The sequence below is a fragment of the Mesoplodon mirus genome (assembly GCF_964341445.2).
Source record: "Mesoplodon mirus genome assembly, chromosome: 6".
Taxonomy (NCBI): Eukaryota; Metazoa; Chordata; class Mammalia; order Artiodactyla; family Ziphiidae; genus Mesoplodon; species Mesoplodon mirus.
Genome location: NC_138982.1, coordinates 40,177,404 through 40,241,970, shown reverse-complemented (window position 1 = coordinate 40,241,970; position 64,567 = coordinate 40,177,404). Strand labels below are relative to the sequence as shown.

Below are 64,567 nucleotides of genomic sequence, written 5' to 3'. Positions count from 1 at the left end.
GGAAGGGAGGGAGGGAGGAAGGAAGGAAGAAAAAAATATAATTTATAGCATTTAATTTTTTTCACAGATATACCAGAGACATGCATTTGTTGTGAACAGTTGATAAACGGCATGTAGTTAAGTATTATTGTAGGGTTAGGGTAAAGAAGGAAGAATAAAATAGTAATATAGTTGGGGAGCAAGTTATGGAAGGTCTTGTGTGATCAGGCAAATAAGATGGAATTTTCACCAAGAGTCAATAGACTGCCACACCAATGTGGGAACTAATTTTAACAGACTCCTAATTTAGAAAAGATAAGTCTGGTGGCAAAATGGGTGATAGATTGGAGATATGTTGAAGTTCAAGAGAGGAAGACAAATTGAAAGGCTATTATAAAAGTCCAGGTAAGATATGATATAGGCCTACATTAAAATATGAAAAATGTGCCAAAGAAAAAAGACAAATGTCAGAGGTTACTTTTGAGGCCTCCTTGCTTTTATTTCTTTCTCACATGATAGCATTTCCAGAGTGCTTAATAGCACAGTGGTCATCTTCTATGCATTTGCTGGTTTGTAGTCTAGAGTATCTAGATATATTAACCTTCCAACTGCCTTTCTGGAAAGCTGTCTTCTCATTGGCGAAAGGAAAGACTTAGGGCTACAAGCTTTTCTAGCATTAGTTCTGATCTTTTAGAGATATGTAGGGTTTGTTTTTTTTGTTTTTTTTCTCAAGAGCCTGATACAATTTCTCTACCAAATGGACTATCAGTCACTGTAAAGCTTCCCATTTATAAACTATGCTTCATCCAGTACCAATAGAACTTAACTTTATACCTCTGTTATGAAGGCACTGGCTTGGCTGAAATCCTTCTAATTTTATTTTTCATCCAAATGTGTGTTGTAATCAACACCTGAAGATGTAATACAGAGAGGTAAATTTCAAATCTGGTTAAAGCAAATTCATGTCAGAACCACTGAATGAAAGCACAGGCTACCTAGATTGATCTTCTTATCTAAATTTATTTCATTAAACAAAAGGAGTATAAATGTCTCTTTTTCCTCTTTAGCAGGAAGTCAGGGCAGTTGGGAATTATTCTGAGTTATGATTCTTTTCTATATAAATTTACAGTGGTATGTATTGGGGGAAATAAAACACCTGTTAAAGGAAAAAAGAATGCTCATTTAATTAGAATTAAAAATGGGGAAGATTCACCAGACCATCTGGTTCTTTATTCCCACAACGAATTCAGGGTGATTTCAGCCCCCACTTATTTGCACAGCAATCATAAATTCTACACAATATTTTATAAACATTGTCTTCAAACTCACTGAAAAAGTATGTAATATCTATTTTTTTTTTTACTTTTAAAAATTTATATTGCTCTTAGAGTTTGTCTTCTAGAAGCTGCAAGAGTCGAAACATTGGCCAAGAATTTGGGTATACATATTCACATATTTAAAAGGCATCTTCTGAAAGGATTAAAAATGCATTTTTTTATCACTTTGGATTTTATAATAAATAGATCATCAAACTCTTGGTGACAGATTCTTTTTTCTTAACATCTTTATTGGAGTATAATTGCTTTACAATGGTGTGTTAGTTTCTGCTTTATAACAAAGTGAATCAGCTATACATATACATATATCCCCATATCTCCTTCCTCTTGCATCTCCCTCCCACTGTCCCTATCCCACCCCTCTAGGTGGTCACAAAGCACTGAGCTGATCTCCCTGTGCCATGCGGCTGCTTCCCACTAGCTATCTATTTTACATCTGGTAGTATTTATATGTCCATGACACTCTCTCACTTCATCCCAGCTTACCCTTCCCCATCCCAGTGACAGACTCTTGTTAACTAAATTCACAAGGTTGGCCAATAGAATAATTTGTTAAATTATATAATTTGTGGTAGAGCATTTTAAGTGCCTAGCTTCTGTTTAAACTCAGGACTAGCTTATAGATCATGCTGAATTAATTTTAACATTTTTAAAAATTATTTATTTATTTATTTATTTATTTATTTATTTTTGGCTGTGTCGGGTCTTCATTTCTGTACGAGGGCTTTCTCTAGTTGCAGCAAGCGGGGACCACTCTCCATCGCGGTGCATGGACCTCTCACAATCGTGGCCTCTCTTGTTGCGGAACACAGGCTCCACACATACAGGCTCACTAGTTGTGGCTCACGGGCCTAGTTGCTCCGCGGCATGTGGGATCCTCCCAGACCAGGGCTCGAACCCGTGTCCCCTGCATTGGCAGGCATATTCTCAAACACTGCGCCACCAGGGAAGCTCCAAGTTTTACATATTGAGGGAATCTGCTTTCCCTGTAGAAAGTGGGATGGATACCTGTGCCTAAACTCTGCACCTCCTCTCAGTTGGTGTGTGGTATGAGCTCACACACACAGACACACACACACACACGCACACCCCAGCCAGGCTTGATTTAATCTCTCTTTTGCTCTCTCTTTCTCTTTCCAGAATGATGGTGCTTTCACAACCACATAAAATCTCTTTTCTAAATACTACTTTGTTGTGTTATCCCTGGGTCTTAGGTTACTGTAGTACTTCTACAGAGTTTTTAATAACACTGATTAAGACTAGGAGACATTCTGCCCTCATCCAATAAATGATGAACTAGTTTAAGCTAGAGAACTACTTTATTTTTCTTATCTCCAATTCTTGGTAGGAGGGGCATCTAACATAGCAGAAGTCTATGTTCCATGATAATTAGAAAAAAGAGGAACCAAAGTAAGAATGGACCAGAACCACAGGAAATTAATCCATGAAAGAACTTTCTCCATTAGATGTCTGTCTTATTGATAGCTTCCTTTAATATTGCATACTCTGTGCTGGCTTTGTAATCAAACAAAATTCTGACATCAAGTCAATTTCCCAAACACACATCCCTACTTAAAAGAGAATGAACTCACTGGTTAATCCAGATATATACACAAATTTTCTGACTCTAAGTCTTGGATTCTTTCTACTGTACCAATGATTCCAAACTTACCAGTGCAAAAAGTTCAAAGTGCTTGCCAAGAATTTTCTGTAGACAAAAAAAAAAAAAAACATTAATATGTTTCATACTTTTGGGTATTACTTTTCAAATGTATTTGGATACTACTGTAATTAATAACAACAATTACTTAAAGCTTTGCTGAGAGCATAATTGCCAGAACTTAGAGGCAATCATGATGTCCTTCAGTAGGTAAATGGATAAATAAACTGTGATACCTCCAAACACTGAAATGTTATTCAGTGCTAAAAAATATGAGCTATCAAACCATAAAAAGACATGGAGGAAACTTAAATACATACTACTAAGTGAAAGAAGCCCATCTTTTTTTTTTTCATTTTGTAAAAGCTGATATATTTGCCTTTGCTTTTGTGTAATCAAAGCTGCCTTATTCTATGAGCCTAAAGTTTGCATTTGAAATTGACATTAGTTTTGGTTTTCTCAGGCTCAGCTTTTTGTCCTGAGGCTCTTAACAGATTCTCATTGGCTTTGGTCTCCACTGGCACGTCCCATGTGTATCATGTGGAATGCTGTCTATAAAATTTTGGAGAAGTCTGTTGCTTTGCAAATACTATGCACCCTTTATACCTTAGGTAAGCTTACCAGTTCCCAGCCCCTTTAGGAGGAAGTTCATCATGTCCACGGTGGCAGAGATAAATCATAAAGAGAAGCAGACTTGGATGGAGACAGCACGGAGGCTAATCACTCTTCAGAGGCTATACTCATTTCATTTTTTTTTTTTTTTGTGGTATGCGGGCCTCTCACTGTTGTGGCCTCTCCCGTTGCAGAGCACAGGCTCCAGACATGCAGGCTCAGCGGCCATGGCTCACGGGCCCAGCCACTCTGCGGCATGTGGGATCTTCCCAGACTGGGGCACGAGCCCGTGTCCCCTACATCATCAGGCTGACTCTCAACAACTGCACCACCAGGGAAGCCCACTCATTTCATCTTTGAGGGAAGTCATACCTTCACAGAACAGAATCTCTCATTGCTGATATCTACGGGAGGCTAGGCAGAATTTCTTCTAGGATCTCAAGAGTATCATACACACAACCTCTCTAACACTGAATGTTACCATTTTGTAAAGATCTGTGTCCATTAAGTGGCAGTTGTCCTGATAGTACTCAATCAGAATGATCTCCAAGGCCCGTATGCCACATAATTTGCCAAACGACTAGAGAGAATAGTCCCATGCTAGTCCTGGAGCTGTCAAAGTGGGATGTTACAGAAAATAAGGAAGTCTAGGTTAAATTCTGTGGTCTTGATGCAAGAGTCAGTGGGCTTCAGCAACATCTGTATAATCGCAGAGTTGAGTTGGCTGTGTGGGTGTCATCTTCCTTCTTTGGGGCTCCTTGTTCGTCGTCCAAATGCTTAGGGTGGTCAGCTGAAGAATCTATAAACAGGTTCTAGTTGGTGATCTTCCTTGTGAATATCTGTTTCATGGAGGCAATCTGAACAAGAATCACAGAAATCCAAAGACATTTCTGTAGGACAACCCTGGCAGTGCCACCGAACACCCTGGATAGGTTCTATGTCATAGTTATCACACTTGAAGCCCACATGTTGCACAAATCCACTTTCAGTTTGCATTTGCTGAAGTTTCTGTTTTTTAACTTTTTAAACTGTTCCTTATATTCAGGTAAATTCTTATGCATAATAGGAATATTTTCTTCATCTGATGCCCCCTCCATAGCAGCGTTCATGTGGTTACAAAAATAGGATCAGTCATCATTTTCATCCATATACACTGGTGGTTCATGGGAAGTCATGAAAGTGGAAGGTTTAAAGAGATGCTTATTAAGGGGGCACTACTTGTTGAAGACTTTTTGGGGTATATATATAAGTTTGGTGTTCTGCCTGGGACTGGAATGCCAGCTTTAGTTAGTTTTATGAAATAATTCTGCACTCAGCTGGCAACCTGTTTTGCTGTCCTATTGCCCAGTTCATCTGCTATCTTCTTCCAGTGTCGAGATTCTACTTCTTCAGGAGGGTATTTCAAGAGTAGTTGTTCAAGATTTTTCTGTTCTTCAACAGTCCACAATTGGTTAAATGTTTCAGGTTTGGTATCATCACACAGGCGTCCTCTTATCATCTGAGGACGACTGTTTGAGCCTTCTGGACCATCACTCAAAGGCAACATAGAGTATGAAAGGGACTCTCTATCCTTCCTAGGACCTAAAGGACTTTTTGGCCTAGCAGGTAAACCTACTTTATCAAAAACTAGCTTAACCCTCCTAGTATGTCTTTTGTGATTTTTAAATTCTCTTTCAAAGTTCCCAAGGCTATTGGTATATTGGTCCCATACAATCTCGGGCAATTGAACAACTCTCTGTGGATATGGAAGCCCTATATCAGCCTTCTTCTGGAGTTTTTCCACAAATCCAATGGGAGTTTTTAGCGCTTCTCTCTGACGTCTGCCTGAACTTTCAAGGTCCTGGACTGCTTGAGAACGTTGAGCCTCGAGTATAGCAATCGTCTGTAACAGTCTCTGATAACCATGACTCTCGAGTACTTTGCTGTTTTATATCAGTAGTTCTTCCATTATTATTTCCTTTCTGAATTTGAACAGGCTCTGGTCTCTTCTTTGGTGATCTTGATCGTACTTGAGAATGAGAAGAGATTTCTTCAGGATGAGCAATGCTACAATTCCTTAAATTTCTACCACCAAAAGATTCATCCAAGCCGTTTAACCCCACTGTTGATCTTGTAACACGAGTAGATCGGGAAGAAGCCATACTATGGCAAGTCCCTACAATACGGTCATCATGATCCACTCACTGGGAAACCTGTACAACCAAAGATCTATCATTGTGGAAATATCTCTTTTCCTTATATCCTGAAGGAGTTGGAGCTATGATCTAGAATAGAGCTTAAGCATCATGGTTTCAGACTCTCAGCTTCAGCCATGGAGAATACTAGGACTTCCTAAATTCCTTTCTTTTTTAAAAGTGTTTCGTTTAGTATTTGATTCCCAAGCGTCTGCATTTATCTGTCATCACTGTTAATGTCCATGTTACACTGAGACTTCAGGTATTAATTATTTATATGGTTGTACTAGTACAACTCGATATCTTCCAGACGGGGCCGAGCACCGCAGGCCACTCCGGGATTCGCCGCCGCCGTGGCCGCTCTCCACCCTGCCACAGCACTGGCTCGGCTGGCCGCCGCCGCAGGAAGCTGAACAGCGGCTTTGGGGCGCTTCCAGGTGGGTCCCCGCCTCCCATTCCTGCCAGAAGTCAATCTTAAATAATAACATAATGTTTGATTCCAATTATATGACATTCTAGAAAAGGCATAACTATGGAGACAGTAAAAAGATCAGTGGTTTCCAGGGCCTGGGGCATGGTTTGAGGGAGTGGATAAATAGGTAGAGCACAGAGAATTTTTTAGGGAAGTGAAAATGTGATGCACATAGTTATTTCACATTGTGTGCTGTCAAAGACATAGGTAGGACCTACCTATTCAAAACACAGCACATTATAGCTTTAAAGACTAATAACCTTGGATATGATTCTGAGTTTTCTTTAACTTTTTTCCTTTTCAGATGCTTGAGATCCCAATGTTAAAACATATTGAGCCATTATTAATGATCATCATTCTATTATTATTCATATTATTTCTCAAGGTCACAGCTACCTGTGAGAGAAGAGGACTCAGGATTAATTCTGATGGGAAGAAAGGAAAAGTTTCAATCTGTATCACTGGTTACAGAGAATTGTCAAACAATAGCTAGATAAGTGGATTGATGGATTTCCTTTTCAACAAAAGGAAAGCAGAAGAGTTTTGTTTTATGTTAACTAATAAAGGAGATTCTATTATTCTGGGGGCAACATTTTAGTGGTTTTAGTATCTAATACTGAAACATTAATAGCATTAACATGTAAGTAGAAGTTACTATTTGTCTGCTTTATAAATTCTGAAGAAGACTTTAAAGAGTATAATAAATGATCATAATGTTGAATGTAAATTTAACGCATATACCAACTGCTTTTCAGAATGGTCATAAACTGTAAATTATTAAGGCTATACTCAATTTTCTTTGGATCTCTAAGTATCGCTTATGTTTAAATATCCTGCCTACTACAGTATGCCATTTTGCAAGCTCCTCTTTAGCTCCCATTGCTATGTCAGGCACTGGGAATTCAAAAAGTAAGTCACAGTTCTGACAGCAAGGAGTTCTAGACTTTGTGGCTAGGATGAAAGGGGGATAACCAACATAGCCTGATTTGGTCCAAGGAGGACATCTTCAAGAAAGGGGAGACCTCAGCTCATACTCAAAGCATAAATAGAAGCTGGTCTTCAGCATAGGCTAATAAGTTGAAAGCTCCTTCAAGCAAATATTCATTAAATATCTGACAACATTAACAGTCAACATGTTGAGTGGCTAAGAGCATAGACTGGACTCAGGTTGCCCAAGTTCAAATTCTGACTCAATATCTGTGTGACTTTGGGTAAGTTACTTAAACTCTATGGACTTCAGTTTCCTCATCTGTAAAATGGAGATCATAATACTAGTCCCTACCTTATAGATATTTTTGTGAGGATTACAAGAGTTAATACATGTAAAAACTTAGAAGAGTTCCTGCCACGTAGTAGGTGCTAGTCAAGGATGACTATTACTATTTATTTTCAGAAGCTGGCTAAGGACTCTCTGTGAGATGCTCACAGAAGTATCCAGCCACTTCTCTGTTGCCCTAAACAATCCAGCTCTGTCCCCAACTTTTTATATTCCACACAGAAGATTATATTCCTTGCATTTGTCTGGACTCACTGTCCTTAGAAAGTAATTTAGAACTCTATTGCTTTGGGTCTTTGGCCTTTGGGAACCTCATCCTTAGGGTGTCCTTGTGAAAAATATAATAAATTCAGTTTGGCCAACTTGGGTGTGAGTTGCTGAGAGACATCTGGTTAAAGAGGAAGTGCCTTGAATGTGTAGCACAAGCTACCCCTGGAGACATGAATTAGCAGGACAAGTGTGTTAGTGGAAGCAGTGAGGGTGAATTATAAATTAGATCAACCAGAGATGGTGTATGGACTTCTTAGAAGAGAAGCACTCTGTTTAAATTGCTGGTATTGATATGAAAATGATAATGATAATACTTTTATTCAACATTGTATTGGAAGGCTTAGCCAGAGCAATCAGAGAAGAAAAAGAAATAAAAAGAATACAAATTGGAAAAGAAGAAGTAAAACTGTCACTGTTTGCAGATGACATGATATTATACATAGAAAATCCTAAAGATGCTGCCAGAAAACTACTAGAGCTAATCAATGAATTCGGTAAGGTTGCAGAATACAAAACTAATGCACAGAAATCCCTTGCATATCTATAAACTAACAATGAAAGATCAGAAAGAGAAATTAAGGAAACAATCCCATTTACCATAGCAACAAAAAGAATAAAATACCTAGGAATAAACCTACCTAAGGAGGCAAAAGACCTGTATTCAGAAAACTATGAAACACTGATGAAAGAGATCAAAGATAACATAAACAGATGGAGAGATATACCATGTTCTTGGACTGGAAGAATCAATATTGTGAAAATGACTATACTACCCAAAGTAATCTACAGGTTCAAAATGCAATCCCTAACAAATTACCAATGGCATTTTTCACAGAACTAGAACAAGAAATTTTACAATTTGTATGGAAACATAAAAGACCCCAAATAGCCAAAGGAATCTTAAGAAAGAAAAATGGAGCTGGAAGAATCAGACTCCCTAACTTCAGACTATACTACAAAGGTACAGTAATCAAGACAATATGGTACTGGCACAAAAAAAAAAAAAAAAAAAAAAGAAAAACAGAAACATAGATCAGTGGAATAGGATAGAAAGCCCAGAGATAAACCTGCATGTGATCACCTTATCTTTGACAAAGGAGGCAAGAATATACAATGGAGAAAAGACAGCTTCTTCAATAAGTGGTTCTGGGAAAACTGGACAGCTGCATGTAAAAGAATGAAATTAGAACACTTCCTAACACCATACACAGAAATAAACTCAAAATGGATTAAAGACCTAAATGTAAGGCTAGACACTATAAAACTCTTAGAGGAAAACATAGGCAGAAATCTCTATGACATAAATCACAGCAAGATCCTTTTTGACCCTATCCTAGAGAAATGGAAATAAAAACAAAAATAAACACATGGGACCTAATGAAACTTCAAAGCTTTTGCACAGCAAAGGAAGCCATAAACAAGACAAAAAGACAACCCTCAGAATGGGAGAAAATATGTACAAATGAAGCAACTGACAAAGGATTAATCTCCAAAATATACAAGCAGCTCATGCAGCTCAATATCACAAAAAGAAGCAACCCAATCCAAAAATGGGCAGAAGACCTAAATAGACATTTCTCCAAAGAAGACATACAGATGGCCAACAAATATATGAAAAGATGCTCAACATCACTAATCATTAGAGAATGCAAATCAAAACCACAATAAGGTATCACCTCACACCGGTCAGAATGGCCATCATCAAATTATCTACAAACAATAAATGCTGGAGTGGGTGTGGAGAAAAGGGAACCCTCTTGCACTGTTGGTGGGATGTAAATTGACACAGCCACTATGAAGAACAGTATGGAGGTTCCTTAAAAAATTAACTTAGAACTATCATATGAACCAGCAATCCCACTACTGGGCATATACCCTGAGAAAACCATAATTCAAAAAGATACACATACCTCAATATTCATTGCCACACTATTTACAATAGCCAGGACATGGAAACAACCTAAACGTCCATCAACAGATGAATGGATGAAGAAGATGTGGCACATATATACAATGGAATATTACTCAGCCATAAGAAGGAATGAAACTGAGTTATTGTAGTGAGATGGATGGACCTAGAATCTCTCATACAGAATGAAGTAAGGCAGAAAGAGAAAAACAAATACCGTACGTTAACGCATATATATGGAATTTAAAAAAGCGGTACTGATGAACCTAGTGGCATGGCAAGAATAAAGACACAGACGTAGAGAATGGACTGGAGGGCACGGGGGTGAAGGGGGACCTGGGATGAAGTGAGAGAGTGGTATTGACATATATAGGTTATCAAATGTAAAATAGATGGCTATTGGGTAGCTGCTGCATAGCACAGGGAGATCAGCTCTGTGTTTTGTGACGACTTAGAAGGATGGGATAGGGAGGGTGGGAGGGAGACACAAGAGGGAGGAGATATAGAGGTATATATATATATACATATAGCTGATTCACTTTGTTGTACAGTAGAAACTAACACAACATTGTAAAGCATTTATACTCCAATAAAGATGTGAAAAAAAAAAAGAAACTTACCATAAACTCCTTGATAAGCAGCAAAACTTCCTTGGCAGAAATATATTTTACTAGGTCTCGACTGCCTATTAGAATTCAATAAATTCCACTTTCTTTTGCATTAATTCCACTTCTGATTTCCACAAGTTATACAATATCATATCTACCAAACAAAGCGTGACATTTTAAGTCTATGCAACACTCAGAACACATAACCTTTTCAGAGTTTCCTTTTCCCTTAGACAAGATTATCTCCTCCCATTAATTAGAAGCTGTTATTTGGATTAAAACAAACAAAAAGTGCATCTTCTTTACTTAAGAATCACGTATATATACCATAATATAATATTTTGCTTTTCTGGAGGGCTGACATTTTAAGAACTTACCCAGCACCAACTTATCATTGTCATTTTAAAATCAATTTAATAATGTTGAAAACTCACAAATTGTCATAATAAATAGAGCATTAGAAATGAAGGGTATCTCACCAGAAAATGCTCCTCTCCTCAATAAGCAAGTTAATACTTTTTTCAACCAAGAAAAAACAATAATGATAATAATCATATTTTATTTTGAGATAAAAAGTATCATCTAGAAAACACTTACATTTGCCTTATTTAATATTTTTAGTAAATTAGGTGTGGTAAGTATTATTACTCTAATTTTAGCAAAAAAGATACAGCTGCTGAAAGAGTTAAGTGCCTAATGTTGCACAAAGAATAAGAGATACTGAGTGAGGACCTGAATGAACATCTGACACCTAGTCTTGTTTTCTTTCCACTATCCCATAAAGGCTCTAAAAAACTGAAAACGAGAGCAGCAAGCCTTTGAGATCACTTTGCCTGTCCCCTAGCAATCTGGTGAGGAGCCATACCTTAAATCCACCCTTGCTGTATTTACCATTTTGCTCAAATGATTTGTGGCAGGAACGTAAAGAAGTGTTCTGTGTAAATAACTAATCAATAAAGCACTATGAATAATAAGCAAGAGACCTGGCAGTTTGTCACAAGTGCCACTGCAGTGAGTGGAAGATTGGAACAAACACACAAACACACACCCTGTGCCCAGTAATGTAGGTGAAGTCCTGTGATAGCAAACTGTAATATAAGTTTTCTGAGAATCATGATATGCCCAGTGGCTTCCTATTAGAAGCCTATTGAAGGCATGCCCTGGGATATGAATGAAGAAAAGTGTCAAAGACAGGATACAGTACCAGGAGCTGAAGGCTAACAGCCTCAGCTTCTTTCCATTTGAAGAACATCCTAATAGGAATGTCTTTGTTAACTATGTAAATCTGATCTTATGTCTGCAACCATTGTTACCACTGCCACAAAAGATCCTTCCATGCCCTTCAAAGTCTCTAAAAATCATGAGAAATCTATTATTCAGCTGTCACAGAGGAGTATATGTGATTTGTACTAGAAAACCACATTTTTCATTTCTAAATTTAGGGAGCATGAGAAAAACTAGAGGTAGTAGTATAGGCCTGATTATGTTGGTTTTTGAAATTCATAGTTTATTAAAATAAGTAAACAGATCAGATTTCATATTTCAGTTTTAAGTCTAGTCCATAGGAATAAGTATTCAGAGACAGGTAGCTTGGAAATGAAGCTACCGGTTAATTTTTATAAAAACCATAGGTTCATGACCATGAATTCCCTTATTTTTTTTTTATTGAAGTATAGTTGATTTACAATGCTGTGCTAGTTTCAGGTGTAGAGCAAAATGATTCAGTTATATATATATACATATACATGTATATATATATTATTTTTCAGCTTCTTTTCCCTAATAGGTTATTAAAAAATGTTGAGTATATTTCCCTGTACTATACAGTAGGTCCTTGTCATTTATTTTCTATATAGTAGTGTGTATCTGTTAATCCCATACTCGTAATTTATCCTTCCTCCCCTTTCCCCTTTGGTAACCATAAGTTTGTTCTCTATGTCTGTTAGTCTATTTTTGTTTTGTAAATAATTTCATTTGTATCATCTTTTTTGATTCTATATATAAACAATATCATATGGTATTTGTCTTTCTCTGTCTGACTTACCTCACTTAGTATGATAATCTCTAGGTCCACCCGTGTTGCTGCAAATGGCATTATTTCATTCTTTTTTATGGATGAGTAATATTCTACTGTATATATCTACCACATCTTCTTCATCCATTCCTCTGTTGATGGACATTTAGGTTGCTTCCATGTCTTGCCTATTGTAAATAGTGCTGCAGTTTCTAGGAATTCTAGCTGAACACAAGACTCAAGAGGTTAATATTAAAATAGCCATGCAATTATACTCTTAGATCCAGTAGATATTTGCCCTCACAAAATTCACTGGCTTCAAAATGGCCTTATATGAGGTTGATTTTGTTTCATAATAATCCTGTGATGCAGAATTAATTGGCTTAATTAAATATATGGAGAAACAATGGTCTGTGACTTACCTAAAATTTGTGAAACCAAGAAGTGACAGAGACAGAATATGAACCAGCTCCCCCAAACCCAGGTCCAGTGGTTTATGTGATATAAAGAAGAAAAAAATTGCAAAAATTCAATTATTAGCAACATGACCTTAAGAAAGTCACTGAATAATCTAGACTTGTTCCCTCAGAAAGAAAATGATACATTGGAAATGGTGCATCCTAAATTCTCTGCAGCAGCTTGAAAGGTATTGTGACAAAGCTATATGGGAATGTGCTCTTTAGAGCACAACTTGCTAGAATTCACACATCAAATAGCACACATTTGGGCAATTCATTTCATCTCCCTGTGCATCAGTTTTATACATGAAAATGGAGATAATAATAGTACTTACTTCATAGAGTTGTATGAAGGTTAAATGAGTTTGTTACACAAAACAAATAGAAGAGGACCTGGCATGTAGTAAGTACTCTACACATATTAGTCATGGTAATTATTAAACTGATAATTTTATAAAATAAAAATACATAAAAATAATGTCATTTACTTTATTTACTTATTTATGTGTACAGTAGAAATAATAGCCTACAAAAACATGATACTGAACTTCCTTCAGATTAGAGCATAGCTTATAAAATGTACCACACGTGGTACATATGCAATATTCTCATTTGAAAGAATGATCTGAGTGAGAACAAGCCAAACTATTTGTAAAATGTCTATCATAGGATAAGGGTAATTCACCAAGTTTCTCCATAGTCTAAGTGAAATAGCCTATGAACATGTGCAGTTCTCTGTGGTCTGATTTTGTGCTCACAAAGCAAAATTCTGGTTATTGATTCTATTCCACATGTTCACTGGAACTTAGAAGATCACTTCTTGAACAATAGATGAACGTGTTTCCAGGCACTGGACTAGTTTTCTCCTCATCGTTCAAATAACTTGGCATCTAGTTTATCAGTCATTCTTCTAGAAGTCGGTTCAGTCTGATTCAGTCTTCCAGATTCTGGTTCCTTGTGTGTGAATTTTGGAACAGTAGAGCAGAAGACCACATTTGGGCTCTGGTCACCTCATTAAATGCCCTCATTCTGTCTCGCCCATTCTGCAGGACACTGTCACTTAAAAGCCCAGGCCCACCCTAACATCCTTTAGATAAAATGCCATAGTTCATTTAGAGTAACCATTTTCCATTTACATTATCTAACAGTTTACACGCTTGTCATCATATTACTTGGTTGAAGCATTTATGAAGAAATGTCATTTAAAAAGGAAGAATAAAAGCCAGGATCACATAAGCAGCAAAAGAAAAAAATAGATATATTCAGGTGCATCAATATAAAAACCTTTAGTTTATCAAAGGGCACTAACAACAGAGTGAAAATGCAACCCAAGAAATGGAAGAAAATATTTACAAATCATATATCTGATAAGAGTCCAATATCCAGAATATATTTTTTTAAAACTCCTACAACTTAACAACAACAAGAAAAATAAAACATCTAGTTTTTAAAAATGAGCAAAGAACTTGAAGAGACATTTTTCCATAGAAGATTACAAATGGCCAACAAGCACATGAAAAAATGCTCAACATCACTAATCATTAGGGAATTATGAACCAAAACTACAGTGAAACACAACTTAACAGCCAATAAACAAGCAAAAACAGAAAATAAAAACTGTTGACCAAGATGTGGAGAAATTGGAATCCTCATACTTTACTGATGAGAATGTAAATATATACAACTACTGTGGAAAATGGTATGACAGTTTCTCAAAAAATTAAACATTGGATTTCTACATCATCCAGAGAGTCTACTTCTGGGTATACACTCCAAAGAATTGAAAACAAGGATTCCACAGATATTTGTGCACTCATTCATAGTAACATTATTCACAATAGCTAAAACATGGAAGCAACACAATGGATAAATAAAATGTGGTATATACATACAAAGGAATATTATTCTGCCTTAAAAAAAGGAAATTCTGACACATGCTATAACATAGATAAACCTTAAAGACATTATGCTTATCAAAATAACCAGTCACAAAAATGACAAATACTATATGATTACACTTATATGAGGTACCTAGAATAGTCAGCTTCCTAAAAACAATGTAGAATGGTGCTTGTCAAGGGCTGGGGGAGGAGGGAATATGGAGTTAGCATTTAATGGATATGGAGTTTCAGTTGGGGAAGATGACACAGTCCTGGAGATGAATGGTAGTGATGGTTGCATAACAATGTGAATATATTTAATGCCACAGAACTGTATACCTAAAATGGTTAATTTCATATTATATCTATTATAGCACAATTAAAAATATTTTAAAAATTTAAAAAGTCAGGATCAAAGAACTAAGGACAATTTACATGGCATACCACACCCCCGGCTAAAAATAAATAAATAAAAAGCAAAGAGATAAGCTAATAATGGTTGATGCATGCATTGATGAGGCAATAAATAAATAAATAAATAAGCTACTAACCCTAACTGGAAACATATGACTTCTCCTCTAGTCTCTAAAGTATTTCTCTTGGCAATAGTTCTATTGCACTTTATATTCAACAAGGGGTCAGAATGTACTAGTGATTCAACAAGAATTTAATAAGAAAGACTTTTGCATGTACCTGGGTCTGAGTTTTGAGCTGTAAAATCACTAAAATCAACTCTCTTAATACGTTCATCCTTCCAGAAAATATCTAGATATTATTATCCTGTATACGGTAGAGTTAACACGAATTGTTAATTAAATCTTCTTGCCTGCTGCCTGTTTTCTTTTGACAGTAGGTTCTCCAAAAAGTATGTGAAAATCCTTTATTCTGAGGGTGGACACCACATCTGACATAGTCACAGAATGCTAAGTTAAGAATTATTCTAGATCAATTTCCATTAGCACCTTTATAATGAAAGTTCCTAAAACAAAATCAGATGAAATTTAAAATTCATTTTGTGACCAGGGCTCTGAGTCATGGAATCTAATAAAACAAAAACATTCTGATATTTAGACCTAGGATCTAAATCTTACACTCCGTCAAATGCTTTAGTCTATAAATCTAAGTGGTCAGCAATATTTCTAACAAAAAATAAATATATATATGCATGAATACACAGAAAGAAAAAAATACATGTGTATGATCCATTCATTTCTGTTCCTTTTCCCTTTAGGTTGCTTCAAGAAGCAACACAATTTTAGTTTATATTCTTTCCCATAGGAAAAAAATTACCTAGAATATCGCAAAAAGCCTATAAAAAGGTTTTCCCTCAGTTGTCTCTAGCTGACTTATCAAGCATATACTTCCCGATTATTTTCCTAAAGCACATCTTTGGTCATGTCACTTCCCCATCCAGAAACCGGCAAGAGTTCTTCACTGTTTGCCAAGTGAAGCCCAAAACCTCACTCAAACAGTCCATGCCTGTAGCAGTCTGCAACTTCCTTCTCCAAGTGCCCTGCACTATTTTTCTTTATTCATCCTCCTCTCTAAATAAAACAGGCAACCTGCCATTCCTGAACAAACTTAAAATTTCCAATCCCTAGACCTTTTCATTCTGCCTGATTGCAATGCAATTCTATGTATCTAAATTCCACTCTTCCAAATCTAAATGTGTAAAGTAATCTTCTCTTTTTAGTTTTTAAGAACTACAGTTTCTTTTTACTCTTCAAGGGTCAAAATTTCCAGAGGAAAAAATTGAAAATGACTACATATTTTTTCATTAAACTTACTTCCAGAAAGAGAAACTTACATAGAATCATGTAGGACTTAGATTTCCAGCTTCCTAACTACCGTTAGACCCAGCAATCCCACTACTGGGCATATACCGTGAGAAAACCGTAATTCAAAAAGAGTCATGTACCACAATGTTCATTGCAGCTCTATTTACAACAGCCAGGATATGGAAGCAAATTAAGTGTCCATTGACAGATGAATGAATAAAGATGTGGCACATATATACAATGGAATATTGCTCAGCCATAAAAAGAAATAAAATTGGCTTATTTGTAGTGAAGTGGATGGACCTAGAGTCTGTCATACAGAGTGAAGTAAGTCAGAAAGAGAAAAAAACATATACTGTAAGCTAACACATATATATGGAATCTAAAAAAAAAATGGTTCTGAAGAACCTAGGGGCAGGACAGGAATAAAGTCACAGACGTAGAGAATGGACTTGAGGACATGGCGAGGGGGAAGCGTAAGCTGGGATGAAGTGAGATACACTATCAAATATGAAATAGATAGCTAGAGGGAAGCAGCTGCATGGCACAGTGAGATCAGCTCGGTGCTTTGCGACCACATAGAGGAGTGGGATAAGAAGGGTGGGAGGGAGATGAAAGAGGGAGGGTATATGGGGATATATGTATGCATATAGCTGATTCACTTTGTTATACAGCAGAAACTAACACAACACTGTAAAGCAATTATACTCCAATAAAGATGTTAAAAAAACTGTATACAAAATATTGTTATTTGTATATTTGTATATTTGTATATTTGTATACAAACATTTATTCAATACCTTCCATGTACTTCAAATTATAGAAGGCAATGCCAAATTATTGGAAAAATACATTCTTTGGAGTAATGAGACATTAGAATACAAGGTAGAAAGCAATACATTGTAAAATGAGAGAGAAAGAAAAAGAAGAGAGATTGTGCGTGCTTGGGAGGATCCTAGAAAGCATCATGTTAAAACAAGATGTTTCCATTTGTCTTCAGCAAATGTCAACCACAATGGAAAAACATTAAGACAGCTAAGTATAAAATACTTCATCATGAATCTGTTTCCATGGTGTCAATTCTATATGTTTATATGGACTATTTTCTTGGTCTCATGAAAAAGATTTTAATAAAGCTATAAACACAAAAGTATTAAAAACCATATTTGCCACAAGATACCAAAGTTCTTAAATATTAGTGATTTGGAATATTACTGTGTATATTCCCATCCTGGATTAATTCTCTTTTTGAGATTTGGGGAATTATTTTAAGACTATCTGTCTTCAGAAACTATTGATGCTGTATGACTTCAGCAGCACAAATTAGGTCCATGAGTAGGAATATAAGTGCTTACTTCAGGAGCTATGTTTTGACTTTCACAAAGTCAGAGGTGACTTTATGAGCCAATTACAGTTCATTTCAGGACTCCTCTTGCCTTTAGTGTATCTCTGAAGAGATATACTCCAGAAGATGTGCTTTCCTTCTTTAAATAAGTATATGCATTCCTGTGATGAAGGGAAAAGCAACCAAGAAATCCTGCTCAATTAATACATGCTGGAACATTGCCATTAATGAAGGATAAATAAACCTCTATAGTTGTTCATTTGAAACGTCAAGAAAAGCAATGGATTTCTTAAAAATAACATTTATTTAGTTCCTATAAGGTGCCACAGTTTTAGGCATGGGGAACCTTGCAGTGAAAAAGGCAAATGGCCCATGGTCTCCATGCAAGACATTTTGCAGGTGTATGAGATGTGGGTTACAGGGAGAAGGGAGGCAAGAGATTGGAGAGGAGAGGAGGTAAAATACATGCAATTAACAAGTAAACAAATTTCAAAATGTAATTTCAAATAGTGGCAAGTGCTATGAAGATGATAACTTAGGGAGATCTGATAAACAGGGAGTTGGCAGAGACCTTAGGTTAGGTGGGCAAGGAAGGGAGCCATATATAAGAAAATGATATTGGAACTGATACCTGAGTTATCAATTTACAAAACAACAAGCCAGGTAACAATCCAAGCACAAAAGCAGTAAGGGCAAAGGTCCTATGGTGGAACACAGCTTGGAAGTTTCCAGAAAAAAAAAAAAAAAAAGACTAGTATAACAGAAGCATGGTGGCTGAGGTGTAGGATGCTCCAAAATGAAATTGTAGGGTTTGGCAAGACCATGTAAGATGATGTAAGCATATAGAAGCAGTTTGGATTTTATTTTCTTAAAGCTCTGATTTGAAGCCATGGTAAGGATTTCTGTATACTTTTACATATACTAGTGAAAGGAAATTTTGATGTTTATATTTATTCAAAAAGCAATTATTGAGGAGCTCCTATGTGCTACAGTGTGGAATTGGAATAGAAAGTAGACAGGAGGACAGACAGTACTTACTCTCTAAGAATTTATAGAGTGATAGAAGAAAAGTGTTAAAAGTCCCAATATATTATATTACATGTATAAAGTATTTTGGGTAGTCTAAAAAATGATATAACTTCATGTTGGTAAGATATTTTCATATAATATGGCATATATGTTGAGCCTTGAAATATAGGTACGAATTGAGTGTGTGGAAATGGGGACAAGGGTAGGTTCTGGAAAATGGATTAAGACAGAAGGAAAGATACGGGACCTTTTATGGAATGCAGGGCACAGCATTTAACCAAGTGTTGCTGATAATAGCCATATATGTGAGGCAATGAAGGGAAATTAATTAATTCTCTCATTTATTCAGTGAATATTTATTGAGCAAGTATGATGTAGGAGGTGTCATACTAGTTGCTAGAGAACAGTAGTGAATGAGATAAAGTCCTTGTTCTTATGGAGCACTCCAGTAGGGGGAGACAGACAATAAACAAATAATATAGAGTTAATATAGAGTACACGAAGATAGTAAATGCTATGGAGAAAAATAAAGCAGAGAGTAAGGGAAAGCAGTTTGTAGGTACTTAAGCTTTTACAAAATTGATTGAGAAAGCCTTCTCTAATAAGTGACATTATAGCAGAGACCTGAAGGACATGGGGGAGTGACTCATACAATCATCTGGGGAAGAGAATCAAAGCAGAAGAAGCAATACATGGAAATGCCCTGAAGTGGGAACACGCTTAGAATGTTCAAGAAAAAAGTATAGAGACAGGTGTAACTGCAATATTGGGGATGAGCTGGAGAGTGATAGGAAATGAGTTTGCAGAAGTGCTTTGGGAACAAGGGGATTTCGACATGAAGCACCTAGGTGATAGCAAGTTGGGAAGCCATTGGAGTGCAGTGAACAAAATGGTGGAATGTTCTGACTTTCATTGTCAAGAGATGCTATGACTAGTGTGGTGAGAAGGCCCAAAGAGGATGGAACAGAAGCTATGGACATTATCCAGGTGAGAGGTGTTTGTGACACGGATCTGGACTTTTATGGAGGAAGTGATGAGAATGGTCAAATCCTGGAAATACTTTGAACTGATAAAATTTGACAATGGGTCAAATATTGATAAAAGAGGAGTTAGATTGACACCAAATTTTTAGCCCAAGTAACTGGAAGAATAGAGTTGACATTCACTCAGATGAGAAAAACCTCAGAAGAACAGGGATTTGTTAGGCAATCTACATGTCAGTTGTAGACATAGTTTGAGATGACTATTTGTAACTAAGCAGAGATTTTGATAGGCAGTTGAATGTATGGGTCTAGAGTTCAGGGCAAAAGCCTGGGCTAGAAATAAAAATGTGGGAGTCTTCAGGAGATACATGGTCTTTAACACCTTGTGACTGGATTATATAAACCATGGAATAAATCTAACTGAGAAAAGAAGAAGGCTTGGCATTGAGTCCTGAGGTACTACAGATTTAGAGGCCAGGGAGAAGAGGAAGAATCAGCAAGGAAAGGAGTGCTAATGAAGAAAGAAGTAATAGGGGAGTCAAAAGGAATGAGTGCAGCAATAACTTAATGAAGCAAAAAGAGAGTAATCAACAGTGACAAATATGTTTAAGTAAGTTGAGAACTGAAAAGTGACCTTTGGATTTGGTATTGGGGAAGTAATTAGTGACTTGACAAGAGCTGTTAGAGTAGACTGGTAATAAATAAAACCTCACCAAAGTAGGATTAAGAGAGAAAGGATAAAGAAGAAATAGTGAAAGTTACCTCCTCTCAGAAGTTTTGTTGTAAAATGTGCCAAAGAAATTGAACAGTAGCTAGAGGAAGAGATACAGTCAAAAAAAGTTTTGCCTCCTACATTGTTGGTGGGAATGTAAACTGATACAGCCACTATGGAGAACAGTATGGAGGTTCCTTAAAAAACTAAAAATAGAACTACCATATGACCCAGCAATCCCACTACTGGGCATATACCCTGAGAAAACCATAATTCAAAAAGAGTCATGTACCAAAATGTTCATTGCAGGTCTATTTACAATAGCCAGGAGATGGAAGCAACCTAAGTGTCCATCATCGGATGAATGGATAAAGAAGATGTGGCACATATATACAATGGAATATTACTCAGCCATAAAGAGAAACGAAATTGAGTTATTTATAGTGAGGTAGATGGACCTAGAATCTGTCACACAGAGTAAAGTAAGTCAGAAAGAGAAAAACAACTACCACATGCTACCACATATATATGGAATCTAAAACAAAAAAAAATGGTTCTGAAGAACCTAGGGGCAGGACGGGAATAAAGATGCAGACGTAGAGAATGGACTTGAGGACACGGGGTGGGAGGGGAAAGCTGCAGCAAAGTGAGAGTAGCATCGACTATATACACTACCAAATGTAAAATAGTTGGCTGGTGAGAAGCAGCAGCATGGCACCAGGAGATCGGCTCGGGGCTTTGCGATTACCTAGAGGGGTGGGATAGGGAGGATGGGAGGGAGGCTCAAGAGGGAGGGGATAGGGAGACATGTGTATGCATATGGCTGATTTGCCTTGTTGTGCAACAGAAACTAACAAATTATTGTGAGGCAATTATACTCCAATAAAGATTGATTTAAAAAAAGTTTGCCTGAGATGAGACATAAGTTAGTCTAAATTGAATGCGCTGGAATGGTCCAGTTGAGAGAGAAAAAATTATGAGAGAAAACAGAAAAGGAGAACTACATAAGTAATGTATTTGAGTGGTCAAGGAAGTTGCTTTCTAGCGCACCAATGGTTTATCCATACTAATAGGAGGGAAAGCAGAGTATATTGGTATTAATATTTACAGGTGAGTAGATGGGGTAGCAGAAGTTTGTAGACTTTTTTTTTTTTTTTTTTTTTTTGTGGTACGCAGGCTTCTCACTGCTGTGGCCTCTCCCATTGTGGAGCACAGGCTCTGGACACGCAGGCTCAGCGGACATGGCTCAAGGGCCCAGCCTCTCTGCAGCATGTGGGATCTTCCCAGACCCGGGCATGAACCCGTGTCCCCTGCATCAACAGGCGGACTCTCAACCACTGCGCCACAAGGGAAGCCCATGTAGACTTTTTTTTTTTTTATAATTGCTTTCTTCTGCTCAGTGAAATAGAAGGCAATTTTATGAGCTGAGCGTGAGGCCGGAAGGAGGTGGTTAGAGAAGAGTGGTTAGAGAAGAGAGAAGATTTAGAGGAGTCTTCTAAAGAAGTAGGAAGAAAAAAAGTACATTTCCCTAAATGGACTATAGGTCAGGATAAAATGTCTGTTTGAGATTAGCAGGCATGCATTTAAAAGTGATATAATTAAGCAGAGCGTGTAGGTTTTACTCATTATGATTGCAGAGTCAGTGATGATTTTGATCAACTTTAATTTTGTAAAATTAGTATGATGTGAGGGGCAATATGATGTGTGGATGGATTCTAAGATATATGAAGATATAAGGGGTATAAATACAGTGAAAAGGTGATAAGATCTAAAAGGCATAATCCCTGGAGTATTGGAGTTTAGATACAAGGTAGACTGATTTAGAGCTGGTGGGTTTGAAGATGTTACAGTTATTCGCATTTGATAAAGTCTAGTTGTTTTCACTAAAGTGAATAGTCAAAGACAGACAAAAAATAGATTATTTACAAAGCAGTAAAGAAATCAGGATAAAATGATTAATTGCCATTATAAGGAATAAGGACCACAGACTTAATCTTAGAGTATATAAGATGCTCTGAAATTCTTAAGAAGAAAAGTGACATGATCATTACTTTGAAACAGGTAATCAGAAAGAAGCATGGAAGGGGAATATATGTAGGCAGAGACTGAAAGCAGGAGAAAAAATTAGCAGTCTGATGGCACCATGAATAGCAAAAAGACGAAGGAAAAAACTGAGGAGAAGTCGGGTTGTGTTCTGCTCTTAGTGTAAAGAAACATATGGACTGGATGCGTTGTCTCAAGAATTTGGCATTCAAACCAGGTAGATAGGCGTGTAAATAAATAATTTTGACCAGATGTGATAAATACTATGTCATAGGTATGCACAAAATGTTATGTAGATGCCAAAAAGAAATTGAACAATTCTGATGATTCTGCTATGAACAAAATTGAGGGATAAGGAAAAACTTAATTGAAGACATAAATTGTTAGTTGAAAACTGAGTGGTAATTTTCCATGTAGAGTAGGTAGAACTGGGTGTGCTAAGTAGAGAGAAGAGGAAGCTTAATATCTAAGGAGTGTAAAGAATATGACGTGTCAAGTATATAGTGCTGTTTTGGATTAGTTTGAACATGGATGCTAGAGGAGACATCATGGGAAATAAGGATAGACTTAGAAGTTGAAGCCAGTTGTGAGTGACTTTGGATTTGGTCTTTTTTCCTGCAGGTAATGAGGATTCACTAAAAGTTTTAATTGTGTACTCTCAGAGGTTGTGTGTGTGTACGGTGAAAATGTGCACATGTGTCTGTTTAAGACAGCAAATGATGTTCCTTTTTTTGCATAAGTCTGAACTTATTTGGTCACACTTTGTTCTCCCGTGAAATGAGTGACAACCTAAACTTGGATTGTGGTACAATTAAAGAGTGTAAAATTAGCCTTCCTTTCTAGTAATCCAATTGGAAACATTGGCCTCATCACTATTACACTTTAACAAATGAAACTGATAAACAGTTATGTGATAGGAGCAGAACCAGAGCCTGGTCAATATCATCTGGGGTTTAGATTCTCTTTGAATCCAGTTCCACGTCTGTAAAGTGGCAGATGGGGGATGGACATATTTGATAACTCTAAGTTTTGTTCCACGTCTAAAAGTGTGATTACTCCATGCTAAGAAGAAAAAAGGCAAACTATACCTAAAATTTCACTATGAATATCCACATATCAAAGAAAATAAAAATGAAAGTAGCCATCTTCTTTTTCCAAATCAAGAATAAAATGTAAAATACAGTTGTCCAAAATAGAAGTTGGTTAATATACTATTAGGCCAACATTGAATAAGTACACAATTATATTGAATGCTTGTACATCTATATTGATTTTCAAGGATAGTGTGGAATGTTTCTGTCTAGTCTGGTTAGCATAATTTTGTTGATGTTCAGTTTTTACTGAATTTATTTCATTTGAATTCAGAGAAATAAACTAAAACTTTAAAACAAAGCCAGCAATTTTTTTCCTGTGTTTATATGTTCATGTAAAGTTTGTGACAAAATTTTGTGACAAAACCACAGCTTTCAGTGGCTGCATGAGGTTTAAGTGGTTTCATCTCAAACTGGAACCAGATGTGAGGACTGGTGAAGTGACCAAATGTCATATTGCAAAACCAAAACAAAACCACCGTTCACTGTCTTCATCTCTGCTAAGCACCAAAATAATGTGTTTCAAGGACCAGCAAAGGTCTGAATGAACTTTGTCTTCACTGGGAATTAGGACTTAATCCAAAACCAGCAAAGAATAAAATCATCAAGGGATTTGGGTGAAATATTTGAACCATATATTTCAGAGGAAACTGCTAATTGTTGACCAAACCCATGGAGCCTGGTAATTAATCATATGGAGGTATTTTCTCTGTTCTATTGTACAAAAACCATATTCATATCCATTTTAATATTCTGCTTCTTTTATATCCCCAAGTGAGACTACTTTCCTCTTTTATTTTCCTCTTCAGTCTCATTGCTCATCACTAATGGTCCAGCTCAAATTCATTTATGAAATAACACTTGCCATGAAGACTCCTTTCTTTCACTAGAAATCATTGAATCCCCTTACCTTATAAATGTGAATCTATGTCTCAGAGATATTTATTACATTATTATATATAAATATTTGATTATATAAAGATATATTACACATATAAAGGTTTGGTAAAGTCATACAGTTTATTGGAGGTTTATAATTCCTCTAAATTTCTACAGCTTTAATTATCTATAACACAAAATATATTTACCATAACTAGAGAAGGATACCGCCCAGTTTATGAACATTCAATTTGTGAACAATATAATCTCACGTTGAACATTGGGGGAGCTACCTATTAAAAATTCTAAGATGTGAGAAATAGCCACTGAATGCTACAATCTGTTGTCTAAACTAATGCTTTCTTCGTAGTTCCAGAAATATGGGGGGAGCAGCACTCTTTTTAATGTCTTTAAGGGGTTTCAAAGTCTGAAACTAGCACTTTAGTTTTACAGGTCCTCTACTATTGCACCATAAGGTATTTTTATTCCTGTAGTATTCAAACGCCCTGAGTTTTCTAATTCCTTCTCATCAATTATTCAACTAGTGAAGAGTAGCAAGATAAATTTTACTGTTCACTTGACATGAGCAAAGTTTTCAAAATAGGTAATGTCAATCACTTGGAATCAAGTAGTGACCTAGGAGAGAAAATAACACAGTAACCTAAAATTGTCATATATATATATATATATATATATATATATATATGTAACCTCACATATCATATAAACTAAAACTCAGAAAAGTAAAAAAAAAAAATTGTATAAGATCACCCCACTATCTCTTAAAGCTCCTCTCTACAGTGATGATAAATTCCTGTTAAGGTTGTAATTGGTAATCTTCTGAAAAGAGAGACAAAATATTTGTTTCCTCCTCTGAAAAATGTAAAGGACTTACAGCACATAGCATGAAATTAGGACACCTAAAGAGCACCCAAATATCTGTAGATAAGTAAGCCTTTTTACATCCTGGATCTACGGTGTGATATATTCAGGATGTTGTTGAGGCCTCAAACGCTCTCTAAGCCAAACTTATAAATAGCTCCCAAGTGAGCGTTTGATTTCCTGACTTCCCCTAAGGGTAATTGCCTCCAGTACATAATCCTTCAATAAACTGGCTACTTTAAGTAAACACCAAAGTTGGCAATGGTCAAGGATATAGTGATTTAAGGTAATAATAATACCGGCATATGAGGCCTTAAGGAGCAGGGATTAATATTCCAGTAAATTGGTTTCTCATCTCTTCTGCAATTCCATTCTCTGAATTTATAATTTTAGTAGATGCCATTATCATCACTTATATTGACTATTATTCAAAAAACATAGAATCGGACCTGCATTCTATACTTTTGTCCATTTATGCTTCACATAGTAAACATATATTGATCACCTAATATATGTCAGGTACCATGCTAGGCTCTGAGAATATAAAAGTGAAAAGAGTGACTTTCTTTGAGGGGTTTGTATGACAGCAATTCCAGAAAACAGAGAAGACTGAAGCAGTGAATTACAAGGTGCATTTATTTATTAACTTATATGTAAGGGAAAAAAAAAAATAGTAAACCCGTACTTCCACAAGGCAAACATTTGGTTGCAGAGATCAAATGCCTCTTGAATAAAGACTTTATTAGTTTACTTATATAAAATAGTTATATAAATATGAATATATAAAGTATATTCATAAATTAGTTTATTTATATAAAATTCCAAATCCTAAGTCTAGCAGGTGAAAACACAAATGAAAATACATAAATTTTCATCCTTTCATATATCCAAAGAAAAGAGGGGTACAATTTGTTCTTTACAATATTGATTCTTTATGAAATTATAAATGGGCAAATGAAACACCGCTCCTTTAAACTTTATTATAATATATTTAAAAATCTAGCAAAATAGATGCTTAAAATATATAAACTTTGCTCATTTATAAATATATATCTATATATACTTAAATATCTAACATATACTTAAACATACAAATATAAATGAGTAATGTTTATAGCAAAAAAAAGGCTGTAAAACTGAAAATCCAATACCACAGAGGGAACAAGCAAGTATACTTAAATATATATTCTTACCCAGAGGAACTAATATGTCCTATGTTATGTAAACTCTTCTAAAGTATTCATTGTAGATAGAAAACTGCTCAATCATTATAAGACACTAGATACCAAAACCACCAACATGCGCATGCACATGCGTGCATGTGCACACACATGCACACAAACACTCTAAACAAAGTCCCATTTTTATACTTACATTCCAAATCTCCTAAATAATGTATTTTTAAAAATCTGACATGTAGTGAACTAAATGTGCAATATATTTTGTAAAAATAAAAAATTTCCCAAGAGTACATCTTCTTCCCCTCACTTGATGTTTCTGTATTTTGTTAGAATTTGTTAAAAATAGATTAGAATTTGCCTGACATATGTTATATTTCAACTTCATTTTCAACTTTTTTTAAAAGTTATGTTTCTCTTCAGAAGAGTGTTTAACTGATAATTTTTGTTAGTTTTTTATTAACTCGTTAGCTTGACTTTACCCAATTCAAAAGTGTCTATCTTTGGAAGGGGATAATTAATCCTTTTACATTTATTGTAATCCTTATCTGTTGACCTATTTCTCTCACCTGTTTTTTCTGTAAGTATATGGAAATTTGGAAAAGGGATTGTGTTTTTTTGTTTCTTCCTTTCATATATTTTGTTGAAATTTATAGAATTTTTTCTTCAACATGTGTACCTCTGGTGATATATTTACATCATTGTGATATATTTATATACCTAGCCTGGGGCCTCCTTATTTTAGTGTGAAAGCAAATAGTTTTTATGAGGTGTTAAGTGCTGAGCCCCTCACTGATGGCAGAAAATAAGCCGGAAGATCTCTTTTGTCTGTAAGGACTTAAATGAGAGGGTGAACCTACAGGAGTTTGGGGAAAGAACATGGATAAATAGGACCAGATCCCAAATTTGGATATCTGAGTCCCATCCAAAGAACAACTCAGAGATTAGCCACGGACATGCAAGCACCAGGACAAAGGGCTGAAGGAAATAACAGGACAGCATACAATTGCCCAGGTCCATGCAACTATTGGGCAATAACTCCAGCCCAAGAATGTCTCATCAAATGCAAGATAAAATTATAGTTGCAACTCTGATTATTCAACTTAGTGTTTGACCTTGGATACATCCCTTTATACTTTTAAACATCATAAATTAAAGTGATAATGATTTTATAATTAACTAGAACTTCTTCAAAACTCAAATTCTTGACAAAACTTCTTTTCTCAGACTCTGCTGCTTTTGTTTATCACTTAGGACAATATGAATTGGAAATTCCTTTAGAAAAGAGGCCACTTTTAGTCTATTCTAGGTTTGTTTCACCTGGTTATCATTTTATCCCATATTTGAGAAGGCAGAAAAGTACCTGGTACAGTACTCGCTCTTTCCTGTTCCCCTCAGGTGACTTTGAAATGATGGCACCAGACACAAATTATGGGTCCTCCATAAACTTTCAAACAATAAAGCTGTAATTTTAGAAATAGCAGAGAAGTTACCCTATTCTTGTTCTTCAATTAGCTAGAATATTGGGGGCTGGAAATCTTTTTGGAACAATCCCTCACGCCTAATTAGTCTTGCTTGTCAGTTTATATGATAGGTCTCTGGGTGCCAGAAGACCATGTCAACCCTGGAATGTGATTTTATGAGGAAGTCCCTTTAACTGACAGTGAAAAAAAAGGGGTTAATAACAATCATGTGCATGCAATGGTCCACTGAGCTGACTGACTTGCGAGCATGGCACTTTTGAATGACAACTCAACTTGTAAGAAAACTTGTACTCTTAGGTCTGTATAATAATTTATAGATACAGGTTAGAATCCTATGGAGTGCTTTGGAAATTTATTTAGGTAGACTTTATTCCAGGAAAATCTCATCATGTAAGTTTGATAATTAAAACAGTGTGCTAAATGTTCCAGGCAATTGCCTGCTAACTTGAAATCTTGTACACTCAATGTAAAAATTATGGCCACTGAATTTTCAAGAAAAAAAAATGAAAAAGTTTTTTTAAAATTTTCTTCTTGGGCCTCCCTGGTGGCGCAGTGGTTGAGAGTCCACCTGCCGATGCAGGGGATATGGGTTCATGCCCCGGTCTGGGAGGATCCCATATGCCGTGGAGAGGCTGGGCCCGTGAGCCATGGCCACTGAGCCTGCGCATCCAGAGCCTGTGCTCCGCAACGGGAGAGGCCACAACAGTGAGAGGCCCACGTACCGCAAAAAAAAAAAAAAAAAAATTTCTTCTTGTAATTCCACAGTATATTTATACTCTAAACTCATGGAATTAATAAGAAGACTGGATTCAGATACCATCTGACCCACTCTCTCTTTTTTATACTAGAAAACGGAGCCTTAGAGGGGAGAAGTGGCTAATTTGGTTTTATAGATAATTACTGCAGATCTACAAATAGAACACAGCTTTCCTACACCCAGTGTTCTTTCAAGGCACTCCAGATCATACTAAGTTAATTGTACATAAATGTGGTTATGTCCAAGAATGCAAAGTTTCAACCTCTAGTTCTGATATATTAACTACTAAAATGAGACAAATTCTTTTTTCACTCAAATAGGGTAAATTAAATAAATAAAGTTTTGAAAGAAAACAATTTCCAACATATATAATCATTAATAGTCTCACTGATTAAGAAAAAAACAACCAATTTATCTTTGAATTCTAATAAAAATCAGATTTTTAAAATAATGAATTTTAAGTATGAAAGGAAAATAACCAAAAAAAAAAAAAAAAAAAAGGGGAAACAGGTAGCCTTCTAGGGATGTTTATTCAAATGTAAACAAGCACCCTTTTAACATACCATATCTATGGAGCTGGAACTAGAAATGATAGAGAAAAAAACTTGGAAGAAAATAGCTTCCTCACTGTGTCTTCCAGTTTACTGGATTATACTCTGTTGCATTATGGTTTAAAATGCCATGCTGAGCAATGTATAGGGCCAATAATTTTTTGACATTTTATAGTTAAATAAATTTTAGGTTTATTCAATCATTCAATCATAAATCATGCAGCTTGATTTGGATTCAAACTTATTCAAAGTCAAATCAGTTCCTTCAATAGCAAGGGCGTGCGGTGGGGAGGAAGCAACAGTGATAAATACCACAGAGGATGTTACTTTATACGAATTAGAGTATAAACCTATATTTTATTTGCTCTTATTCAATGAAATGAAAAAAATTGCCAACCTGAAATGGTAAATACTTATAAATGTAATCTTTTTTCTACCTTTTTTTTTTTTTTTGGACTTTTGTTTTAAAGATAAAGAGACTGAAAAAGTTGTTTTTAACCTAAAACACAAAGTTTTATGGAAATATTCAGAGGAAATTGTGACTGTTTAAGAAAATGTTGCTTCGGGGTAGTGACACCACAGGGAAGGGATTTCTTAAAACAATCCCTTAAAGATGGTTGAGGTTTCTGACCCTTGGCTTTGTGGACTTAGATTGAGGTGTAAATTTTGTAGACCAAATTTTTTGCAATAGATAATATTAAAGGGAAAAAGAAAAAAAGAAAATATATCCAGAGTGTTTCAAATTCCTTTATTTTCATTCATTTTGAACTTTTCTACTAACTGAAGGTCATTCATATTCAGAATTATATAGCTTCATCTGATTTATCAAGCTTTCTCTTTTATAGAGGGAACTATACCTAAATGTTAAAATATTTGTATATTATTAATTTATGGAGGTCAGAAAACAATTTTAAGGTAATACTGCTTTTTCCTTTGTTCTCTGAATCTTTCCTGCAGCCTGTGCAACTCATGTAAAACCTGAAACATTACTGTTGCTGAAATAAGTGTTTTGGGTTTTTTTTTGAATGAATGAATGAACTCATATATATTCAAGTTTAATCTTGGAGAAAATATTTGATGAAAGTATCACTAATAGTATTTTTATTATTATCGCCTCTAAGTAACATGTAAAAAATCTTTACCAGGGTCAGAGTGGATAACAACACAACAACCAGTGTTCATTGCAAATTTATTCTGCATCAAATTATTTGTTAAAATCCTTTCATAGATTATTTTATTTAATCATCAAAACGACCTTAGTAAGTGGGTACTATTAAATATATCCATAATGAAACTGAGAGAGCTTAAGTAACTTGACAAATATTACAGAGTTATCAAGGAGTATAGCTAGATAGCACCAAATATGGAATTTAAACTTAAATAGTATAATTCCAGTGCCCTAGGCTAGACATTATCAGACTATTTTTTAGGTTGGAGGAATCAATCTATTTAGGAATGGTGAAGACGGACATGGCAACCTGAAATAAATGCCCTTTATGTAAAATTTTGAGCTCTCTTACATAGGCTTAAAAGGTATATAAAGCATATACCAAGCTGTATTCCAATGATGATTTAAAGAGAATTAAAAAGCAATAAGCAATGTCTAGTTAAAACAATTCTTTTTTTTGGCTTGACTTTATCAATTTATAATTCGTGAACTTATGATCCACAGTGTTCTGTCTGACATTTTGCTTTCCTTTCTTGCCCTTGTAGTCTCTTCTCCAAACATCAACAGAATGATCTTTTTAAAACATAAATCAAATCATCCCCTTTCCAGATTTAAATCCTCTAGTGGCTTCAGTCACGTTTAGAATAAATCCCACTCTTTACTAGGCTCTGCAAGGCCTTATATGAGCTAGCCTTTGCCTATCTGTAATAATCTCCATCCATTTCCTCCTTAGTCACTTTACCTTCCAAACACTAGAATCATTGCTCTTCCTAAAATATGCCCAACTCTTGCTCTCCATGAAAAGCTCTTCGACCTCAGATTATTAAATAGTTCATTTCATCATTTCATTCAGATCTCCACATATGATATCTCCTTAGAGAGGTCTTCCTTCGGGAATTTAAAAAAAATCAACCTAAACCTCATCACTCAATTCCCTTCATGGTTTTCACTACCTGCTTATGTGACATGATAGTTTACTTTTTTATCTATAAGTTTCATGGGGGCAGAGACTTAAGAGCAGCAACTGTTCACTGCTGTGTGTTCATTGCTCTGACAATGCCTGACACTTAGTAAGCATTCATTAGCTGTATGTTAGAAAATAAATTTTATAACCTTGAAATATTACAAAATCATTTTTTAGGTCTAGTCAGGCACATTTGTTCATTTTAAATCAGATTGAATAAAGCGTTGGACTATAAAGATGTTTAGGAGACAGCAAATAATTTTATGAAAGCACATTTTAGTTTACTCATTAAGTCAAAATCATCTTCTAATTTTTATATATTCTAGCCTATATTTTTGCTTTTGCTAGTGTTTAAAGGAGGAGGAATGATAGATTTTATTTCTCAATACTTACATATTTCAAAGTGAATCATAAAATAGCTGAACCTCTTTGATTATTTCAAATAGCTACAAATGGAAAAATAAGGATAGATGACTCAGCAATGAAGACAGGGCTCTCTTGCCTGTTTCCCTCATTTGCAAAATCGAGGAACTGTACCTAATGGTCTCTAAGACCCATTTGGTTTATTGTCCTACAAACTGAATATTGTAATTTGAAAAAATAAATCCTCATCTGTAACTCTAAAATATCAAAAAAATAATATAATTTTACAAATTTAATTTTCATAAATTATAACTATAAGTGGCAATAACTTGCAAAAATCCTTTTTGATTAGTAAATACTACCACTCAAATCATCCATTTAACTAATTGTGTGACATTAAGGGAGTAACTTCACCTTTCTATGACTCTATTTCATCAATTGTAAAATGGAATTAATTATACTATACACCTTATAAGGTAGTTATTAAAATGAAATGGGCTAATGTGTGATACAACATTAATGTAATATGTAGTATATTATAAGTGTTAAATAACATAAAGATAATTAATTAGGGTTTCCCTGGTGGCACAGTGGTTGAGAGTCCGCCTGCCGATGCAGGGGACATGGGTTCGTGCCCCGGTCCAGGAAGATCCCACGTGCTGTGGAGCGGCTAGGCCCGTGAGCCATGGCTGCTGAGCCTGTGTGTCCAGAGCCTGTGCTCCTCAACGGGAGAGGCCACAACAGTGAGAGGCCTGCATACCAAAAAAAAAAAAAAAAAAAGAGGTAGCCTGCCATGATATCTTTTCTTAACTCCTCTAATTTTTATAAGAATTCACATAAAACATGTGACAAATTATAGTTCTTCACTGTGGCATTTAGAGCTTATGCTGTGTTTTCATATTCTAGTCAATTTATTTTCCCATCTACCCTATCATGGGTAGATGGGAAACAGTCTAATTAATTCAAACATTCTAAGTAATTCTCTAATTCCCTTACCTACCTCCTTTACTCTCAGCGTCCATGGCTTACCTCCTGGAATGCAGATCTGAAGAGTTAAGAGATGCCTGAATAGCTCCACTTAGATGTCACATGGGCACCTAAAACTTCTTTCTTCTTAAAATATGTCTTTTTTTCTGGGATTTCCTATCTCATTAAATAACCTATCTATTACCCAGTTTTCAAGAGAGAAATCTAGGAGTCTATTAAATTATCACTCTTCATTACACACCTCAGACTCATAATCAGTTGCCATAGATTGGGTTCACTGGGAAGTGAACTCCGAGGCAGAAATTAGCATTCAGAAGTTTACTAGGAAGTGCTCTTGGGATCAACAGCTATGGAAGGGAAAAGAAGAAAACAGGATTATGTAGAGGGAAAAGTTGGGTCGAGATGCAGTCTCCATGCCAATCTCATGGTTATTCTTGAATGAATATTTATATCCTCCCACTGATTATTCATTGGATGTGGTCACCCTAGAAAGGGGTGCAATCTTGGGTAGGGGAGATCTTCCCAGCTGAAACTGGGGTTATTTAGAAACAGCACGCTCTAAAAAGTGGATTTGAATGGCACAGTATTCACCATACCAATAAACCACCTCATTATACCGTTTTGTTTCTTAAATAGCTCTCAAGTCATCCCACTTCTTTATGCCCCTATTTCCACTATTCTAGTTTGCTACTAACATTTCTCCCTTGTATACCAGCTTTATAAAGGGTTTTACTATATCCAGTATATTTCTCTTCTACTTTATTCCCCACCCAGCTGTGAAATCTTTGTAAATCACTTATCGGACCACGTTTCTCCTATTCTTAATAACTTTCAATAGTCTCCTATTGCCTTTATGATAAAACATCAGTTTCTTACAAAGACCAGTAAGACTGTAATGATCTGCCTGTCTCTTTTTTAACATCCTGAAGCCACTTATCCCCCCCTTACACTATACCCTGCCAAAGCCTGACTATACCAAGACTTTCAAATGGACCACATGCTCACCTCTCAGATTTTCTATACATTGCTCCGCACCTGGGAATACACATTACCCAAGTCTGTCCTTATGACTTATTAGCTTACTCTTCCTTAGAGAAGTGTTTCATGAATCCTTAGAATAGGTTATATACTTCTACTTGTGCTCCCTTAGCACCTTTTATTTCTCCTATCATAACACTTCCCTATCATAACAATGGTTTACAATTTTCTATCATTATTATCTTAATTTGTACAAATTGCCTGCCAATAGTCTCATGAACACAGAACTTGTGTTTGCGATAATAAGCAACATGACCCAAGATAGAGCCTTTATCTATAGTCTTACTCTTATATAACATTTACTCCTATACACATTTCAACAAATAAGTAAAAGAGAAAAAATTGAAACTAAACATACCAAAACAAAACATAGCTCAAAATATTTTGAAATAAGTAGGCCTTTGTCATAGAATTTTTGGGAGAAACAAAAAGAATGAAATTTCATGTAACTCAACAAAACTTTCTTGAGATATTCCTCTCCCTGTGGCGTGGCTGCTGTTAAATTATCTTTCAACTCCCCTCTCTCTCTCTCTCCCCCTCTGTCATGTCCCTCCACATAGTTTGATTCCTTTCTTATGTAACAGAATTTAGCTCCATTCATTACCTTCCTTAAGCAAAAAAATATATATTCCTTCCAATCCACCCACCTTAAATAGAGACAGTAGAGATTCTAAATCTTGTAGATAAATTTGTAGTTTTTTAATAATAATCAATTCACAACTATTCATTGACATTAGTGCAGATGAAAACGTCTGTGGGTTTGTGTAGTTCCCAGAGCACCACTTTTTTCTCAACTACTCTAGAAAGTATATTGAAATGCTTATGAGTGTTCACGAGATCACTCATTTATTAAAAAAAAAATTAAGTGCCCTCTGTGTGTCAGGCACTATACTAGTTTGATGGAATACAGAAGCAAACAAGAGATACATGATCTCAGGTTTGTGGAGATTTATTTCCAGTGAAGGGACAGGAAATATATAAACTGAAAAATAAAGTAAAAAGGCAATGTTAATATAGAAAGTTTCAAGAAAATAAAAATGGATAATGATAAGTATGGCCAAGTGACTATTAGGTTAATTGGCCATGGGAAGCCTCCTTGAGGATGATCCATTTGAGCCAGAAAGCTAAATGACTAGAAGGATTTAGTTTGCAAAAATCTGAAGAAGAAACCTTCCAGGAATCTGGAATAGTGACTGCAAAAGCCCAAAGGTGTGTATAGTTAGATTAGGCTATTATGTTGAAACACAGGTATCCAGGCGAGAAAATGATACAGGCAGATGTCAGATAAAGTATCCACGGTCAGGAGTTCAAATTCAATTCTATGGCTATGTAATGTAGCTAAACTATTTTGATCAAGGAATTAAAATGAAGGAAGGCACTGTGGGCTAATTACTAAGAGCATGGCTTTTGGGAGCCAGGCTGTATGATTTTGAATCTCAGCACTGAAAATTGCTAGCTGTATCTTACACAATTCACTTAACTTTTCCAGCCTCGGTTCCCATAAAATTGCAATAAATATAAAAGTATCCATTATATTTTATATGACTGCAGAATATTAATAGCTATCTAATTTCTATTTTAAAAGATCACACTGTGGACTGGAACCTACCCGGGCTCTTTGGTGGAGCTAATGGCAGACTCTGAGAAGGCTCACGCCAAGGAGTACTTCCCAGAACTTCTGCTCCCATTATCCTTGTCACCACAGTGAGCCACAGCCACCCCCACATCTACAGGAGAGCCCCCAACACTAGCAGTTGTGTGAATGAAAGGCTCTTGGTGCTCCAGCCAGGAGTCAGTGCTGTGCCTCTGAGGTGGGAGAGCCAACTTCAGCACATTGGTTCACAAGAGACCTCCCAGCTCCACATAATAACAAACGGTAAAAATCTCCAAGAGAACTCCATCTCAACACCAAGACCCAGCTTCACTCAATTACCAGCAAACTACAGTATTGGACACCCTATGCCAAACAACTAGCAAGACAGGAACACAGCCTCATCCATTAGCAGAGAGGCAGCCTAAAATCATAATAAGGCCACAGACACCCCCAAACACACCACCAGATGTGGACCTTCCCACAAGAAAGACAAGATCCAGCCTCATCCACCAGAACACAGGCACTAGTCTCCAACACCAGGAAGCCTACACAACCCACTGAACCAACCTTAGCCATTGGGGACAGACACCAAAAACAACGGGAACTACGAACATGCAGGCTTCAAAAAGGAGAACCCAAACAGAGTAAGTTAAGCAAAATGAGAAGACAGAAAAACACACAGCAGATGAAGAAGCAAGGTAAAACCCACCAAACTTAATAAATGAAGAGGAAATAGGCAGTCTACCTGAAAAAGAATTCAGAATAATGTTAGTAAAGATGATCCAAAATCTTGGATATAGAATACACAAAATAAAAGAAAAGTTTAACAAGGAACTAGAAGAACTAAAGAGCAAAAAAACAATGATGAACAACACAATAAATGAAATTAAAAATTCTGCAGAAGAGATCAATAGCAGAATAATTGAGGTGGAAGAACGGATAAGTGACCTGAAAGATAAAATAGTGGAAACAACTACTGCAGAGCAGAATAAAGAAAAAAGAATGAAAAGAACTGAGGACAGTCTCAGAGACCTCTGGGACAACATTAAATGCACCAATATTCGACTTATAGGGGTCCCAGAAGAAGAGAAAAAGAAAGGGACTGAAAAAATATTTGAAGAGACTATAGTTGAAAATTTCCCTAATATGGGAAAGGAAATTGTTAATCAAGTCCAGGAAGCACAGAGAGTCCCATAAAGGATAAATCCAAGGAGAAACATGCCAAGACACATATTAAGCACACTATCAAAAACTAAATACAAAGAAAACATATTAAAAGCAAGAAGGGAAAAACAACAAATAACACACAATGGAATCCCCATAAGGTTAACAGCGGAACTTTCAGCAGAAACTTTGCAAGCCAGAAGGGAGTGGCAGGACATATTTAAAGTGATGAAGGAGAAAAAAACTACAACCAAGATTACTCTACCCAGCAAGGATCTCATTCAGATTTGATAGAGAAATTAAAACCTTTACAGACAAGCAAAAACTGAGAGAGTTCAGCACCACCAAACCAGCTTTACAACAAATGCTAAAGAAACTTCTCTAGGCAAGAAACACAAGAGAAGGAAAAGACCTACAATAACAAACTCAAAACAATTAAGAAAATTGGAATAGGAATATACATATTGATAATTACCTTAAATGTAAATGGATTAAATGCTCTCACCAAAAGACAAAGACTTGCTGAATGGATACAAAAATAAGACTTGTATATATGCTGTCTACAAGAGACCCACTTCAGACCTAGGGACACATACAGACTGAAAGCGAGGGGATGGAAAAAGATATTCCATGCAAATGCAAATCAAAAGAAAGCTGGAGTAACAATTCTCATATCAGACAAAATAGACTTTAAAGTGAAGACTATTACAAGGCACAAAGAAGTACACCACATAATGATAAAGGGATCGATCCAAGAAGAAAATATAACAATTGTAAATATTTATGCACCCAACATAGGAGCACCTCAACACAAAAGGCAAATACTAACAGCCATAAAAGGGGAATTCAATAGGAAAACAATCATAGTAGGGGACTTTAACACCCCACATTCATCAATGGACAGATCATCCAAAATGAAATTAATAAGGAAACAGAAACTTTAAGTGATACATTATACAAGATGGATTTAATTGATATTTATAGGACATTCCATCCAAAAACAACAGAATACACATTCTTCCCAAGTGCTCATGGAACATTCTCCAGGATAGATCATATCTTGGGTCACAAATCAAGCCTTGGTAAAATTAAGAAAATTGAAATTTTATCAAGTATCTTTTCCGACCACAATGCTATGAAACTAGATTTCATTTACAGGAAAAGACCTGTAAAAAATACAAACACATGGAGGCTAAGTGATACACTACTTAATAACAAAGTGATCACTGAAGAAATCAAAGAGGAAATAAAAAAATACCTAGAAACAAATGACAGTGGAGACACGATGACCCAAAACCTATGGGATGCAGCAAAAGCAGTTCTAAGAGGCAAGTTTATAGCAATACAGTCCTACCTTAAGAAACAGGAAATGTCTCATGTAAATAACCTAAACTTGCACCTAAAGTAATTAGAGAAAGAAGAACAAAAAAACCCCAAATTTAGCAGAAGGAAAGAAATCATAAAGATCAGATCAGAAATAAATGAAAAAAAATGAAGGAAACAATAGCAAAGATCAATAAAACTAAAAGCTGGTTCTTTGAGAAGAGAAACAAAATTGATAAACCATTAGCCAGACTCCTCATGAAAAAAAGGGAGAAGACTCAAATCAATAGAATTAGAAATGAAAAAGGAGAAGTAACAACTGACCCTGCAGAAATACAAAAGATCATGAGAGATTACTACAAGCAACTCTATGCCAATAAAATGGACAACCTGGAAGAAATGGACAAATTCTTAAAAATGCACAATCTTCTGAGACTGAACCAGGAAGAAATAGAAAATATGAACAGACAAATCACAAGCACTGAAATTGAAACTGTGATTAAAAATCTTCCAACAAACAAAAGTCCAGGACCAGTTGTCTTCACAGGCGGATTCTATCAAACATTTAGAGAAGAGCTAACACCTATCCTTCTCAAACTCTTCTGAAATATAGCAGAAGGAGGAACACTCCCAACCTCATTCTATGAGGCCACCATCACCCTGATACCAAAACGAGACAAAGATGTCACAAAGAAAGAAAACTACAGGCCAATATCACTGATGAACATAGATGCAAAAATACTCAACAAAATACTAACAAACAGAATCCAACAGCACATTAAAAGGATCATATAACATGATCAAGTGGGTTTTTTTTCCAGGAATGCAAGGATTCTTCAATATATGCAAATCAATCAACGTGACACACCATATTAGCAAATTGAAGGAAAAAATAACATATGACCATCTCAATCAAGGCAGAGAAAGATTTCGACAAATTTCAACACCCATTTATGATAAAAACCCTGCAGAAACTAGGCATAGAGGGAACTTTCCTCAACATAATAAAGGCCATATATGACAAACCCACAGCCAACATCATTCTCAATGGTGAAAAACTGAAACCATTTCCACTAAGATCAGGAATAAGACAAGGTTGCCCACTCTCACCACTATTATTCAACATAGTTTTGGAAGTTTTAGCCACAGCAATCAGAGAAGAAAAAGAAATAAAAGGAATCCAAATTGGAAAAGAAGAAGTAAACCTGTCACTGTTTGCAGATGACATGATACTATACTTAGAGTATCCTAAAGATGCTACCAGAAAACTACTAGAGCTAATCAATGAATTTGGTAAGTAGCAGGATACAAAATTAATGCACAGAAATCTCTTGCATTCCTATACACTAATGATGAAAAATCTGAAAGTGAAATTATGAAAACACTCACATTTACCATTGCAACAAAAATAAAATATCTAGGAATAAACCTACCTAAGGAGACAAAAGAACTGTATGCAGAAAATTATAAGACACTGATGAAAGAAATTAAAGATGATACAAATAGATGAAGAGGTATACCATGTTCTTGGATTGGAAGAATCAACATTGTGAAAATGACTCTACTACCCAAAGCAATCTACAGATTCAATGCAATCCCTATCAGACTACCACTGAGGGCTTCCCTGGTGGCGCAGTGGTTGAGAGCCCTCCTGACAATGCAGGGGACACAGGTTCATGCCCAGGTCCAGGAAGATCCTGCATGCCGCAGAGTGGCTGGGCCTGTGAGACATGGCCACTGGGCTTGTGCGTCCGGAGCCTGTGCTCTGCAGTGGGAGAGGCTGCAGTGGTGAGAGGCCTGCGTACCACAAAAAAAAAAAAAAACTACCACTGACATTTTTCACAGAACTAGAACAAAAAATTTGACAATTTATATGGAAACACAAAAAACCCCGAATAGCCAAAGCAATCTTGAGAATGAAAAATGGAGCTGGAGGAATCAGGCTCCCTGACTTCAGATTATACTACAAAGCTACAGTAATCAAGACAGTATGGTACTGGCACAAAAACAGAAATATACATCCATGGAACAGGATAGAAAGCCCTGAGATAAAGCCACACACATATGGTCACCTTAACTTTGATAAAGGGAGCAAGGATATACAGTGGAGAAAAGACAGCCTCTTCAATAAGTGGTGCTGGGGAAACTCTACAGGTACAAGTAAAAGTATGAAATTTGAACACTCCCTAACACCATACAAAAAAATTAACTCAAAATGGATTAAAGACCTAAATGTAAGGCCAGTCACTATCAAACTCTTAGAAGAAAACATAGGCAGAACACTCTATGACATAAATCACAGAAAGATTCTTTTTGACCCACCTCCTAGATAAATGGAAATAAACAAATGGGACGTAATGAATCTTAAAATCTTTTGCACAGCAAATGAAACCATAAACAAGACCAAAAGACAACCCTCAGAATGGGAGAAAATATTTGTAAATGAAGCAACTGACAAAGGATTAATCTCCAAAATATACAAGCAACTCATGCAGCTCAGTATCAAAAAACAAACAACCCAATCCAAAAATGGGCAGACCTAAATAGACACTTCTCCAAAGAAGATATACAGATTACCAACAAACACATGAAGGGATGCTCATCATTATTAATCATTAGAGAAATGTGAATCAAAACTACAATGAGATATCATCTCACACCAGTCAGAATGGCCATCATCAAAAAATTTAGAAACAATAAATGCTGGAGAGGTTGTGGAGAAAAGGGAACCCTCTTGCACTGTTGGTGGGAATGTAAATTGATACAGCCACTATGGAGAACAGTATGGAGGTTCCTTAAAAACCTAAAAATAGAGCCACCATACGGCCACACCACCCCACTCCTGGGCATATACCCTGAGAAGACCATAATTCAAAAACAGTCATGTACCAAAATGTTCATTGCAGCTCTATTTACAATAGTCAGGACATGGAAGCATCCTAAGTGTCCATCAACAGATGAATGGATAAAGAAGATGTGGCAGATATATACAATAGAATATTACTCAGCCATAAAAATAAATGAAATTGAGTTATTTGTAGTGAGGTGGATGGACCTAGGGTCTGTCATACAGAGTGAAGTAAGTCAGAAAGAGAAAAACAAATACCGTATGCTAACACATATATATGGAATCTAAGAAGAAGAAAAAAAAAAAAGGTCATGAAGAACCTAGGGGCAAGACAGGAATAAAGACACAGACCTACTAGAGAATGGACTTGAGGATATGTAGAGGGGGAAGGGTAAGTTGTAACAAAGTGAGAGAGTGGCATGGACACATATACACTACCAAACATAAAATAGATAGCTAGTGGGAAGCAGCCGCACAGCACAGGGAGATCAGCTTGGTGCTCTGTGAACACCTAGAGGGTGGGATAGGGAGGGTGGGAGGGAGGGAGATGCTAGAGGGAAGAGATATGGGAACATATGTATATGTATAACTGATCACTTTGTTATAAAGCAGAAACTAACACACCATTGTAAAACAATTATACTCCAATGAAGATGTTAAGGGCTTCCCTGGTGGCACAGTGGTTGAGAGTCTGCCTGCTGATGCAGGGGACACTGGTTCATGCCTTGGTCTGGGAAGATCCCACATGCCATGGAGTGGCTCGGCCCGTGAGCCATGGCCACTGAGCCTGTGCGTCCGGAGCCTGTGCTCTGCAACGGGAGAGGCCAAAACAGTGAGAGGCCCACGTACTGCCAAAAAAAAAAAAAAAATTAAAGATGTTAAAAAAAAAGATCACACTGCCGTAGCATGAAGAAATAATTACATGAAGAAAGTGGAAATCGTGAACTCATTTGGAGGCTGTATAATTTTTTATGGCTTGCATAACAAATTACCACAGGCTTAGTGGCTTAAAACAACACAAATATATCATATTTCACTACTGTGGGTCAGAAGTCAGACATAGGTCACACTGGGCTAAAATCAAGGTGTTTGGCAGGGGTGCATTCTTTTATAGAGGCTGTAGGGGAAAATCCATTTCCTTGCCTTTTCCAGTCTCTAGAGGCCACCTGCATTCCTTGGCTCGTGGCCTCCTTCAAAGGTAGCAGTAGCAAGTTGATACATCTAATGTTACATCTCTCTTACTAGCTACAGCTGGGAAAAACTCTTCACTTTTAAGGACTCATATAATTTATGTGAACCCTCTCAAATAATCCAGATTAATTTTTCTCTAGGTTTGTACACTTAATTATAGTTGCAGTTCCCTTTTGTCATGTAAGCTAACATATTTACAGGTTTTCAGCATCTTTAAGATTAGAAAATGGGCATCATTGAGTGGTCGTTATTCTGCCTAACATATCTTAACACTGGTGGTTTTTAGGAAAACGTCTCAGTAATATTTAATAGTAATATTTTAGTAATTTTGTAATATGTAGTAATTTAGTAACTTTAAATTTAAACAAATATTTAAAGTAATATTTAAACAAGTCTTTTGCAAATTTTATGTCTAAAAAAATACTGTGGGATTCAAATTATAGAAAGTCCTCATTATCCAAAGACACTTAAAATAAATCTTCTTAAAAGGGGAAACATATCCTAATAAATTAAAAAAAATCAATTTTAACTAAAATTAATTTGAATTAATTTCATTTCAAACTTAAAAATTTAAGCTATAATACATGGTAATTCTTAGAATAAAAATTCTTAGAATAAAAAACTGAAACAAGAATGAGTCTTTTTAAAAGTAACTTTTCAGCAAAACAGTATGATAGGAGAGTAGAACACTATTTATATTGATCATTTAAAGCAAAACAATAAATAAAGGCCTTTTGGCAATTAGGAGCCCATTTCTGATTAAAGAAACTTAGTTAATTTAGACCAACCCTTCTACTAAGGATAACTAAAGAAACTGGGATAGATGATAGATAAACAGAGACAGATAGATAAACGGATAGAAAAAGGATAGACAGATATATAAAGAGAAAGATAGATAGATGAATAATCCATTAGAGTGTCCTTGCAGAGCTACTAAGACAGCAAAGAATTGCTTATTCAGTGTAACTACGTAAGAAGGAAGGAGATGAGGCTCTGGAAAAATGAGTTTAGCATTTTAGACACTTTGCCCCTGGAAATATCTATTGATTCTTTTAAAGACTACTAAGAAGAAAACAATTTGAATCACATTTTGACAACCTTACAGGGCTGGATGGATAAAAATTAGAGTTGAGGACCTGCTAAGGTGGCAGGTCTCTGTTAAACTTCTGCATATTTTTGGTTGAAATTTGAAAGAACTATATCCTGGAAGAGAATGTGCACTCAATATAAACTGGCACTTTCAGGGACTGTAGTCCAACTTCAAATCAACTCAAAAATTTTCAAATATACATGGTCAAAGTAATCAGGAACACATGGCCACAGAATGCATGAATTGCATCCAGCATAAACAAAATGTAATAGAAGCCTATTCAATGGAGCTCCAGATATTGAAGTTGGTAGACCATTTTAAAGTAATTATTATTAACATATTCAAATAAATAAAAGACGAAAGTCTATAGAGTAGAAATTCTACAATTAAAAGATTTTAAAACAAAATTAATAACTTAACAATAGAATTTAATAATTTAGACACAGTTAATAATGGAATTTAATAATTTAGACATAGCAGCAGCCATATGTGGAGATAATAGATGAGAATTATCCGGTGATAAAATTTGAGAAGGTATGTGTGATCCAAGCAATTCTGACCTAACTATATTTTACTGATATTCCTGAAAACTGGAAACAATAACAGTGTGTAAAAGAAGCTAAAAGCACACACACAAAAATTTTCAAAAGAGCAACAATTGGACTGAGAGCTGAATCTTCAACAAAAGTAATAAAATAAAATAAAATGAAATAAAAAACTGTTAAGTATACTTTTACAGTACTAAAATAAATAAAAATCTAGATTGCTATACGCAGAAAAGCAAAATAAAACAAACATTTTCAAAAATTAATGTGAAATAAAATTACCTTCATATAAATAAAAATTATGAGAATTTTTCTCAACAGATAAAATGAATTACAAGGAGTATTTTTCAAGCAGAAAGAAAATAATTTCAGATGGAAGATCAGAGATACAGGAAGGAATGAAGAGCAATAAAAGTGGTCAATATCAGGCTGAATCTAAAAAACATTGACTATATCAAATAATAATAATGCCTTAGGGTACATAGAGAGAGAGAGAAAGAGAATTAAAATATGTAACAATTGTATTGAGATGAAATGTAGTGGTAAAAGGAGTTAAAGTGTTTTTAAGTCCCTTGGATTTTTTCTTAAGGTAAAAGTGACAGTTAATTTAGACTAAGTCAAGGACGTTGTATTCCTAAAGTATTCACAAAAAGAATAACTACATAAAAATATGTAAAAGTTTAAAAAAAAAGAATAACTACAAATAATTTTCACCTAACAGAGAAAAAAAATGGAACCAGATAAATATGTAAACTCCCCAAAAGAAGCAGAAGGTGGAAACAAGAAGAGAGGAGAGATAAATAGAAAGCAAATAGGAAGCTGACAGATTTTAATGCAACTATATCAATAGTTATATTAATAGTTATATTACTATTATAGTTATATTACTTATAAGTAGGTAAGTGCTCTAATTAAATAGTTATATTACTTATATATTACTCTTATAAGTAGTTAAGTGCTCTAATTAAAGGAAAGATATAAAAATTAAAAAATAATAATATACTAACTACAAAAAACATTTCTAAAATATGAGTACTGCAAGGTTGAAGTTAAAAATTTGGAAAAAGATATAGAATACAAACACTAACCAAAAGAAATCTTCTAAGTTCTATCCGTATCAAAGTAGACTTTAGTACAAAAAAAGAAAATTTTGAAATAAAGCCAGACACATCAAATGGTAAAAGGTTACCCACTAGGATCATAGAGAATAAAGGCATAAAATATACATTTTACACAGCGTCATTGTCTCAAAATATGTGAGAAAAAAATAACAAATATACAAAAAGAAACAGACAAATAAGTGACAGGGGATTTTTTTTTTTTTTTTTTTTTTTTTTTTTTGCGGCACGTGGGCCTCTCACTGTTGTGGCCTCTCCCATTGCGGAGCACAGGCTCCGGACATGCTGGCTTAGCAGCCATGGCTCACGGGCCCGGCTGCTCTGTGGCATGTGGGATCTTCCCGGACCGGGGCACGAACCATGTCCCCTGCATCGGCAGGCGTACTCTCAACCACCGCTCCACCAGGGAAGCCCAACAGGGGATATTTTAATGCAGCTTATTCACTAGCTGATAGAACAAACAGGAAAAAACAAATCAGTAAATATAGAGAAAATTTGAACAATGTGATGAGCAAACTTGACCCAATGAAATATATGGAACACTGCACCCAACACCTGCAGAATACACCTTCTTTCAAAAACACTTGGAATATCCACAGAAAATGACTAAACAAAATAATTTGAGAACACACTATTGGCATTTTCTACTAAAGTTGAAATAACATGCCCTACCTTATGACAGAGGAATTCCACTAGTATATTTTTAAAAAATCATACATAGAGGCATCAAAAGACACATACAAAATTATTCATAGCAACAGTATTCATAATGGTCAAGAACTGGGAAATACCCAATAGCGGAAGAATGGCTATTTAACTGAGAGCACATTTATACACTGTAATAGTATATGGTAATGAAAATAAACAAACTACAGCCAAAGGCAACAATGTATTCGAATATCACTAACCTAATATTTATCAAAAGAATTCAGTCAAGGATAATATATACTGCATGTTTCCATTGGTACAAAACTCAGAAACTAAAGGGTAGTAAAAGCTAAACTAAAGGTAGTATTAGAAATCAGTCTTATCATTACGTTTATTCAGAGGGAAGAAATAGTGAATGAAGGGAGAGTGGGTGCTGACAATATTCCATTTCTTGAACTGGGTGATGATTACACAGATGTTCTCTTTGTCATAGTTAATTGAACTCTGCAAATATGTTTTCTCTGTGTTTTTTTCATATATGTGTTATACATTACAATTATGTATGGGAATGTGTAACTACATATGTATATATAAAGAAAAAATATATGCATATATGTATATACATATTATGGAGTAAGAGATGACATTACTTTCTCTAATTGAAGTCAACATACTATCAAGTCTCTATGACAACTGATAATGGACAGCACTTGACCTTGACAAATAAAGGTGTCTCAATCTCTTCTTTTTAAAAATAGTCTATTTTGGGTAGTTAGACTAGATATAGCACCAGCTGTCCTCTCTTCTTTGGCCCAGATCCCTCCCCTCACACTGTAGTCAGCATCTCCTCTAAATTAATATTGAACACATATTTAAAGGCTATAATATTTAACCAGTGCTAAAATAGTAGGCTACATAATACACCTACATGACTTGGTTGAGGCTATATATAAACTATCCGAATGTACCTATTCTAGTCCCAAAACCAATATTATTTCCTTTAAGTTCAGGTTTCATATCTAACGTTCCTTTTATTTTTGATTCTCTTGCCTAAAATAATTTACTCTACAGACTAGGCATTCATCAAATTTTTGTATCAACCATTGTCATATGATTTTTAAGTATTAATATCTACATGTTGAATAAGAGGAACATAAAATTTCAAGAGATAAACTACCCATGAGCACACAGGTAGAAAATGGCAGAGTTCATATTCAAAGTCTGACTCCACAGCTTAGGTTCTGTCTTCCAAGTTCTGTACCCTCCCTAAGCAGAAAGTTAGACTCAGATCTTTTTTTTTCTTAGTCCTCTCATTAAGACTCAAGAACATGTTCACAAGAGAAAGGACAAGAAAAATTTCCTCTTCCAAAGAGATTTGAACTAACTTTTTTACACATCTCAATCCACTCTGCTACTCAGAGTTCTTTACTATAAAACTCTTTGGTTTTCCATGCAAAGAAATTCCAGATGAGTTCCTACCATTGATCCTCCAGACGTCCCAAACATGTCTAAATCCTCTAGTGACAGTTTATGCTAAAATATAAACTGAGTCCCTAATACATAAAAATGAAGTTTGTTTTTCTACCACCAAAATAGAAATTTAACTTTGCATCATGTGAATTATTCTAGTATTCTTATTAAAAACTCATCTTTTCATCTGTGTCTCTTCTCCCTCTAGCTGGTGAATTTCTCAAGAGAAGAATGTTTGTTCTGATTTTTCTAATCATTTTCAAAGCACTTAAAACAGTGCCTAGTACAAATAAACATTCAGTTAATGTTTTTTAGCTCAAGTTTTCATAGAAATGAAGAGAATTAAGTCAAGTCAAAAGAGCAACAGGAAAATCCACTGTTGTGTCTTTATTATTAAGGTTAATTTTTTTGGCTTTTATGCTAAATAATCGAGATCATTTTCTTTCATTCTCACCTGCTTTTCATGTGTCAACATATTTAAAAAGGATGCTAAAAATCACCCCTAGTAATACGTGTAGAAATATTTCCTTAAGCAATTATATTTGCAAGGTTTTTCCACTTTTACCCTAAGAATTGGTAGTTGATGGAACAAGAAGGGCCAGTAATAACAGTTGCTAATGGTAACATATCCTGAGGACAAACAGAAGGGAGATCCTGGGAAGTAGCTTGGAGAAAACCATAGCGTTAAGGGAGGATATCAAAGTAAAAATAGAATATGTTAGAAATCGCCATCTTTCGTTGAATGGATATCCTGGCAGTCAAAGTCCATAAACAGTAGCAACTTGAGCCAAGACTTCCTTTGAAACCACTTCTATTTCATGGAAACTAATTTTTAACATGCTCAGTGGTTTAGGAACATGAAGAGTCAGTTTACAAATCATTATGCACTTCATGAAAAGAAAAATAAATTGTCAAGAACCCAGATTTTAAAATCATATAATGGAGTTAAACATTAAGTCATGTGACAAATTAGAGGGACACCAGAGTAATTTCAACACAGTCAAATCATCAGCCTTCAATCTTCATAGTGATTATGCTCTCAGCTTACATATATCTCTACATTACTGTGGTGTCTTAATAACATCTGTTAAAAATCCTGACATGTTGGTAATATGAGGAGAGAACATCCTTCAGTGTACCTATGCCAATAAGCAAATGTCTGTTCTAGTTACTGAGGTTTTAGTCTTTCTGACTATATATAGCTCATACTTCTCTGATCTCCTTACTTCAGAATAGAATGTATTGAATAGCTCAATGAAAATCAGCAAGTTGTGATTATTAACTAATTCATATGTTGGTTTGAAAACCCAGGTCTATGATAAAAAGCTCTAATAATAGGAGTGAGGCAAGTATGTACTAAATCTGGCCTTGGTAGGATAATTGCATTAAATTTATCTTAAATATAAGGCAACCATCTTGTTATTTGTTAAGATTTTTTTAAATTTTCCATTTCTGATATTAAGAAATTACACAATTATTTTATATTCTGGACCAAATATAATACCCTCTTCTTCTAGAACGTGCACTTTAATCCACAAACACCTCTGTATGTGTTTCTCATCACTGAGTACTTGTACACATCCTTCAAATCTTAACTTAACTCATGTATCTCCTACTTTATGAAACCATCGTCCACTCCCTCAGGCAGAGGCAGTTAAGCTACTTCCTTTATGTTACCATTGAATTTACAGCAGCCATAGCACTTGTTATAATAGTGTGCTTATTTTTCTCTTCTTTCGGAATGAGTTTCTCAAGTGTAGAAGTGGCTTGTTTAGCCTAGCTGTGGAACACAGTTGAGAAAAATAATAATTTTTTAAATGAGCCAATCTGCCTTCTGGATCTTATCTCCCATAATACCTCACACCAGTACCATGTATGCATTTCATTATGCTTCAGACACAGAGGAATATTTACCATTTAAAAATCTTTCACACTTTTTGTTACAATAGTTTGGTTCAAAAAGTTGTTTCAGTCTGTATGGTCCATCTCTTGACTGAAACAGAAGACATTCTTTGATAGACAGTACAGGACACCTGTTCTCTGTCATCTTTAAGGAACTCTAGAGAACTGCCTCGGTTGCCAGAGCTTCTTCCATCAAACGTCTTCATTTCCATCACTGCTCAGTCCTATGGTAACTTGCAATTACTTCTGAGAAAGACCAACCATTAATTTCCCTGCATGGTAGTGTGTTGATACTTTCCAAAATGCACATTACCTGAGAGTGAGACCACAATTTGCTCAAAGTTCAAGACGATCTCTACACCGTATTGGGTATGTGATTTGGAGCCGGCAACTTAACTTCACTTTGTCTCAAACCATCAGCTGAAAAATTATGATACGGACAGTAACCACCTCAAAATACTACCTATTTTATAAAATTCGATTTAATGTGAAACTGCGATGATAGTCACCATTTATTGAATACATATTAAGCATTTACATTTGCTTTACATACATTATTACATTTAATCATCCCTACAGCATTACAGAATAAGTATTGGTATCTACTTTCTACAGAAATGTGTGTGTGTGTGTGTGTGTGTAGGAGACTATATCTAGTATAGTAATCTGGTCACAGTTAATTGAAATATGACAGGTTGGAGTAGGGAGATAAGACCTCTCAACTAATATGGATTTTTATCAAGTGTAATAATACAGTTGTTAAGACAATAAACCAGCAATCAGCTTTCAATTGGGAGCTGTTTTTTTTTAACAAAATAATGTAAAATCTAAGAATATGTTAGCAAATAATCTGGTTTTTCATGCCAGTTCTTTGGATACTTTTCTTTCCAAGCACTATCCCCCTACTTTTTTCACATATCTTACTCCACCTCGTAAAGGAAAATAATAATTTCTATCCCCTTGTCAGATAGAGTATGCATGAAAGGTGATTCCAGATAGGACATGTTCCCTATGACTGAAATAGAGCTCAGAATGGGAAACTTTTACCTTGATAACTTGAAAATAGGGGAAAGATTCCAGAAGTCATGCACCAAAGTTTAAAATACAATGGCAAGTAAAAAATCAAATAGTCAATCCAAGTAGTAAGATAACCAGTGGAATCAGTAACAAAACCAATTTGTGGTTTAAGAAACAAGAAAAACTAAGGATAAAAAGTTGTGGAGTAGACAAAATGAAGTTATCTGGAAATGTTCCTGAAATGGAGCAAGCATGGCTCCAGTAGCCAAACCCAAGGCAGATAAGGGTTTTGTTGTTCAGGATTGTCTGATTGAGACTGAGAAGAACAGAAACCATATTTATCCTTCATATCAGGAGATATGAACAGTGTATGCCAAAAAGAAAGCCACCTTTTCAATTTCAGTTTCCATGTATTAGCTTGTCCACTTGGTCTGTCTACAGACTCCTTAGAAGCAAATCTCTTCTTGAAGCAGATGCAAGCCTGTCTTTTAAAAGAAACATTTGGAGAATCAAAGTTTTTTCTCTGCCCCAATAAGGGTGGTAGAGAAAACAAGGCTTCTGAGAAAGTAAAAGCTAATTTTTTAAGATGGTCTAAATAAGATGAAGTAATAATAAAAGAATTGTACTGATTATCATGTTTATACTCCCTTTTAATATTTTTGAATTTAAGCATAAAATGCTACATTTTGAGCCTAGAATCAGTATTTTTAAATCAACTAAGAAAATACTAAATTAAATAAATCAATTTTTGCTTACTGAGTTAATTCAATCAATCAATCAATAAAGCTTTCATTGTAAGACATTAAATGTAGAAAAACATTTCAAATAAACACTTATTTCAGAGTAGTTCAATATACTAATAGTCCTTGCATTCCAAATCTCCAGTTCTACAGAGAGCTTCCTACCTGAGATCTTGAATTCTTTGGACCAAGGTAAAGAGATACTGGGCCAGATTCTATATCTCTACATCTAATTTTTCCTTCCTTAATCTAGCCAGCCTTGTTTCTAAAAAGAGACTTTTATACACATATGTGATCAGTATATCCTCTTCCATACACTTTCTCCTAATTTTCCCAAATATTTTCTTCATCCTAGCAGAAGGTTTCTGGAAAAAAGAAAAGAAAGAATGAAAAGATACGTGTGTAATTCTAGGTAACTTGCTCTGGTTTAAAGGCTGAGTAGAAATTACTTATATTTAGGAGGTTTAAAATATGTAGTTAGAATATGGGCTGTGAAAACATCAGGTTTGAATCTCAGCCCCTACCACTTACTAGCTGGTAAACTTTACTAAGGCATTTAAGCATTCCATGCCAAAGTTACTTCTTTTCAAACTTATGGCTAATAGTAATACCCGCCTCTTAAATCTACTTTGAAGATTAAACCTGATACGGAATGTAACACTATTAGCAGAGTACTGGCTCTGAGGAAGAACTGAATAGATGTTAATTGTTATTACTATTATTACCAGATGTCATATTTTGGTAATATGGAAATGAGCTATTCTTTGCTTCAATTTCTTTTGCCTTAGTCTAAATATCACCCTTTTGTACACAGGAACAGCGGGGTCATGAAGCTGTTTAGATTAGATAATTATAACCAAATAATTAAATACATAGATAATTTTTCTTCAATAAGACAGGGTTCAATAAATCATGATTATTTAATAGTGTCATGCTCAAAGATCCATGAATAAAATAATTAAGGGAAATATGTTATTGGGAGTTTCATTGCTTAGTGAACTCAGAATCTTTGAAAACTTCAACGTTTATCATCTTGACTGATTTTTACTTCCTTCTGTTTGTTTTACATAAATAATGAAATTAATATTCTTCCAATAATTTAACCTATTTTTGCTGTTATTTCATGTTAGACTTTAAGTATGAGTAAAAAGCAAAGATGAGATGATAGTTCCCCAGTGCTGCTCAGAGAGAACTGGACAAAATTGGAAAGTATTATGGGACAGACTGGGAAGAGGGTGGTTTTCCTCCCAGATTTGACTTTCACTGTCAACCCTCTGCACAGTTAAACTCCAACTTTACATTCAGCTTCATTACCATGTCCACATTTATAATTAGATTTAAGACCAAAGTCTACATTTTAATGAAATGTAGATAGATCTGCTTCACTTTGGCAGGTCAGTGAATTCTAATACCTTGGCAGGCAACTGAGTGAGAGTTTATTTCAGATAATGAGCAAGGTTCACAAATGATGAAACAAAAGTTCAATGTGAAGAGTAAGAAACAGTATTTTTTTTAATATTCTAAGAAATATAAAGGAACAAGGCTAAGCACATGTGATTTCTATTTAAGTAAATAGTTCGTGGCGATAATTGTAGGTAAGACAATTTTAAGGCTGGACTCTAATTTATAGCTTCATTTTTTTACATCCATGGAAGCTGAACGACAATGTGAATCTTGAATATTAAAAAAAAAAGTTATTTTTGCTCATTTATGATTGTAATAATGTGGACCTTAAAGGCTTCTTCTAGTTTTGGCCTGTGGATGGTAAGATACATCCTTATTCAAAAAACATGTGTGCACATACCTAATGTTAAGGTGAGATCTGTCAGCCACTCTTCAGGTACCCTGGCAACTAAAATAATACGACAGAAGGTAAATCTCTCAAATCGTGTTTAAAATATGCTTCTATAAAACTTTTGTTATACCATTTGTATAGCACCAATCACATTGAAATGTTATTATTTTTAAAATTAACCCTCTCCTTGGCAAGACCTTAAATTGAGGTCTTGAAGATGTGGGCTATCCTGTACAAACTCTTTACCCTATACCTTGACTTTCTCAGGACCTGGTACACAAAAGACTCTAAGGAGTGTTCCTCTGTGGAAATGAACACTCAATCACATAGTCAATGTAGGCATATTTGCAAATAAGCAGTTATCTGACTTGGTAAGTCAAAGACATTTGAAAATTGGAAAATTCCTTAGAGATCACTTGAATAAGCTCCTGAGTTCACAGATGAGGGGCTGGAAGCCCAGAAAACGTAAGACTTGTCCAAGACCTGCACAAGGCAGGGAAGAGCCAGTCTCACTTCCCAATCCCAATTACATCAGTCTGTGGAGGACCAAATGGAGGCAGGGGGGCCATTGTTCCAGTAAGTATTTTACTTCTAATTTGCAAAGGGAAAACCTGTGGGATACTCCTAAATTAAATCATGCTGGCAGCCAAAAGTCCAGTTTTGCAGAAGACCATGGGATATGAAGATTCTGCATGAAGAAAAAGGTAACTTGCTTGCCTCTGCTAAATATCTACTCACTTCCAGTTCACAAAGTCATAAAAACATTAAAAATGCTAGTGTGTGTGCTTGTGTGTTTGAGAGAGAGAGAGAAAATGAATGAAAGAGAATAAGATTTGGATAAGAAAATATTTCCCTCAAATAATATTAATTAACTATACAAAAATAAATTACTAGCATTTAGATTAGACATAAACTTTAACTTTAAAAAAGGAAAATATTACCTTTAGTAATTCCTGACTATTTTTTTATGACTGAAACCTATTTCTATTCCAGCTAAAATTGACACTTGTCATTTTCTTGGCACTATGCACTTTCTATATCAATAAAAAGTAATGGCTAGGAATCTGGCCTCTGAACCATACTGAACCTGTTGACTAACCTCAGTATACTTCAGTTTCCTTATTTTCAAAATGAATATAGTAAAAGAATTAACCTCATAGGATTATTGTAATGATTTTAAATAAACTGGTACATGTAAAACACCTTAGAGCAGTATATGGTTCATGGTGAGTGCTCAGTAAATGTTAGATATGTATTTAACATGTATTTAAATAAATAAATAAAATATGTATCTTAAAATTTATTTCCAGTTCCTAAACATTGAGTTATAAACCCTTCCATATACCTCCTAACTTGAAACTTGAAAGGAAAGGAAATTCGGAATTTAAAGAACTTCCAAATCATTTGTACGTCATTCCTTCCTTTGTCCTCAGTTTGAGTTCATTATTAAAAAGACAGAGAGAACTACCATGAAACATTTGTTTTATCTTGAGAAAACAATGAAATCAAACACAAAAAAATATTACTGTAGAGCTATTTGCTTGTGGTTTGAATAAATCACTGTTATTTAATATATGGAGGTAGTCATCAGAGAGATGAGTGAAATCTGACAACAAATATTCTTGCCTAGGGCTTACATTCATACCTACACCTGTCTACCCCCATTGGGAATGAAAATATAAGTTTGTGAGCAAATGTAGTTTAATAAGAGAACTAATTCTGAACCAAAGGAGATGAACGATTGTATCACATATTACATGTATGTTTTATTCGACCAGTGTATTTGCTTAGGTAGCAAGGTGTAAATTGATTATAGGGCAAAGATGAGCATTATCAATGAAAATTTAGTTTGACTTGCCCAATATGTCTGTCAACCTCACTAGGGTATACGTTTTATATTTTAAAACTTTCATATGGTAATAACTTTGATCAATATATGACAGGTTATATAAGCAAGCCACCTCTTTATCTGTTTGAAAGTAAGTCTGTATATACTTTTCAATTTTTTGTTAATGGAATCAAAAAGCTTAGAAGAACATAACTAGTTCTCTAATCTGAGATTAGAAGTGATAATCATTTCTGCAACACCTGTAATAGATCCACTTTTTCTTAAGTATCTTTTGATGTGGAGGATCTTCTTTGAGGGAAATAATTCTATCATCAAAACATCTAAATAAAGTGTTATTGACAGTCTTTTTGCTCCTATTGAATTCAAATCTCTCTTCCTGTACTTTATGACCCAAGATAAGGATGAGGACTCTGTATAATTTTTTTTGTCCTTCAAATTAAACATATCCATTCTTCTAAATTGTTTTTAGAGTAACTGTTTTCCAGATGCCACCCTGACATGGGTCCCCATTTTGGGACACTCTAGTTTACCTGTATCTCTCTCAAAGTATGATACACTCTGACAAGCATAGAGTAGAGTAGGATGATTACCTTCATCCTTTGGATATCATCATGTTGATATCAAAAGTTTTTAGGCATCCATATTATAGTTAATTTGCACTGGGTGTTTTACTTAGAGTAAAGCTTTGCTTTATTAGATGCCTAAGAGAATTTAATAATCTTGTTAGTGGTTGTATGGTCAGGCCACCCAAGATGGCTCTTCTCTTGTTTTCTGTACATCCCCTGCTCCACCAGTCAGTGCCTGCTTCACCTACACCCTACTTATATGACTGGCCTTCCTACATACTTGCCCCAGGCCCCAGCTAGTGACTGTTCTTATCAAAGGGGAGGTGAGAGGCATACCCTTCTGCTAGCTTCCTGGTAACCAATGAGGCCACCTGACATCACTTCTCCCAGAGCTGGTGACATCTCCCTGCCCCCAGAGCAAAGCTTGCCGCCATGTCCTGACCTGCATCCACAGCGCCGGTGGGGTGTTGCTCCAGGGCCTTGCTTCAGACATGTAAGCTCCCCCATCCATTAAAGCATTGATATCTCTGTCTCTGACACCAGGCTCTTACTTCAGTCTTGAAGCTGGGCAAGCACAGGGCCTGTAGACCTGCAGGGTGCAGCCCAACAGTGGCATTTCCTACTTACTTAAGAGGTTCCAGCTTACTTATCTTAGTTATCACAGTATATTGAACAAAATTTATTTATTTTGTGATGCCTGAGGCTTCTTCCCAGTGTGAACTCATAGAGATGAATTTAAGGGATGTATAATTCAGAGACATGACTTCTCCACAATGATGGAAGTTGATGGCCTATATAGATGCATTCCAGGAATGTCAGGGATACCCAGGACTGTCAACAACATCATTGGTGTAACACAGTGGTAAACAGTGTTGAAGAAGGTTTAAAGAAGAGGTTTTGGAGGAGTCACTCATGAACACAAATCCCAGCTCTCGCATTTATACCTGCATGACTTTGAACATATTCCAAACCTCGTTTCCCCATGATTTAATTTTGGATAATTCCTACCTTGTAAGATGTGTCTAGAATTAGATGGAGAGACAATATAGTGTAGTTGTTAAAAACATAAGCTTTTAAGGTCAGAAAAATTTGATTTAAATCTTGGCTTTACCACTAACTAGTTTATTCACTTTAGCTACGTTTTGGTTTCTTTGGTAAAAAGAGGATAATAGTAATTTCTCCTTCACTGTGTAGAAGCGAAAATTTAACAATAACACTGTCACATGGTAAGTTCTCAATGAGTTATGCTGATTATTACAATGACTGTTTAAAAAACTGTAATACAGTACCTGTCTCATAGAAGGTCATCAAAAATGGTTATTCTTATTATACAGTGTCCACCCCTATAATTTCCTATAACTTTAACTTAAAATAATAGTTCCTGACTCAACATGAGAGACAAACACACTTGATATGATAATTGGTGAAAAACTTTCTAGAATATCAGGTGATCCATTAGGAAAAGAAGCCCTAAAACAAAGATACAAACAAGAGCTAATCAAGGGTTGAATTCCTCACAGGATAATATGGAGTCCATCCTAGAGTTATTTGCATTTCAACTTTGCCTTCTCTATTAGAATATATGTTCCTAGAGAGCAGAGTCACAACGTCACAAACACAGCAGAATTCCTTGCACATCCAATGGGACAGGTAAATACAATTCTTTACTATTCAGAATTTTCATCTGTATAATGGTGTTAATAGTAGTTGCCCTATTATCTAAGAGTATTGTATCACCAAGAAAACAATGACTACAGCAGTAATATAACTTATAAACAGATTTGTAAATTTTGTTGTGCTATTTGTTGATAGGTTATTATCATTATATTAGTACATCATTGTACTAATATAATAATAATCAAGTGATTTTCTCCTGGAGTGTGTGTGTGTGTGATAAAATGACAGTTTTGTCTTCTAGTGTAGCTTCTGGTGTTCCCTACATTTCCATGTCCTTAAACTGATCAAGTCAGTGATTTGAACTGTTACAATTTAGCAGATAGAATCCTGTAGTTAATGTAACCAGTAGGGGTGATCTTAATAAAGGAAGGGTGTAAAGGGTGAAGGTATCAAATGGCAAGGGCATTCCATCAGGGTCAGCCAATGTTGTGTGGTAAAAACAGTTCTTGAAATAAGGCCAACGAGTCTAGTCGAGGCTCTAGGCCCATAAAATAAAGGTGAAAGCCAATGCACTTTGGCTCAAAGGTGATCTGTAAACCTCCAGTTTGTTTTAAAATCTCCCACAACTGCAACTACATAAATACAGTGTGCCCTAGACATGGGATACATCCAAAATCAATGCAGGGACTTCCCTGGTGGTCCAGTGGTTAAGACTCTTCACTCCCAATGCAGGGGGCCCAGGTTCAATCCCTGGTCAGGGAACTAGATCCCACATGCCACAACTAAAGATCTCTCATGCCGCAGCTAAAGATCCCTCACACCACAATGAAGATCCCACATGTCGCAACTAAGACCCAGTGCAGCCAGATAAATAAATAAATATTTTTTTAAAATCAATGCAGATCAGAGTAACATGAGGTGTTCTATAGAGTCTAGAGGTAGAAATAAGTCTTCTGACCTGGGAGATTAGAATATGGAAATGTAGCCTTTTGGAGTTCACTTCAGAATAAATACAAGGGAAATATGAGGAGGCTTGTGAATGCAGATCTTACACCTCTGAATTTCATCTTTAAAGGGATGAGTTATACAGATGAAAAATGCAGTGGAAAAGGTAGGACAGGGCTTCCCTAGTGGCGCAGTGGTTGAGAGTCCGCCTGCCAATGCAGGGGACACGGGTTCATGCCCCAATCCAGGAAGATCCCACATGCTGTGGAGCGGCTGGGCCCGTGAGCCATGGCCACTGAGCCTGCACGTCCAGAGCCTGTGCTCTGCAATGGGAGAGGCCACAGCAGTGAGAGGCTGTTTTCACGTCTAAAAAATTGGGATGATAATAAATAGAATATTGTCCAAAAAAATGTAAAGGAATTATTGAAATATTGTTATACAGCAAAATAAGCATAACAATATAAGGAAGAAGACTTGTGTTTCCTTTTAGTATATAGGAAGCCACAAGACAACATCACTTTCACTAAATCATGCAAAACTTTTAACTTTTTTTGAGACCATCAGGGATTTGAGGTCAATAGATAACCAGGGTTAATAAATTTCAAATACTTGCAGTTCCTCTGAGGGGAGAGAGGTCACACAAATAGTTTCACCCTTGGTAGAACATTTGAAGAAAAGGAAGCCAACATAAGAGTGGTGAAGAACAAAAGAACCGTTGAAATTTTAACAAATTTTTAAAGTAAATGTGTCAGTGGCATGAGAGTTTAGAGTTCCCAGAGGCCCAAGATGTAAGTGAAATCCTCATTCATTTGCTAGGCCTATAATATACTAAAATTAAACACATACACACACACACATGCACACACACATGCACACACACACATGCACACACACACATACACTACTAGAGATTAGAATAAGAATAGGAAACAGTAAATGAATTTAAAGCTAGGTCAATAGAAACTATTTCAGCTGAATTATAGGGAGAAAAGATATAAAAAAAATCAGACCTTCCAAGAGGTGTAGGACAATATCTAATGATCTAACATGCATGTAATTAGAATAACAGAAGAAAAAAGAAAGAATGAAACAAAAATATCTGAAGAGATAATGGCCATTTTTTTCCCAAAATTAATGAAAGAAAACAACCAGGAAACTCAGAAACCCTCAGGATAAATATAAAGAAAAATACAACTAAGCACATCACAGGTGAAGAGGCTTCCAGTCAGACTACACAATACTAAAGAAGAAAAGCTATCACCTCAGAATTCTACCGTGAGCTATAATAAAATTTTAAAATGAAGATAAGTTAAACACTCTCTTGGACAAAAATACTATGAGAAATGTTAAGGAAAGTTCTTCAAGCAAAAGGAAAGTAGTACTACTTGGAAATGTGAATCTAAACATACACACACACACACACACACACACACACACAAAGCAGCATCAGCAATGGTAAATATAAGTTTAAATTTTTTTTAATTACTAAAACATTAACTGTGTAAAACAAATATAGAAAAAAGAATTGGGTTTATAAAATGGAAAATTAAAATGTGTACGATAATACCATAAAGGATGAGAGGGATAACATGGAAGTATACTACTGAAAGATTGTTACACGATATGTGAAGTGGAAAAATATGATTTGAAGGAAGGCTGTGGCAATATAATGATGCATACTATAAATCCATAACAACAACTTAAAAATAAAACACAGGTATAAACTATAATCCAAAATAAAGTAGAATGAGAGGAAATAGATGAGACAAAAAAATCCCAGTTTTTAAGACGGTAGTTTTAAAAATAAGTATATCAATAATTGCAGTAAATGCAAATGATCAAAACACACCAGTTGCAATTTAGAGATTGTCAGATTGGGAAAAAAATAGCAGAAACCAATTCTATTCCGTCTATAGGAACACATTTTAAATGTAATGGTACAGATTGACTGAAAGGAAAATGATGTGGGAAAAGATATACCACGCCAAAAATAATCAAAAGAAAGCTATATGAACATATTAATATCACACAAGGTAAACTTCAAAACAAAGAATTTTATTAGGGTTAAAAAGATAAATTACATAATGATAAAGAGATATGCACCTAATAAAGAGTTTAAGCATTCATAAAGCAGAAGCTGATAGAACTGAAACAGAAATAGAGAAATTTCTCAATGTACTTGAAGAGTTCAACAAGTCTTCCTCAGTAATTGAAAGAACAAGTAGACAAAAATCATTAAAAATATAGATTTAAACATCATCATCCAACTTAACTTAGCTGAGAATTATAGAACACTCCACTCAATAATAATAGAACACATGTTCTTTTTAAGCCCACATGAAACATCACCAAAGTAGACAGCTATATTGTCAGCCATAAAATAAATCTTGACAAATTTAAAAGAATTGAAATAAAACAAAGTGTGGTCCCTGAGTACAAAACAATTAAACTAGAAATCAATAACAGAAAAATGTATGGAAATCACCAAATGTTTGGAAATTAAATGACAAATATCTAAATAACCAATAGTCACAATTTTAAAGAAAATTAGAAAAAAATCCAAATCAAATAAAACCTGAAAACAGAGCATATCAAAATGTGTAAAATTTAGCTAGAGCAGTGCTTAGAGGAAAATTTATAGCACTAAATGCCTATATTAGAAGAAAAGAAATATCTGTAATCAATAATCTAAGCATCTATGTTAAGAAAATTGAAAAAGATGAACAAAGTAAACCCCCATCAGAAAAAAAGGAAGCAAACAAAACATAGCCAAAATTAGTGAAATAAAAGGATGAAAATTGAGAAAATCAATGAAACAAATGCTGATTCTTTAAAAAGACAAACAAAATTAATAAAATTCTAGAATGACTGATCAAGAAAAAAAGACTGAAGAAAAAGAATACCAGAATTAAGAATAAAATAGAGGATATCATCACAGATTGTACAAATAACAAAAGCAAAAAACAGAATAATATAAATCATTTTAATTTAATAATTTAATGAAATGGACATATGATTTGAAAAATGCAAACTATAAGAGTACACTCAGGAGAAAAAGATAAAATGATTAGCCCTACACCTATTAAAGAGTTTGAAATTTAGTTAAAAACCTTCCCACAAAGGCAACTAATGTCACAGATGACTTCATTGGCAAATTCTACCAAACATTTCGGGAGAAAATAACACAAATTCCATACAAACTCCTACAGGAAATAGATAAAGGTTGTTATGGGCTGAATATTAGTCACCCCCCCACACACAAAATTTATATGTTGATATCCTAACCCCCAATTGGATAGTATTAGGAGGTGGGGGTATTTGAGAGGTGATTAGGTCATGATGGTGGAACCCTCATGAATGGAATTAGTGCTCTTATAAAAGACACCCCAGAGACCTCTCTCATACTTTCTGTCATGTGAGGACACATTGAGAAGTTCATCATCTATGAACCAGGAACTAGGCCCCCAGTAGACTCCAAATGGCCAGACACCTTATTCTTGGACTTCCCAGCTTCCAGAACATGAGAAATAGATGCTTGTTTTTTAAGCCTTCCAGTCTATGGTATTTTTGTTATAACAACCTGAAGGGACTAAGACAAGGGTATAATTCTTCCCAATCATTTTATGAGACCACCATAACTCTCAAAACCAACACCTAAAAAAATATATTTTAAGGAAGTGAAAAGCCTATCTCCTATCTCCCTCATGAATAAACATCCTTTAAAAGTTTTAGCACTCCAAATCCAGCAATGTAGAAAAAGAATAATATGTTGTGATCAAATAGAGTTTATCTCAGGAAAGCAAGGTTACAATTCACTTTCAGAAAACTAATAACAGAAGGGAACTTCTGCAGCCTGATAAAGGGCAGCTATAAAAACCCTACATTATCATATTTAATGGTGAAAAATGAAAGCCTTCTTCACCCCAAGATCAGGAACAAGGTGGGGATGTTCACCCTCCACTTCTATTCAGTATTGCACTGGCAGAGCTGGCTGAGGCAATAAAAAATTACAAAGATATAAGAGACATACAGGTTGAACTAGAGATACAAAACAGGTTTTCTTCCCAAACAAGAGAATTTTATATACATAGAAAATCCTGTTTAATCTATAAAAACCTACTAGAACTGATAAATAAGTTTACCAAGATCACAGAATAAAAGATCAATATACAATAATCAATTGTATTTTTCTAAACTAGGAATGTCCACTTGGAAATTGAAATTTTAGAAACTACATTTATAATAGCATCAAAAAACATCAAATAATTAGTGATACATTTAACAAAATACATACAAGATTTGTACCAATTTGAAATTTAAAGAGAAATCAAAGATCTAAATGAAAGAGAAATATACTATGTTCACACATCAGAATACTTTTAAGATGTCATTTTTCCTCCGATTGATCTATAGATTCAATGAAATCCAAATAAAATCCCAGCTAGTTCTTTTTTGTACATTGATAAGCTAATCTTAAAATCTATACGGAAATGTAAAGGACCTAGAATAGCAAAAAGAATTTTGAAAACTTCTAGAAAGAAACACAAGAAAAAAATCACTACAAACCTGAGTGAGGGAATGATTTCTTAGGGTACATAAAGCATACTCCATTTTTAAAAGATGGCTAATTGTACTTCATCAAAATGATAAATGCCTGCTCTGTGCAATGAAACTGCTATGAGAATGAAATGACAAGCTACAGAATGGGGAAAAATTCGAAGAACACAAATCAAAAAAATTCTTGTATCTAGAATATATAGCGAACTCTCACAACTGAATATTAAGCAAAAGTTTTAAACAGACACTACACCAAAGAAGATATATGAAGGGGAAGTAAGTATGTGAAAAGATTCTCAACATCATTAGTTTTTATGAAAATACAAATTAAAGATACTAGTATACATTTATTAGAATGGCTGAAGTTTTGAAAATGGCAATGACTGTCCAATGCTAGCAAGGATGCTGAGTGATTGGAACTCTCATACATTTCTGGTGGAAATGCAAACCGGTAGAGCCACTATGGAAATCAGTTTGCTATACCCTATCAAGTTAAACATACACTTGCCACATGATCTAGGAATCCCATTTCTATGTATTTGCCCAGGTGAAATGAAAACATATATCCACTCAAAGACCGCTATATTATTGTTTATGGCAGCTTTATTCATAATCACCAAAAGCTGGAAGCAACTCAAATTTTCACCAACTGGTAAATGAATAAGCAAATTGTGGCACATCCATCCAATAGAACATTCTCATTATTAAAAAGAAACCAAGTGCTGATACATTTAACAATATTGAAAAATCTCAGTCAGAAGCATTATTCTAAGTGAGAGAAGCAAGACACCAAAGACTATATACTGTATAATTTCTCACAGCCTTCTGGAAAAGGCAAAATTATAGGTACAGAATTCAGATTGGTGGTTACCAGGACCTGGGGGTGGGGTAGAAGATTGACTGTAAAGGGCAGGAGGGAAATTTGGGAGGGGGGATTATAGACATGATCTTTATCTTGATTGTAGTGGAGACTACATACTGTCTACATTGGTCAAAACTCATCAGACTGTGCACTTTAAAAAGGTGAATTTTGTGTATGTAAATTATCTCTCAATAAACCTGACTTGAGAAAAAGCATTAGGAAGTATGGCATAATAATGTGGGTAATGGTGGCATTTGCAGTCATGTTGATCTTTACAAAGGAACACATTTGTATGTCTCTTAGTGCACTTTTGAGGTTAAACAATGTGCTGGGTCCTTTATCTCTCAGGGTTTGATCAGAGGTAGACACAACAGGAGATTGTATCCAGGAAGCAAAGTGAAATCTCAGTGTTTGTTTCCTAGGTTCCCTCCCCTGTAGATCACTCTTGACTACCTGTGTCCCTTGACGAAATGTTACACTCCTGCCAGGCAACTTTCTCCACTAGGATCCCTCTGTTCTGGGTCCCTGTAATCTCACTTTTAATCCTTCAGGTTTAGGAATACCTAGCTATTAATGGGGGTTCAGTATACTGCATGATACTTTCTGGTTCCTCCACACCTGCCCACATTAAATTATTCTCAAATTTCTCAATTTGAATGTGCCACCTCTAGAAAGAGGTGCCAGAGTCCTGACTGATAAAGAAAGCGAGATTCAGCTCCTGTTCTCATCACCAATTTTAAGCTGTGAGCTCTTGGGCTATCCCTTTCAAATATTTGAGCTTTAGTTTCCTCATCTGTTATATATGAATAATAATACCTCATTAGCAAAGTTATTATGAGAATTAAATAATGATATAAGTTTTCAGTAATTTTTTAAATCTTTTTCATCTTAATCTCTTCATCTATTATTGGGTGTTTATTCTCTTTCTATTTATTCATATGCTTCTATTGTAGTCTCTCTTTTAAGTAACAGAATTTCTTTATCATGTATAAATGTATAAGTCATTTACTTAGGGCTTTATAATGTGCAGAAGCCCATATAAATGGCTTAAATGTACCATGGTTATGTTCCTGGAATAAACTGTTGCTAAAGAACAGTTAAGTCGAACTTTTGAATTAGGTCAACGAAATCCACAAATAGGGTGGAATCTTTGGACTGTTTAAGCAGGGACAGATCTGGAATAAATCAGCCACAGATATCACTTGTCAGCATGCTAACAGAGGCATTTCAAATAAGGGTAGAAGGTACGTCAAGAATATTGGCTTCTAGTAGCATTATGATGAATCCGTTAAATCTATATTGAGAGCTTTCCAGCATGTGGATTCAAGTTAACATAATTGTTTTATGGCAGTAATGTCTAAACAAGGACACGATTAGGCTGTATTTTTATCTTGACTTGTGAACTATCACTGCCAACTACTCAAATTTCAAGCTTGTTGAGACATATGTTATCCCTGGAAGCCCTTCACAAAAATGAAGCATTTTACTGTCCCACCAATTCAGTGTGCTCTGGTCAGTTCTCCATCTAGATCTAAATTAACCATGTACTAGTTCCTATACAAGTGAGTAGTATTTTAAATGCCTTTTAAAGCAAAACAAAAAAGAACAAATTTATTTCTATTTGTGAAAAAACATAATCTGATTTGGATTCTCTTTTCCAGCTTTTTAAATAGTGAGACAGAATGAAGTCGTGGGAAGAAAACTGGATATGGAATTAAGATCTGTGTTAGAAATCTGGCTCTGCTGCTACTTCCCAGCTGTGTGATCTCATTAACTCATGAGACTCAATCTATTTATCTGTTAAATGAGGATCTACTGGTGAATTAAATGAGCTAATAATCATCT

At 35.3% G+C, this 64,567-nt stretch overlaps 1 pseudogene across 1 annotated transcript; it reads right to left on the bottom strand.

Moving 5' to 3' along the window:
• Positions 1–4,374: 4,374 nt before the first annotated feature.
• LOC309806528 (ZZ-type zinc finger-containing protein 3-like) lies at positions 4,375–55,248 on the bottom strand (annotated as a pseudogene). The gene is made up of 4 exons: positions 55,078–55,248; positions 6,050–6,235; positions 5,773–5,852; positions 4,375–5,510 (listed from the first exon to the last, which is right to left on the bottom strand). The product of its transcript is annotated as a ZZ-type zinc finger-containing protein 3-like (transcript).
• Positions 55,249–64,567: the final 9,319 nt, after the last annotated feature.